General features: G+C 34.7%; 3 protein-coding genes and 1 long non-coding RNA gene across 4 annotated transcripts; 3 read left to right on the top strand and 1 right to left on the bottom strand.

The window, feature by feature from the left end:
• Positions 1-11,736: 11,736 nt before the first annotated feature.
• LOC141542768 (olfactory receptor 6C2-like) lies at positions 11,737-12,673 on the top strand. The gene is given in 2 exon segments (XM_074267352.1): positions 11,737-12,347; positions 12,349-12,673. Coding segments are annotated over 2 exon segments (936 nt in total).
• Positions 12,674-38,177: 25,504 nt separating this feature from the next.
• LOC141542767 (olfactory receptor 6C2-like) lies at positions 38,178-39,116 on the top strand. Its single transcript, XM_074267351.1, has one exon. It carries the CDS (start codon positions 38,178-38,180, stop codon positions 39,114-39,116), a length of 939 nt encoding a protein of 312 aa, XP_074123452.1.
• Positions 39,117-47,815: 8,699 nt separating this feature from the next.
• LOC141544205 (uncharacterized) lies at positions 47,816-53,970 on the bottom strand. The gene is made up of 2 exons (XR_012482555.1): positions 53,464-53,970; positions 47,816-53,193 (listed from the first exon to the last, which is right to left on the bottom strand). It is a non-coding gene; the product is annotated as an uncharacterized LOC141544205 (long non-coding RNA).
• Positions 53,971-59,520: 5,550 nt separating this feature from the next.
• On the top strand, positions 59,521-60,458 carry LOC141542766 (olfactory receptor 6C2-like). The gene is given in 2 exon segments (XM_074267350.1): positions 59,521-59,641; positions 59,644-60,458. Coding segments are annotated over 2 exon segments (936 nt in total).
• Positions 60,459-72,089: the final 11,631 nt, after the last annotated feature.

Genomic DNA, 72,089 nt, shown 5'->3' with positions numbered 1-72,089 from the left:
TATTGTTCTAACTTGAATACCCCTTCCTTTCATTTTTTCTGCATATTTAATAGGGGATTGAGTGTCAAATTCTTTCCATATAAATTCTTTCCCCACCATGATCATGCAAAACATGAAAAAAGCATCTGAATATAGATCTATAGTCAGGAGTCTAGGATTGGGGTTCCAGAGATTGCCAGCTTTGTCTCAAAAAGAAAGGCAAAGTGGGAGCGGTCCTAGTACTGTATATCTCGCTGACCACTTGGCTCTGATTACAGACATAAGAGGAAAAATCAGGGGCATGATTTATTTAAGGCAGTTTTACTTCAGGTAGCTGTCCTAATTTTTAACCATCCCACCTCCAGATGGTGGAGTTTAACGACCTATGCAAACAGTTATACCTGAATTCAAAACTCCAAGTAAATATTAGCTACAGTCCTAAAAGATTTCATCTCCTACAGCAATTATCATTAATCAAGGCTTCAGGTGAATCTAGTTCTCAAGAATCACAGTAAAGATTCATCCTAGAAAGTTCAGATTATACAGTTTATCTTTCATATCTAAGTAGATGGTCCTAGGTTTAACATTACAGATTATTTTGCCTTCAAAATACTCAATACAAAGAAAAATTCTATACTGCATGTTGTCCATCCTGTTTCCACAGAAAAGAAACTTTCAGATCTTTCAGATTTAACATTAATATTCTTCATTCTGAAAAGGATTAAAATTTTTGCAAATAACCCTATCAAATTATAAGATCAGATTAAAATAATCTTTAAACAAGGAGACTATCACGCATGTAAATAAATATTAAATAATTTGCTTTAGTCAGATTAGATCTTAGTAGAAATGAATTGCTTTCAGAAAACTTACAGTTCCAACTCCTTAGAACAGCTATAGACTTGAAAAATAAAAATAAAACATTCAGTTATTAACACCATATAAATGTAGGCTGTTCCTTTAAACAGTAGAAATAATTAATATCTAAATCAGCAAGGAAGTGCAGTTATTAAAACAAAACAAAACAAACAAACAAACAAAAAAAAAAAAAAAAACACTATACTTAGTGGGAGGGATTAAAACACCAGACCAGGCCCCTCCCCACGTGGTCACCCTTCCCCCACACCACCATGCTTCCCGACCCAATATATCATAGCTCCATTTAAACTATTAATTACTTTTGCAAATCAATCTTTCTTGTCCCGTCTTTAAGTAAATATATATGTATATATTTTTAAACTTTACACTTCAATGTTCACAAGTAAGTGACCCAAACTTCATAAAACTTAATACATGCCCAACAGAGCTGAAAATACTTAAGGCATAGCTCAGTTACAAATTACCCAATATCTCTAGCAAACATACCATCTAAGTAGGGAGATACAACCATAACCTCCCCTAAGTAAGCTACCGGCATTTTGTTTTAATAACCTATATTTTAACTTAAAATCCCAAACACAGCTTTAAATTCCCAATAATATAAAACTACTTTGCCATCATATATAAAACAATGAACTTCACTAAATAGCAGTTTCTTTCCCCTGGCCCACGTGGCCCTGCTGCAGTCAGGACACATGGGAGGAAAAGGAAGGAAGCCACCATCTTCACTCGCTCAATCCCACATACTTCCCAATGTACAGGGTTATTGATCCTAAATGGGATCTACTAAGGCATATTTCTGGTCAGCTGAGACTACCCCTGCTTCAAAATAGACATATTTCTCCTCCCCGCCTGAAGGCCCCTAAAAGGGCTAATGGAATTAAATCCTCTCAAGTCCTTCCCTTCAGGTACACCATTTAATCCTTTTGGCATACCCAGTCTGCAACAAAACAACAATACCTTATCATCTTTTTCTTGCTTTTTTTTTTCCCTCATATTTTGGCAGTTTGTTCTAATTATTTAATTTATATTCCAAGGGACTATCTACTGGTATTTTCTGATATTTTTCTCATTTCTCTCTGTGAGGGCTGGCTGGGACTAGGCCACACCCATTGAATTTGGAAGGAGTTTAATAGACTCCTAAATGCCCAAACACGCTAACTGTCACTGGTTAAGTCCAGCTATCTTCCTGTCTAGACCACCCCTCCAGAACCTATAACTAGACTCAAGGGTTCACAGGACGCTTACCTCTGGGTTGCTGCGCAGCAAATTACTTGACTGATCTGTCCTCACCAACCAGTTGGGATTTTCACTGCGGAGTTTCTCACTTTGATTTTCTCTGAGTTTCTCCACTTCGGGCCCATTTTATATTGGGAAGCAAGGAGAAGTTCCTGGACGCTGGCGGGCTGCCTAAACCAGGGCAGGGCGCCTCCCCACGAGCACCCAGGAGTTCACTTACTCACGGAGTAAAGGATCCCGGACGAGCCCCCAACTGTGTGGTATGGAAATGATGAGGGGTCACCATTTAATAAAAAAAAAAGCTGGAGAGAGCTCTAGAAAAAAATCAAAGTTTATTTTACATTCTCTGGAGAAGGGCATCCCACCCTTCAAGCAGATAATTGAAGAGAGGAAGCACCTCCTGTGGTCAGGACAGCACCTTTAATCCCTAATGCAAAACACCCCCTCCCACCACTGGGAAGGATATAGAAAAGGTGATACACAATTAAATAATATGAAAAAGAGAAGAGAGAAGAAACTGGAATGTTAGGAGGGGTTATATTGTTTGGAAGAAAGTGGAGAAATCTCATGTTTCTCTAAGATGTGAGTGATTTTCTCCCAATATCAATAAAACTTTGAGTGAGGGTGACACTTAAACAATTTAGTAGTTCTGGATGTGTTTTAAGTCTAGTTAGGAGTTTAGCACTATGATATAGAGTGCCTTCATCTAGGGTGGGGTCAGGAAACAGGGGAGCTCTCTGGCCTTTTTTCTGAGCAGTAGTTTTCCTGTTTTTGTAATTGTCCTTAAGCATCTCTTTGTAGTTCATTGACAACATGCTGCACTGCACCTTTCTTTTCGCTCCAATGAATACTTAATGTGTTCTATTGTTATGGCCTCCTTGTTCTTAGTTTTATTTCAACCCTTGATTTCAAAGACAATTGATTCTCTGACTTCCCCTTTCCTTCACAATAGCACCATTTTTCCTCCAATCAATTTGGATACAACCCAAAAAAGTTCTGCCTCTCATTGTGAACCTTGGTGAGAATATTCTGATGAAGGTGTTTGACTGGAATCCAATGTCTAGCTGTAGTAGTTGTGAGACAGTAGCTGGAATGAGTGTGCTCTGTGAAAGTTATGAGTCTAAATATTATGGAGAGTATTAGTTAGGATGAAATTATTTCTGAGTCAAGTAGAGGTGATTTCTAGTGTGCATCCCTGTTGGGTTTCATCTTCTTTGGCTGCATTTCCTTAACACAAGCATCCTTAATCTTAATTCTTTTGACAGTTTGATGAAGCCTGTTGTTCCTTTTTTAAGAATACTATGTTAAATATACAAAATAAAGCTCTGGTTTGCAATCAAAAACAATTGTACCAAAATAAAAATATAATTTCCCCCTATTCAAATATAAAAGCCTTATAAAATCTGTACCCAGAACCTTTGAACAAAGTATTCCAAGTTGAGATTGTAAAGGATTTTGGAATATAGAAAGAGTGGTAGCCAGGGCTAGTGAACATGAAATGTCAGCATTTCCTTAGCTCTGATATTTGAAAAGCTGAGTTCTATGGTCTGGCAAATCCAGAAGTGGAATGAATTTACACAGAGGGGAACTATTGATACCTATAATCATGTAAGCATCTCATCTCTATTATAGAGTCACGCTTAGTTCTCTATAAGCATGACAGTAATAAAGAAGAGATGTTTGATATGATGTGCTACTGGAAAGAAAGATTTGGACTTTGAAAGAAGGTTAAAAATTCATGAAAATTTCTCAATTATCATGCAATATAATACAAAGTGTGTGGGCTATATTAATAAATGACACTAAGAACCCATTTTTCTAAAAGAATAGTAATCAAAGTAGGTGAAAAATGTCCTCAATAAAACAACTGAAATTCATCAACAATTATTTTGGAAAAAAAATAGTACTCTCACAATTAAATAAATGTAGATTAGAAGAATGCTGAGATCTTATCTCATAATCTTTACTAATGTTTTTAAAAAAAAGACAAATTAGCCAATATAGAAAGTCTATTCAAAAACTATTGCTGAAGATGTAAAAGTCCAAATAATCTGGAAAATATTAGGATCACTATGATAAAATTAACAACAATTTGAGGCCTTTGAGTTAAAAATAACATTTCTGAGCACATATATCACAAAGAAGTCAAAGACAGGAAGACCATAGACATATCAACCAAATGGTATTTTTGGTAGCCCTAATGGTTCTAACTATATTTATTTTTTCTTTTTTAGTAGCAAAAAAACTGGACAAAAGTGAATGTTCAAATGTTGAGGAATTACCAAACAAATTGTAGCTTGGAATACTATCATACCATAAGGAATTCAGGAAAGAATGGGAAGACCTATATTAACTAAGACAGAGAGAAGTAAGTAGAGTTCATAGGACAATGGTGACAATGATATAATAAAAACAATCAAGAACAACGAAAGTCTAATGAATTATAATGGCCAATTTAGACCATGGAGAAAACATGAAACATCAACATCTCTTTTGTCAATATTGTAGTGGATAACAGCCAGTACAAAATGAAGTGTTACTTTGTTGTTGTTTTTTTGTTCATGTGTGGAATTTTTGTTTTGTTTTATGTCCTACTTTTTGTAACTTCTTTTTTTTTGACAAAGAAACCAGAATGGCTTACCATTTTTTTTATCCAGTTCATTTTGCAGATGAATTGAGGAAAACAGGGTTAAGTGACAAGTGTCTCAGGCTATATTTGAAGTCAGGAAGATGCGTCTTTCTGACTCCAGACCTTGCATTCTATCCACTGCACCACATCCCCAGCTGCCTCAAAATATCAGATATTATCACTACATTTAACTTTTTTCAACAATTTGTCTGTCTCAAAGGGATTCATTGTAAAGAAATACATATAAGAAGGACTGATAAAAAGAAGAAAAAAGCATAAATGGGATGTGGCAGAGAACTTTGAAAAACAGGAAATACATGTAGGTGATAAAAGACCTTATAAAAACTCTATAACCCAATATATATTATACAGCTCAAAGTCACCAAGAAATGTTCATTGCTGTACATCTTCTCATCCAGTGGGGGGGAAAAGATTCCAAGAATGATCATTGAGTTTTTTTTTTTTTTAATTTTTTATTTTATTTTATAATTATAACATTTTTTGACAGTACATATGCATGGGTAATTTTTTACATTATCCCTTGCACTTACTTCTATTCAGATTTTTTCCCTTCCTCCCCCAACCCCCTCCCCCAGATGGCAAGCAGTCTTATATATGTTAAATATATTACAGTATAATTTAGATACAATATATGTGTGTAGAACCGAATTTTTTGTTGCACAGGAAGAATTGGATTCAGAAGGTAAAAATAACAGTTTACATTCATTTCCCAGTGTTCCTTTTCTGGATGTAGCTGGTTCTGTCCATCATTAATCAATTGGAATTGGATTAGCTCTTCTCTATGTTGAAGAAATCCACTTCCATCAGCATACATCCTCGTACAGTATCATTGTTGAAGTGTATAATGATCTTCTGGTTCTGCTCGTTTCACTCAGCATCAGTTGATGTAAGTCTCTCCAAGCCTCTCTGTATTTCTCCTGTTGGTCATTTCTTATAGAACAATAATATTCCATAACATTCATATATCATAGTTTACCCAACCATTCTCCAATTGATGGACATCCATTCATCTTCCAGCTTCTAGCCACTATGAAAAGGGCTACCACAAACATTTTGGCACATACAGGACCCTTTCCCTTCTCTAGTAGTTCCTTGGGGTATAAGCCCAGTAGTAGTATGGCTGGGTCAAAGGGTATGCACATTTTGATAACTTTTTGGGCATAATTCCAGATTGCTCTCCAGAATGGTTGGATTCTTTCACAACTCCACCAACAATGCATCAGTGTCCCAGTTTTCCCACAGCCCCTCCAACATTCATCGTTATTTGTTCCTGTCATCTTAGCCAATCTGACAGGTGTGTAATGATACCTTAGAGTTGTCTTAATTTGCATTTCTCTGATCAATAGTGATTTGGAACACTCTTTCATATGAGTGGAAATAGTTTTAATTTCATCATCTGAAAATTGTCTGTTCATATCCTTTGACCATTTATCAATTGGAGAATGGCTTGATTTCTTATAAATTAAAGTCAATTCTCTGTATATTTTGGAGATGAAGCCTTTATCAGAACCTTTAACTGTAAAAATTTTTTCCCAATTTGTTACTTCCCTTCTAATCTTGTTTGCATTAGTTTTGTTTGTGCAGAAACTTTTTAATTTGGTGTAATCAAAATGTTCTATTTTGTGATCAATAATGGTCTCTAGTTCTCCCTTGGACACAAACTCCTTCCTCCTCCACAAGTCCGAGAGGTAAACCATCCCATGTTCCTCCAATTTATTTATGATTTCGTTCTTTATGCCTAAATCTTGGACCCATTTTGATCTAATCTTAGTATGTGGTGTTAAATGTGGGTCCATGCCTAGTTTCTGCCATATTAATTTCCAGTTTTCCCAGCAGTTTTTGTCAAATAATGAATTCTTATCCCAAAATTTGGGATCTTTGGGTTTGTCAAAGATTAGATTGCTATTTTTATTCACTATCTTGTCCTGTGAACCTAACCTATACCACTGATCAACTAGTCTATTTCTTAGCCAATACCAAATGGTTTTGGTGACTGTTGCTTTATAATATAGCTTTAAATCAGGTACACTTAGACCACCTTCCTCTGACTTTTTTTTCATTAGTTCCCTTGCAATTCTCGACCTTTTATTCTTCCATATGAATTTTGTTGTTATTTTTTCTAGGTCATTAAAATAGTTTCTTGGGAGTCTGATTGGTATAGCACTAAATAAATAGATTAGTTTGGGGAGTATTGTCATCTTTATTATATTCGCTCGGCCTATCCAAGAACATTGAATGTCTTTCCAATTATTTAAATCTGACTTTATTTTTGTGGCAAGTGTTTTGTAATTTTGCTCATATAATTCCTGACTCTCCTTTGGTAGATATATTCCCAAATATTTGATACTATCGACTGTTATTTTGAATGGAATTTCTCTTTGTATCTCTTGCTGTTGGATTGTGTTGGTAATGTATAAAAATCCTGAGGATTTATGTGGATTTATTTTGTATCCTGCGACTTTGCTAAAATTCTGAATTATTTCTAATAGCTTTTTAGCAGAGTCTTTAGGGTTCTCTAAGTATACCATCATGTCATCTGCGAAAAGTGACAATTTGATTTCTTCATTTCCTACTCTAATTCCTTGGATCTCTTTCTCGGCTCTTATTGCCAAGGCTAGAGTTTCTAGTACTATATTGAATAGTAATGGTGATAGTGGGCAACCTTGTTTCACTCCTGATCTTACAGGGAAAGGTTCTAGTTTATCACCATTACATATGATGTTTACTGAAGGTTTTAAATATATGCTCCTTATTATTTTAAGGAATAGTCCATTTATTCCTATACTCTCAAGCGTTTTTAGTAAGAATGGATGTTGGATTTTATCAAATGCCTTTTCTGCATCTATTGAGATGATCATATGGTTTTTATTAATTTGATTATTAATATGGTCAATTATACTAATAGTTTTCCTAATATTAAACCAGCCCTGCATTCCTGGTATAAATCCCACTTGGTCATAGTGTATTATCCTGGGGATGATTTTCTGAAGTCTATTTGCTAATATCTTATTTAAGATTTTAGCATCAATATTCATTAAGGAAATTGGTCTATAGTTTTCTTTCTCAGTTTTCGATCTACCTGGTTTAGGTATCAGTACCATGTCTGTGTCATAGAAGGAATTTGGTAGGACTCCTTCAATCCCTATTTTTTCAAATAGTTTACATAGCATTGGAGTTAGTTGTTCTTTAAATGTTTGGTAGAATTCACCTGTAAATCCATCTGGTCCTGGGGACTTTTTCTTAGGAAGTTGGTTAATAGCTTGGTCTATTTCTTTTTCTGAGATGGGACTATTTAGACTACTTACTTCTTCCTCTGTTAATCTGGGCAAGCTATATTTTTGAAGGTATTCTTCCATTTCATTTAAGTTATCGAATTTATCGGCATAAAGTTGAGCAAAGTAGCTCCTAACTATTGTTCTAATTTCCTCTTCATTAGTGGTGAGTTCACCCTTTTCATTTTCAAGACTATCAATTTGCTTTTTCTCTTTCCTTTTTTTAATCAGGTTTACTAAGGGTTTGTCTATTTTGTTGGTTTTTTCATAAAACCAACTCTTAGTTTTATTAATTAATTCAATAGTTTTTTTACTTTCAATTTTATTAATGTCACCTTTTATTTTTTGAATTTCAAGTTTTGTGTTTGTCTGGGGGTTTTTAATTTGTTCCTTTTCTAGCAATTTTAGTTGTAAACCCAATTCGTTGGCCCTCTCTTTCTCTATTTTATGCAAGTAGGCCTGTAGAGATATAAAACTTCCCCTAATTACTGCTTTGGCTGTATCCCACACATTTTGGTATGATGTCTCATTATTGTCATTTTCTTGGGTGAAGTTATTAATTATGTCTATGATTTGCTGTTTTACCCAATCATTCTTTAGTATAAGATTATTTAGTTTCCAATTATTTTTTGGTCTATTTTCCCCTGGCTTTTTATTAAATGTTATTTTGATTGCATTATGGTCTGAAAAGGATGCATTTACTATTTCTGCCTTACTGCATTTGATTTTGAGGTTTTTATGCCCTAGTATATGATCAATTTTTGTATAGGTTCCATGAACTGCTGAGAAGAAAGTATATTCCTTTCTGTCTCCATTTAGCTTTCGCCAAAGATCTATCATATCAAACTTTTCTAGTATTCTATTTACCTCTTTGACTTCTTTCTTATTTATTTTGTGGTTTGATTTATCTAATTCTGATAGGGCAAGGTTGAGATCTCCCGCTATTATAGTTTTGCTATCTATTTCCTCTTGCAGCTCTCTTAATTTCTCTTTTAAGAATTTAGATGCTGCACCACTTGGTGCATATATGTTTAATATTGATACTGCTTCACTATTGATGCTTCCCTTTAGCAGGATATAATGCCCTTCCTTATCTCTTTTAATTAGATCAATTTTTGTTTTTGCTTGATCTGAGATGAGGATGGCTACTCCTGCTTTTTTGGTTTTGCCTGAAGCATAATAGATTCTGCTCCACCCTTTTACTTTTAGTTTGAATGTCTCATCCTGTTTCAGGTGTGTTTCCTGTAAACAACATATAGTAGGATTCTGACTTTTAATCCAATCTGCTAACTGCTTCCTCTTTATGAGGCAGTTTGCCCCATTCACATTTATGGTTAGAAGGACTAATTCTATATTGCTTGCCATCCTATTAACCCCTGTTTATGCTTTTCCCCTTTCCTTCCCTTTTACCTTCCTATCCAGTATTAAACTGGTAAACACCACTTGCTTTTCACAGCCCTCCCCTTTTAGGATCCCTCCCCCACCTTAAAGATCCTCCCCTTATTTTATCCCTTTTCCTCCAAATTACTGTATTCCCTTCCCCTTAGCTTACTCCTTCCCTTTCACTTTTCAATGAAGTGGAAGAAGTTTCACCATAAATCGAATATGTCTATTGATACACGCTATGTTCATCTCCCTCCTTTCTTTCTCTCAGATATAATAGGTTACCTTTGCCTCTTCATGAGATGTAGTACCACCACTTTATACTTTTTTATGATATAATCTCCTTTCCACCTCTAGTTTCTAAGACAAATTGTACATATGTTCTTTACATATTTTTTTGACAGAAGTATAGTTCTCAAGATTTCTTTTTACCTTTTTTAGAAGTCTCTTGAGTTCTGTATTTGAAGATCAAACCTTTTATGTAGGTCTGGTTTTTTCATCAAAAATAGATGGAATTCATTTATTTCGTTAAATATCCATCTTCTTCCCTGGAAAATGATGCTCATTCTTGCTGGGTAAGTTATTCTTGGCTGCATACCAAGTTCCTTAGCCTTTCGGAATATCATGTTCCAGGCCCTGCGTTCTTTTAATGTGGACGCTGCTAGATCCTGTGTTATCCTTATTGTAGATCCTCCATATCTGAATTGTTTTTTTCTAGCAGCTTCCAATATCTTTTCCTTTGTCTGATGGTTCTTGAACTTGGCCACTATATTTCTTGGCGTTTTGATTTTAGGGTCCCTTTCAGTAGGTGATCGATGAATTTTCTCAATGTCTATTTTACCCTCTGTTTCCAATACGTCTGGGCAGTTCTCTTTGATAATTTCCTCGAAAATGGTGTCCAAGCTCTTTTTTTCCTCCCATTTTTCAGGGAGTCCGATTATTCTCAAATTGTCTCTCCTGGATCTGTTTTCCAGGTCTGTTGTCTTTCTGGTAAGGTACTTGACAGTCTTTTCAATTGTTTCATTTCTCTGGTTTTGCTTGACTCCCTCTTGGTTTCTCCTTGAGTCATTCATTTCTACTTGTTCCAGTCTAATTTTCAATGATGTATTTTCTTCACTCACTTTTTTAATATCTCTTTGTAATTGTCCAATTGAGTTTTTATCTTCTATGGAATTTTTTTCCATTGTATCCATTTTATTTTTTAGAGAGCTGATTTCTTTTTCCAGCTCTCTAATCCTGTTTTCCTTGGAGTTGTTTACCTTTTCCAGCTCACTAATCTTGTTTCTCAATGATTTGATTTCTTTATCCATTCTGTCTTTGAATGCATGGGATGACTTCTCCAGGCTCTCTTGCCAAGCTTCCCTTTCCTTTTCCCATTTCTCTTCCAGCTCTCTTGTGAGAGCCTTTTTGATTTCCTCTATGAGGTTCTTTGGTATTGAGGAGCGGCTTATATCCCTCCCAGGGGATACATCTGGGGACATTCTGTTCCTAGTCTCTTCAGCATTTGAAGTCTGCTCCCTCTCCACACAGAAGCTGTCAATGGTTAGAGCCCTTTTGAATTTTTTGTTCATTTTGTCAGAGTAGGAATCAAAGAAAACAAACTGACAAGAGAAACAATTGGTCTGTTTTGCGGGGGATAGGGCTGGATGGTATTAATGGGCTTCCTCTACAGACTGGGGTTAGGGCAGCAGAGAGCCACTAACAGAACAGCAATGACTGTACTGAGTCTGCTCTGAGGCTCTGAGAATGCACCGAGTCAGTCCAGGTGGGGTTGGGGGTGGCCAGGCTCTGAGAGACGCTGGCTTTCTGGGGTTTTAATCTTCACCTCCGGTGTTTACATCCTCTCCACCGCTCCTGGCTTGCTGCCAAGACGGAGCATCCACACTGGGGCAAAAGCCCTTTCACAGAAACGGCAGAGATCACACCCCTCCCCCTCCGGTCTGAGCTGTGTGAGCTGCCTGTCTTGCTCTGGCTGTCTGCCCTCAGTCTGCGCCCAGTCTGATTGACCCTCCCCCGAACAAACACAGACCTTTTCTGGCGACTTTCAAGGATGTCTTCTCTTGGTGATAATTTGTGGATTTCTTTCTGGGTCAAGCATTAAGTCAGAGGCTTGTCATGAAGTAAGTTCTGAGAGAAAACGAGGAGCTCAAGCAGCTGTCTGCCTCCACGCCGCCATCTTGGCCGGAAGTTCATTGAGTTTTTCTATTCAAATAATATTGTTAAATCATTTGTGAAGCTCCTTCTCAAAACTGTTCTCTCTCTCACTTCCTTTTTCTTTCTCTCTCTTTCTCTCTTTGTTTTGCCTACAGATTATTCAAAAATCAGAAATCAGGAATGAGGAACCATACACAAATAACATTATTCATTCTACAGGGATTGACAGATGATCCATACCTGCAGGTTCTGCTTTTTATCTTTCTATTTCTGATCTACATGCTGAGTGTAACTAGAAACTTGACCATCATCACCCTTACTTTAGTTAATCCCTACCTTAAAACCCCCATGTATTTTTTCCTTAGGAACTTTTCTTTCTTAGAACTGTCATTCACCACTGTCTGTATTCCTAGATTTCTGTATAACATGTCAACTGGAGATTATACTGTGACCTATAATGAATGTGCCACCCAATTATTTTTTGGTATCCTCCTTGGAGCTTCAGAATTTTTTCTACAGGCTACTATGTCTTATGACTGGTATGTGGCCATCTGTAAACCCCTGCACTATACAACCATCATGAACAGCCAAGTTTGTAACCAGTTCCTGGTAGGTTGTTGGTTTTCTGGATTGATAATTATCCTTCCACCACTTAGCCTGGGTCTTCAACTAGAATTCTGTGATTCCAACACCATTAACCATTTTGTCTATGATGCATCACCACTGCTGGAGATCACATGCTTTGATACAGAGTTTATAGAAAGGATGGTTTTAGCCTTTGCCGTGTTGACACATCATTACCTTAATTTTAGTAATTTTGTCCTATGTCTATATTATCGATACTATTCTGAGATTCCCCTCTGCCCAGCAAACGAAAAAAGCCTTTTCCACCTGTTCTTCCCACATGATTGTTGTCTCCATGACTTATGGCACATGCATCTTTATCTATATGAAACCTTCTGCAAAAGAAGGAGTAGCTTTGAACAAGGTGGTGTCAGTGCTTGCAACCTCTATGGCCCCTGTGATGAATCCCTTCATTTATACCCTCAGAAACAAGCAAGTAATCCAAGGTTTTAGAGATTCATTCAAAAGGTGTGGATTTATTTCAAAATTATAAGAAGCAATTACAATCTGGATGCCAAATGAATACAAACTGTCTGTCTTGATTTCCATAACACTTTCTCATATTAAAGATGTTTTATCTATAGACTAGTCATGATAATCATATTAAAGCCATCTTAAAGTTCCTTTTTCTTAGTTTATAGAAATCCCCACTTATCAAGGCTTTCACCTCCCCCATTTTGCAGATATGCTTAATTTTAACCATTTTATTCACTAATATCATCCTAAAATATGCAACAAACATTCATTAGCCATTTTGTACAAAGCCCTTGTTAAATGAAATTTCCAATCTTTTTAGAACTTATCTTCTAAGTTTTGTCACAATCCATAAAAATCCGTACAGGAGAAAAAACAACAAGAAAGAAAGAAAGAAAGAAAGAAAGAAAGAAAGAAAGAAAGAAAGAAAGAAAGAAAGAAAGAAAGAAAGAAAGAAAGAAAGAAAGAAAGAAAGAAAGAAAGAAAGAAAGAAAGAAAGAAAGAAAGAAAGAAAGAAAGAAAGAAAGAAAGAAAGAAAGAAAGAAAGAAAGAAAGAAAGAAAGAAAGAAAGAAAGAAAGAAAGAAAGAAAGAAAGAAAGAAAGAAAGAAAGAAAGAAAGAAAGAGAAGGAGAGAAGGAGGAAAGGAAGGAGAGAGGCAAGGGGGTGGGAAAAAGAAGGGGAGAAGGAAGGGAAGAAGAGATAAAGGTAGGGAGAGAGGAGGTAGGGAGGGAAGGAGAGAGGGAAGGAGAAAAGAAGGAAGGGAGAGAAATGTGACCGAGAGATGAAAAAGAGGGGGGCATGGAGGGAGGGGCAGAGAGAGGAAGGGATGAAAAATGAGAGAGGGAAGAAGGAAGAAAGAATAGAAGGGTTTGAGGAAGGGAGAGAGATAGGGAGAGAGGAAAGGAATAAATGGAGGAGGAAGGAAGGAAGAAAGAAATGAAGGAAAGAAGGAAGGAATGAAAGAAGGAAGGAAGGAGGAAGAAAAAAAGGAAGGAAGAAAGGAATAAGGAAGGGACAGAAGTAAAGAGGAAAGGAAAGAGGAAGGGAGGCAGGGAGTGAGGGAGGGAGCAAAGAAAGTAAAAGCTGTGTTGTCCAATTGAACACTACCATGTGAGATCCCAAGGGGCAGCTCTACTTACAGAAATTGTTGTTTATCCTTTTTTCTCAAAGAGGGATCATGACATCAGGGAGGTGATGCCATGACGTGCAAGTGACTTGGATATATGTGAGATGGATTGGAGAAAGTCACCAGCTTCACTTTTTCCTCCAGAACCATCTGGGTCCAGTAGTCAAATATAGATCAGGACAACTGAAGATAGCCCTGGATGCATTGGGAAACCTTGTCCTTGTTAAGGCAAATTTTTTTTCAGGTCTCAGTTTGACTGAGGCAATGTAAATTCAATGATTAAGGCTAGGTAAGAGTTGAGACAAAGAAGGGCTTTTTTTTTACTTATTCAATTATCTATATCTATCTATCTCTATATCTATCTATTTATATCTGTATCTATATCTGTAGCTGTACTTACTATGCTTATTTGTCCTTTGTTTCTGTGAGGTGTAAAACATCATCATATTTAGTTCCAAATCTTTCCATATTTTTCTAACTCCAGCAAATCATCATTTATGCTATACTCTAGCAATACTCCAACCTTATATTGTTTAATAATTTTAAATAGCTTAGAGCAATATTGATTAATATGGATGAAATATAGTTTCCCTATTTTTCTTTTTTGATTAAACCTTTTAGCTTTAAAACTTTTAGTTTAACTTTTTCTGAGATCATAATTATTACCCCTGCTTTTTTACATAATAAATTTTACTCTTAATTTTTATGTTATGTTTATATCTCTTATTTCTTATCTTTCCCAATTCCTCGGCTTTACTTCTATCCACTACATTGTCCCATTCTTTCCCCTTTCTCATTTTTCCTAAGTTTAGAAGATGTTTGTAACCTTCCAAATATTTACATATTGTTCTCATTTTATCTATCCCATTCCCATTAATCTAGGTACCTTTTTATACCCCCTCCATCCTATTCCCTCACCCTCTCATTTCAGTATAAATTTAAAGACTTATATTCCCTTCCAAATGTATATGTTATTCTCTCTTTAAGTCAAATCTTATGTGAATAGAGTTCCTGCCTAAAAATCCCTCTCTTATTTCTTATTCCCTATTCCTTACCCTCTTACTTCTTTCTGTATTTAGAAGACTTTTATAACTTTGAATACATGTAGGTATTGTTCCCTTTTTAACAGTATCAGGCCTTCTCCCCCACCTAATTTCTCTATGTCAGTTCTTCCTCTCATACATCATTTATATAAGATGATTTTTTTTAACCTTTTCCCACATGGTTTTGCTTTTTTAGAATCACACCACACTCAGTTCTACCCCAATTTTCTTCTAAACTATTCAATTACTAATGATTGTCTTAGACATATGGTTTTCATTTCCATATATAAAACATAAATAATCTGTTCTTATTGAGACCCTTATAATTAATCTTTGATGTCTATCCTATTTTTTTATTGGATGTATATGTCAAATTTTCTTTTAAGTTTTGGTTGTTTCAAAACAAAATTCTGAAAGCCTGGCAATTCATTGAATATCCTTTTTTTTCAGGATTATGATTAACTTTGCTGTGTATGATATTTTCAGCTAAAACCCTAATTCATTTGCTCTTTGATATGTAGTGTTCCAAGAACAATGGCCTTCTAATATAACCACTGATAGAACTTGTGTGATTCTAATTATGGATCTATGATATTTAATTTTTTTTCTTGTTGTTCATGATATTTTGTCCTTTTGTAATTTGGCTATGATCTTTCGCTAAGTTTTACTCATAGGATTTCTTTCAGTTGGTGATTGGTGGATTTTTTTTTATTTCTGCCTTCCCTCTTGTCCTAAAACTTCATATCTATTGTCTTCAATTTTTTCTTGCATGATTATATCAACATTTTTTTATTATAACTATAAGATCATCCATTTATTCTTGTTTTCTCTCCTTGATCAGTTTTTCAGATCAGTTGTTTTTATGAGATATTGCATATTGTCTTCTATTTTTTCATTCTTCATATTTTGATTTATTATTTCTTGAACACTTATAATTTTATGTGTTTCCCCTTGTCCAATTCTACTTTTTAAGGAGTAATTTTTTCCTGAAGATTTTGGATCTTCTTTTTTTTCCAGTTGGTTGACTTTCTTTTCATAATATTCTTGTTTTTTTCCTTTTGTTGTCACATTTATTTTTAATTTTCCCTCCATCTCTCTCATTTGATTATGTAAAATATTTTAAAACACATTGATTTATGAATCATGTTGGAGAGAAAAATCAAAACAAAATAAACAACTCATAGCATGTGTTAATTTACATACATTTTCCAACAGTTTTCTTGATGCAGATGGCATTTTCTGACCAAAGCCTATTGAAATTGCCTTGGATCACTGAACCACTGACAAGAACCAAGTCTTGCTAGATAATGTTTGCTATTGGTTTTAGATAGATACTGTTAATTATTTTAAGGAAAGCTTCTTTTTTCCATATGCTCTCTAGTGTTTTGAATAGGCATGAGTGTTGTATTTTTTCAAATGCTTTTGCTGTAATTATTGAAACAATCATATAATTTCTGCTGCCTTTGTTATTGACATGATTGAATAAGTAATATTTCTTGATATTGAACCAACCCTGCATTCCTGGTATAAATCCCACTTGGTCATAGTGTATTAATCTGCTGATAAGTTGCTGTAATTTCTTTGCTAGTATTTTATTTAAAATTTTTGCATCAATATTCATTAGGGAGATTTGTCTGTAATTTCTTTTGTTTTGACTCTTTTTGGTTTAATTATCAGTTCCATATTTGTGTTATACAAGGGATTTGACAGGACCTATTCTTTATCTATTTTTTCAAATACTTTACATAGTATTGGAATTAATTGTTCTTCAAACATTTGATAGAATTCATTTGTAAATCCATAAAGCCATGAATCATTTTTCTGAGGCTTTTCATTAAAGGCCTCTTAATTGTTTTTCCTAAAATAGGATTATTTAAGTAATTTATTTCCTCTTCTGTTAATCTGGGCAATTTATATTTTTGTAAATATTCATCTATTTTTGTTAGCTTTTCAGATTTTCTGCCTTGCAGTTGGGCAAAATAGCTCCCAATTATTGATTTAATTTCTTTTTCATTGGTGTTAAGTTCTCCCTTTTCATTTTTCATGTTGTTTTGTTTTTTTTCTTTCCATTTTCTAATCAAATTAACCAAAGGTTTATCTATTTTGTTGTTTTCTTCACAAAAACAACTCTAATTTTTATTAATTAGTTTAATAGTTTTCTTAGTTTCAATTTTGCTAATATCTCCTTGGAGTTTCAGAATTTTTAATTTGGTATTTAATTGAATGTTTTTAATTTGTTCTTTATTTAGCCTTTTTAGTTACATGCCTAGTTTATTGATCTTTTCTTTCTGTATTTTATTCATGTAGCTATTTAAAGATAAATTTTTTTCTCTAAAAACTACTTTGGTTGCATCCCATAGATTTTGGTATCTTGTCTCATTATTAGCAATCTTTTGGATGAAATTATGGATTTTTTCTATGATTTCTTATTTGACTCATTCATTCTTTGGCATTAGATTATTTAATTCCAATTGGTTTTTAGTCTAACTTTCCTTAGTCCTTTATTGAAAATAATTTTTAATGCATAAAGATCTAAAAGACATTTACAATGTTGGACTTTGTACATTTGATTGTGAGGTTTCCCTGCCACAATCTATGGTCAATTTTTGTGTACTTACCCTGTACTGCTAAGAAAAAAAAAAAAAAGGGTATATTCCTTTCTGTCCCTGTTCAATTTTCTCTATAAGTCTATCATAACTAGATTTTCTAGAATTCTATTAACCTCCCCAATTTCTTTCTTGTTTATTTTGTGGTTAAATTTGTCTGATTCTTGTAACTGGCTTAATACCTTTTCTAGAAATTTGGCTTCTCTACCAGTTAGTGCATATAGATTTAGTATTGTTACTACTTCATTGTTTACAGAACCCTTAACAAAATAGATTTTCCTTCCTAATTTCTATTAATTAGGTCTAATTTGTTTTATTTTTTCTTCATCTAACATCAGAGTTTTTACCCTGCCTTTTTACTTCAGCTGAAGTATAACAATTTGTGCTTCAGTCTTTTACCTTTACTCTCTATGTGTCTCTGTGAGAAATGTGTTTCTTGTAAAGAACAAATTGTAAGATTCTGTTTTTTACTTCACATTGCCATTGACTTCTATTTTATGGGAGAGTTCATCTCATTCACATACAGTTATGATGATCAGCTTTGTATTTCCCTCTGCCCTATTTTCTCTCCTGTGTATAATTTTGTTCTCTTAGTATCTGTATTTAGTAGTATTTTGTTTGTTTGTTTTTAACTTACTCCACCCACCACTTCTATCACCCTTCTCTTATCTTTTTTTTCTTTGTGTTTCTGTTTGTCTTCTATACAGCCCCTCCATTTTCTTTTCTCCTAGTTCTTTATAAGGTTAGATATATTTCTACACCCAACTGAATGATTAAGCAATTTTCTCTTTGAGCCAAAACTGTTGAGATCAAGTTCATTACCTCCCCAATTTCCCTCTATTTTAATAGGTCTTTTGTGCCTCTTCATGTGACCTATTTTGTCCCATTATACCTCCCCTTTATTCTTTTCCCACACCTTAATAACTTTTTCTTTCACACTTCCAATCAGAGTCCATGTATAACCACACCTCAATCCATGTAATGCCCCCTTCCATCTACTCCAATAACAGATACAGTTCTCAAGAGTTACAGATATCATTTTTCACTTAGGATGTAAGTTAATTAACCTTGAAATAATATATATTTTCCCCTGTTTACCTTTCTATCCTTGAGTCCTGTGTTTGAAGATTAAATTTTCTGTTTATTTCTGGTTTTTTTTAAAATAGATATGATTGAAGGTCCCTTCATTGAAGATCCATCACCTCCCCTGAAAGATGATGTTCATTTTCACTCCATAGTTAATTCTTAGTTGAAAGTTAATTAATAAGTTAGTTCCCAGATCCTTTGCTTTTCTGTATATGCTATTCCAGTCCTTGCTAAAAGGGTTGGCAGATCCTGGATCCTGAGTATTTATCCTTGATGTTTGAATTGCTTTTGTCTGGCAGCTTGTAGTCTTTTTTGCCTTGATATTGTCATTCTGGTATTTTGCAAAAAATGTTCTTTGGGTGTTTTCCTTGTGAGATATGTTTTGAAAGAGAATCAATGTATTCTGTCCATAATTATTTCCCTATCTCTTTCTAGAATATTGGGACAGTTTTCCGTATTGATCTCTTGAAGAATGCTATCTAGGTTCTTATTATAGTCATGGTCTTCAGGCATGCCAAAAAATTTTTTAAATTTTCTTTCATGGGTTTATTCTTCAGGTTAACTGTTCTTTCAATGAGATACTTTATATTTTCTTCCATTTTTCCGTTCTTTCTAGTTTGAGTTTGATTCATGTGGTCTCAGAATTATTAGCATCCATTTTTCCTACTTTTTTTAATTTTTAAAACTTTTTGACCCCACCCACTTCCCTAAATGGCAAGCAATTCAATATTGTCAAACATTTAAAAATACATGTTAAATCCAATACATATAAATATATTCATACAATTCTCTTACTGCACAAGAAATATCAGAACAAAAAAAGAAAGTAAGTAAGTGTGAAAACAAAATGCAAGTGAACAACAAAAAAAAGTGAGAATATTATGTTGTGATCCACACTCAAGTTCTCTCATAGTCTTCTCTCTGGGTATAAATGGCTCTCTTCATCACAAGATCATTGGAACTGGCATCAATCATCTCATTGTTGAAAAGAGTCATATTCATCAAAATTGACCATCGTATAATATTGATGTTGCTGTGTACAATGATCTGTGTACAATGGTTCTGCTCATTAAACTTGCATCAGTTCATGTAAGTCTCTCCAGGACTATTTAAAATCATCCTCCTGATCAGCTCGTAGAAAACAATAATATTCCATAACATGTATATACCATAACGTATTCAGCTATTCTCCCACTGATGGGCATCCACTCATTTTCCAGTTTCTTGCTGCTACAAAAAAGGGCTGCCACAAACATTTTTGCACATGTGGGTCGCTTTCCTTCCTTTAAGATATCTTTGGGATATAGGCCCAAAGAAACACTGCTGGATCAAAGGGTATGTACAGTTTGATTACTTTTTGAGCACAGTTCCAAATTGCTCTCCAGAATGGCTAGATCTGTTCACAGTTTCACCAACAATGCATTAGTGTCCCAGTTTTACCACATCCCCTCCAACATTTGTCATTATCTTTTTCTGTCATCTTAGCCAATCTAACGGGTGTGTAATTGTATCTGAGAGTTGTCTTAATTTGCATTTCTCTGATCACTACTGATTTAGAGCACTTTCTCATATGATTAGAAATAGTTTCAAAGTTTATATCCTTTGACCATTTTTCAATTGGAGAATGACTTGGATTTTTATAAATTTGAGTCAATTCTTTATGTATTTTAGAAATGAGGCTTTTATCAGAACTCTTGAATGTAAAAATGATTTCCCAATTTATTGCATCCCTTCTGATCTTGTCTGCATTAGTTTTGTTTGTATAAAAAACTTTTAAACTTAATATAATCAAAATTATCTATATGGTGTTCAGTTATGAATTCCAATTCTTCTTTGGACACAAGTTTCTTCCTTCTCCACAGATCTGAGAAGCAAACTATTCTATGCTCTTCTAATTTGCTTATAATATCCCTCTTTATGTCTAAATCATGAACCCATTTTTGACCTTATCTTGGAATGTGGTATTAGGTGTGGTGTAAGCTTTAATTTCTTCCATCCCAGTTCTAATTTTCCCAGCAGTTTTTGTCAGATAGTGAGTTCTTATCCCAAAAGCTGGAATCTTTGGGTTTGTCAAACACTAGATTGCTATAGTTATTGCCTGTTTTGTTTTGTGATCCTAAGCTATTCCATTGATCAACTACTCTATTTCTTAGCCAGTACCAAATGGCTTCTTTGTAACATAGTTTTAGGACTGGCACAGCTAGGCCACCTTCATTTGTAAGGGTTAAAAAGCCTCTAGAAGCAAGGAATGCAGTTCAAGGCATGTGGGAGGGCCTGAGGGATGAGAGGTTCTGAGGAGCAGGTGAATCCTACGTGGAGGTGGGGCACAGCCCCATGAGGCAGTGTCTGATTCCAGGTACCATGCCTCCCTCCTTTGTGCTCTCAAAGCCTAGCATGCCTCCCTCCTTCTTCTCGGGCCAATCCCATTATGCCAGGTTTCTAGAGAACTTCCCCCTTCCCCCATATCATCAGTGGGGTATAAATATGTGCTATCTCAGAATAAAGTTCTCTTTCACTTCACCCCTACCTCCTGGTGGTCTGTCTCTATGGGATCCGGGTTGGTGCTCGAAGACAGGTAAGTGTGGCCTAGCTGTGCCGTCGACAGACAGGCATTAAGAGTAGCTCAAAGGGGAGCTACCAGTTAGAGTAGTCCATAGGGTGTAACATTTATTAGCATTTTTTTTCATTAATCTCCTTGAAATTCTTGACCTTTTGTTCTTCCAGATGAATTTTGATATTATATTTTCTAGATCTATAAAATAATTTCTTGTGAATTTGAATGGAAAAGAGAGAAAGCTGCTTTAGTTTTTCCTGGGGCGTTCTGCTGATTGACTTCAGGTACTGGGTGATCCTGCCTAGTTCCTATGTTCTTCCAGGGCTCAGTGGTTTACAACTTGCCTTTTGTAGCAAATCTACCAAACCACTTGCTTGCAACCAGGACAGAGTAGCCTAAGAGGCTCACAGAATATTCCCAGGTGCAAGGAAGCTGCAACACTCTGTCTCCCCACCCCAGCTTCTTGTCCTGGTCTCCCTGTACAGCAGTCTGGGCTTGACTGAAACAGACTTGTTCTGAAGTTCTTCCAAGGTATCTTCTTCTGGGAATGTGTTGTACTCCAAAAATTTATGTTGTTGTTTTTTTTTTTTTTTTTTTTTTTTTTTTTTTTTTGTTGTTGTTGTTGTTGTTTGTTGTTGTTGTTGTTGTTGTTTTTAGTTCAAACCCAGTTTGGAAGCTTAATCTGTTATTGGTTTGAGAGAAGATCAGAGGAGGTCACAGAAAGTTGTTTCTGCTCACCATCATATTAGTTCTGCTCTTCCCTACTCAAATTTTTAACATGTGATTTTCTTCAGTTAGCTTTTGTGTCTCTTTTTCTATTTGATTAATTCTACTTTTGAAGGTGTTGCTTTCTTCAGTGGATTTTTTTCTTGTATTTGGTCAATTGTATTTTTTTTTTTAAGGAATTGCCTTTCCTTTCCAAGATGTTGATTCTCTTTCATACATCTCATTTCTTTTCTTATTTTTTCTTCAACTTATCTTCTTTACCTTTTAAAGTCTTTTATCAGCATTTCCATGAAGTTCCTTTGGGTTTGAGATCAATTTATATCATTTTTTGAGATTTCTTCTGTGCACATTTTGTCCTTGTCTGAATTAACATTTTAGTTTTCCCTGTCACCATAGTACTTTTTTATGGTCAAGATTCCTTTCTGTTTCTTACTCATTTTCTTTCCTTTTCTTGCATTTGTAGAGGTTAGCTTTATCTGATCTTTCCAGGAAATGGTCTGTTTCTGAGAATTTGCCTTCAGAACTGGTACTGGAGGCTGCCCCGCTGAACCAAGATCTACAGTCTCAATTGCTGATCTGCCATGATTAATACATTCTCATTGCTTTTCCCAGTCTCTGAGTTTGGATGAACACTCTTTTCACCTCAGTGATACTGACCTATCTTGAAGTCCTTCCAGTCTATCCTTCCAGTCTATCCTTCCAGTCTAGCTTGAGCTGGAGAGTGTTTTCATTACATCAGACTCTGTTCAGAGGCTTATTTTCACATGGTTTTAGAGGGAAACTGGGAGACCTTGAGCAGCTTCCTGGCTTTACTCTGCCATCTAGACCGATTTCTATAACTTTCTAGAATGTTATCATTATTAGAACAGTTAGAATACAGCTACATAGACAGAGGCCATGAATATGATGCAATAATGTTGGGATGATCTCAAAGGAAAAAAAAAGTTGACAAAGAGGGATTCCCTGCAAAGAGGGGGAAGAAATAAATGAAAGAGTAAAAATTTTGTCATTTAGAAGAAGCATTCAATGGAGATTTTTCATAATAGAATGATAAATGGAGTGATGTAGGATAATGTTTGAATATCACTCTCATTACAATTGGTAAAAAGAAGAAAGAATATTTATTCATATTCAATTGGGTACAAAACATATCTAAGAGAAATAATAGAGGAAGGAAATCAGAGAAATAAGGTAGCTAATAAAAGAGTATGGATTCAGTAAAACAGTAGTCAGATACAAAAAAGACTTTTGTGGAGAGACATGAGAAAATACAATGGAGGAAAATACACAATTAGGAATCCTAATTATGAATGAGAATGGGGTGACATCACTCATAAAATAACAGCAGCTTGAAGAATACAGAAACCAGAATCTAATAATTTGTGGTTTACAAGAGACACACTTGAAACAGAAAGACACTCACAGAGTGACAGTAAAGGGCTAGATCAGAATCCATTATATCATGGTTCATTTAGCCTAAGCAAAAAGTCATGGTCTCAATCATTACATTAGACAAAACAAAAATACATCTAACATAAAAAGATAATTCAAACAATTACATTTTACAAAAAGGTACCAGAAAGTATGAAGTAATATTTAAAATTATAGGAATTTTTTCCCATAACTATCTAAGGAAATAAGTCAAATTTATACATTTTTAAAAAGAGCTAATAGTGAAATGGTCAAAGCATAATAGCAAGCTGCTTTCAGATGAAGAAATTAAAACTATCTGTGTCATATAAAAATACTCTAAATCACTATTGATTAGAAAAATGCAAATAAAAACAATGATGAGATACCAACTTGCAACTATCAGAAATACAAATGTTAGAGGAAATGAGGGGAAATAAGCATACCAAAAAAACTGTCATTGGTTTTGTAAACTTGCCTAGTCTGGAGAATAATCTGGAGCTATTATATTCCCAAAGGGCTATAAAAGTGTGCATGCCCTTGGACACATCAATATCACTTCTAGATAAGTAGCTCTAAAACCAGAAAAAAAGGAAAAGAGACTAATAAGTACAAAAATGTTTCTAGCAGCTTTTTTGGTAGCAAAGATTGGAAACTGAGGGAATTTTAATCAATTGTATAATGGCTGAACAAATTGTAACATATGAATTGTAAATACTTCTGTATATGAGTGAGATTGTACCCTAAGGAATGATGAGGGATAGTTTCAGAAAATGTGTGATAAGACATATTTTAACTGATGCAAATAAGTGAAAAGAACCAGATCATTACACACCACAACAAAAACATTGTAATCATGATCAACTATGAATGACTTGGTTATTCTGATCAATATAATGAGTTAAACAGTTCTAAATGACGTGAGTTGGGGAAAAAAAAGTGCTATGCACCTGTTGAGATAAACTGATACCATCTGAAATTGGACATATTTTTTTCGCTTTTGGGGGGTTTATTTTGTGATATGGCTAATGTGGGAAAACATTTTTGATAACTTTATGCATTGAAAAAAAGTGCTATTCGCCTATAGAGACTGAGCTGATAAAATCTGAATTTGGAGTATAATTTTCTCAGTTTTGGGGGCTTTTTTTTGATATGGCTAATGTGGGAAAATGTTCTCCATAATTTCATATGTATATATTTTTCAGGTATACATGTATATATAATTTTACTTGCCTTCTCAGCGGTTGAAGAGAGCAGAAGAAAGAAAGATGATTTTAAACTAAAAACTTTAAAAAAGAAAACGATGTTACAAATAAATATTAAAATAAAAAAGGAATGTAGAAAAATATCATTAAAAATAAAAATTGGAAGATAAGTGAAAAAATAAAATGTTGGTAGACTTGTTTAACTAAGACTAGGAAAAAAGGGTTCAAAGAAAGGCTCAAGCCAAAAAGTAAATAAAAAATAAACATTTCAATACAAAGAATTTTGGATAGGAAAGCTAAATAGAAAGGACACAAAACTGAGAAAATACTTGTCAAATCAAGATAATCATAGTAACAACATCCTGACTTAAGAGAGTTAGAGAAACATTAGTTCAGAAGAAAAAGAGGAAATCACAAGATGACCCTAATAAATTAATGGATTAACGGATTAGACAATCTAATAAAAATAAAAATAGAGGGAAATAATGGAGAAAAAATTGAAACAATATATTTTTTAAAAAACAAGTTTTTCTTGATCTTTTCAAGATATCATTTTCTTGTATTTCTTCCTGTCCCTTTCCACATAGCAAATAGTTTATTTTGAAGACAGAAAAAGCTAAAGAGCAAAACATCAGCACAACTGATAAATACTTCTTAAATTTCTGAATAATATATATGATGTGTAATACTTTAGATATCATAAAACTTTGTTAAATCCATTGTTTGAATATTTGCCCCAATTTTCATTGATTAAATAGGATTTTCTACCAGACATTCTGCAGATTGATATACATTGTGCTTTGCTCTCATCAGACCTTATCTGGATGACTAAGTTCAGGAGGAAACTCTGTAAAAGAAAGATATTGGCAATCTGGATGGAATTGGAAATTTGGATGGAGATGGGCATGGAATCCATGTCCTAGGGGATATCGAAAGAACCAAAAAGGCTTATGCTTGTGAAGAGAATACTCAGAAGAAGAAAAAAAAAAAAAGATGAGGTATGAAATAAAATAGTACTTGAAAATCTGTTATCTTAAAGACCCCAGAAACCAAAATAATCAAAAATAAGAGGGAGTGTCAGAGACAAATGTAGGCTTGATATTAGAGGGGAGAAGAAATAACCAAATATGTCCCACAATTAGACTTGTCTCAATATAAAATTGGCTCCTTGGGAATCAATGGATTCTTTTTTAATGGAGGTCTTCAAAAGGAGGTTGAATGATTGAACATTTTTGGATATGTCACACTTGGGATTTTTTTCATCAAAATTTTAATTTTTGTTTGTTTTTGAGATCTTCAAAGATAGAGAAATTTTGAGCAAAAGGTGATGGAAGATGTGGTTTGAATATCTTTGTACATGTTCCATCATATGAGTGAAACCAGATATGGTTTTTAACTAATGTGAAGGGAAATGATAAAACATATTATAGATGAATTAAGTCATATAAATGCCCAGGGTAGAGTATGAATTTGAATCTGAAATGCATTTATATAAAAAGTAATGTGCAGGCATTTGGAAACAGAATAAATTATAGCTCAGGGTCAGCATATTTTTCAGAATGTCCACTCCCCAACCTATTATTTATCAAAGTCAGTTAAATTAACATAGGCTTACTGAGATAAAAGGAAAAAAGTACATGGGTGATTAGCTCTATTTAAACCACATTTCATACTCATTTTTCTGCATTTCATTTCAAATTCAATCTATTTCATGTGCAAGTCTGTAAAATATCAGAAACTAGGGATGCAGAACCATTCAGGGATAACATTATTCATCCTGTGGGGATTGACAGATGACTTTCAAGTTCTGTTTTTTAACTTTCTGTTTCTTATCTATATATTGAGTGTTACTGGGAATCTGACCATTCTCACCTTCATATTGATGGATCCCCACCTGAAAACCCCATGTATTTTTCCTTTGAAATTTTTCCTTTTTAGAAATTTCATTCACAAATGTTTGTATTCCCAGATATCTTTACAGCATGTTGACTGGAGATAATACAATGATCTATAATGTACATGCAGCTCAGTTATTTTTTTCACTTTCTTTGGGCCAATGAAACTTTCCCTTTTGTCTGCCATGTCATATAAGTGCTATTCCTTAAGTATAATCCATTTGTACACAACAATCATAAGCAGAAAAATCTGTTACCAGCTTCTCCTGATCTCTTGCACAGCTGCACTTATGCATATTCTTCTACCATTTAGTATCAATCTCCAGCTTGAATTTTGTAGTTTCAATGTCATTGACCATTTTGGCTGTGATTCATCACTGATTTTGAAGATCTCATGCCCTTATACATAAAAAAGATAATTGTCATCCTAGCTGTGTTATTACTCATGACCAAATCTTTTAAGGAGTATATCAAAAGGATCACATTTGTCACCAAGGGATAGTAGAATCCTGAGTTCATAATACCACAGTACAAGTAAAGATGACTGGTCCTTTTACTTTCTCTTATTCTTACTTCTCTACAGTCTGGTCAGTTTTAGTATTATCCCTTCAACTTTTCCCTGTCATCAGAAAACACTTGTGGATCCAAGTCCTCCTTTCTCCCTCCTAATTTTCTTCCCTACTATCAGATGCCATTTGATTCACTACTCTTGCCTTTGCAGTTCTTCGGCCTTAAATGTAAGATCTGGACTGCCTTGATGTTGAGCCCTCTTCTTGCCCCTAACAGAACATATTTAGGGAACAAATGCTTGAAAAAGCTCTCGTGAATTGGGAGAGTCCTTAGAGTTACTTAGTCTTATACATTTGTTGTTAAATTCCTTTATTACTGCTTATTCTTAAAACTGTTGCCAGATTCCTCTCCTAAATCTGAGCCTCTATTCTCCAGGGAGAGGTTATACTCGAGGAATAGAAAATTGGTATGTCATCAAAACACCCCCAATGCAAATAGATGCTATAATTAAGAACATATCCAATGAGTCCAGTTCACCATTATATAAATCCAGTTATTTAACTGGATAGCATCCTTTTCATTTGAATTCACTTCCTCCAAAGTAGACCTCTACCATTTTCCTGTTATTTGATTATGAGGTGCCTTTAAATTTCTTACAATTACAATTTGTTGTTTCCTACCTCACACTTTCTTCCCACCTCAAATCAAGCCCTACACTGCCAGTAGATATAGAAATAAATTGGATTTGCAGTCAGAAGATCTGAGTTCATTTCCTTATTTTGTGCTTATATGTCCTCAGATAAATCATTTAACCTTGCTCAGTGCCAGGTTTCTCTTCTCTAAAAATGAGATATCTTTCCTAAAATAAATTCATGATCCTATAATCCTTTTGGGTTTTGAGCTATTTATATACAAATTGGACTACAGATGTGAGTTTGAGTTTCCTCAGATTTGACATTTCACAATCTGATCAAGTCACAGAATGTTTACCTTGCTGGATCATCAATTTCTTGATGGAAGCACCTGACTTGAACACAGATTCAGAGTTGCTTTCTTCCTTGTTGATTAGAATAAAAAATCTGACCTCATAAATCCTTGGTGATTCTTTAATGATTGCTTTTGATGCCTGTTTTTTTTAAACTCCCTTACTCTTTGAGTTCAGAAAATGCCTTAATTTAGACTCCAAGAATCCCACCTTCAAATGTGACCGGAGCATTCTATTCCTGGAGTCAATCTGGTCTATATTGTGTCCACAGATATATTAAAGGCATCAGCTCCCAAGTATTAACCTCTCAATTTGAGCATTTGTGTCTTGGAAATCAGCAAATGCTCAAAACCCAGGTTGAGAGTCCCTAGACTTAAGAAAGTGATAGAGAAAACTGTTAATAATGGAAATTAAACAAAAAGGATGTCTTCCATACATAGATCTCTCCCACTAACTCATATGTCCTGGTTGTAACCAAAACACCATTGCCTTTTTTATTTCTTATTTATCATGATATGCTTTAGCCAGAATGTCTGAGTATCCCTATGAACCTTTCCATGTTGTTATCACCCTTAAAACTAGTACTTTCCCTTTGAGATAATCTTTAATTTGTCACATATAAATATTTATATCTATTTATCTTGTAGGTACATTGTTGTTTATATATTGTCTTCCCAATTAAATTTTGGGCCAAGTCTCCTTAATCACCAAAGATACCTTGGGTATAGATGGTATAGATGGGAATAGACATCTACATTTGTTTATTTGAATCACTTATCTTTACTGGTGTTATACCCAGAAACTCAGATTCATCTTTGTTTTTTGGACAGAGCCATGGACATCTATTCCTACTATTGTTTTATTCTAACTAAAGGGATTTAGGATATAAACAAAGCTCTACTTTAATCCATTTTACACACTCTTTTTCTCCTTAACTGAATTAACAATTCAATCTCTTTTCTTAACCCACAAATATTAAGGATTTACTGGAATCAATGGTCCAGAACTTCTCAATGAAGTTTGTCAAAGGTCTTAGTAGAATCTTGGAATCTGTCCCTAACTCCTCTGAACCTAAAAAACAGCCCTAGCAATTTTATACTGCATTGAGGATTCCTATATGCCTCTAGTGGGTGAAGATGCTCTACACCTTGACCAGAGAATATCCTTTCTATGGAATCAAATCTGACTCAATATGGCCCTTTAATAATCAGTGTCTATGGGTTCTTCACTCTTTTGCTTTATAGTTTATAAAACAAAAATCAGATTCTAAATCTATCATGAATCCCTAGGATTCCTTTCAAGGTGATACGAATGGGTAGATTACCTATAAACTTTGATGAAAGACCTGATAATTTTCTGCCAATTCTGTACTTTCCTCCATTAGAAAGAAGGCAGATATTGAGAGGAATAACATCTAATCATCAATCTGCCAAAGCGAATTAAAGTTTCCCAGGTTGAAGAAAGAAAGGGAGCTGCACTAAAATGTAGTGCCAAAATCTCCTCATATCTTCTGTACTTTTTTTCATTTTACATCATTATCAATACAACTTTTCCCTCCATGCAACTTTGATCTACTTATTAAAAACTTTATTCCTGCTTAATATTCCAATGGAGTCTTAATATTCTTTTAATTATACTGCCCCCTCAGCAGAAGGCACTATGTTTTTCCTCAGAGCTTTTTATTTATAGCACTCATATCAACTTATCACATTCTAATTTTCATTACATTAATTTTTTCACCTGCTATTTCTTCTTCAACTATGTTAAATAGCTATGTATTTTTCATCTTTATATTCCCCAAAGACAAAGGTACAGTATAAATTACAACATCATTGATGATAAAGATGGGAAAAAAGAAAAGGAATGAGAGTGACACTATATTAATTTTTTTCTGGAACAATTCTTAGAAGATATTAAAAATAATATTAAAAATCAAACCATAAAGCTCAATGTAAAATTAACATCAAACAACAGTGTGGTGCACTTAGTGGAAAACAACAAAACAACAACAACATGATGAATATCTCTCTGAGTAAAGCCAAAATTATGAGGAAGAAAATAACTGATTTGGAACTCAGAAATACATAGTGAAGAATAATTTGATATAAGAGAAATAAATTGATACATGTAATTCCTAGGAATAGTGTTATCATTAATCCAGTGTGTGTGTGTGTAGGGATGATGGTACCAGGAAGGCAGGAAGCATTAGGGAAGAATCAGTTTCCCAGGGCTGAGAATGTTACATTAACTGAAGGGATTCCCATGCTTGCCCTCTAGCCTATTTCTGTAGAACCTAGTGGTCAGGCAGTATTTGTGGGTTCTACTCTGTTCTAGGGTAATAACTTCTTTAATATGCCTCAGTTTCCTCATCTATAATAGTCACATTGGCCCTTTTAAGAGGCACTAATTGAAAAAGGAAAGAATTCATTTCAGAGGGAAGGTGTAGAACTGCTCTCAGAGGGACATATAGTCAAACCTCCCCTCCCATCCTTCTCAACTACACTGTTGGAGAAACCTGCTTTGGGAACATGTATAGAGAACTCTACCACAGGGTTGGCTACTTTGCCCTGTCAGCAAGCCAGTAGATCAGCAGAGAAGCTATAAGCACAAGGGGTAAAGACTATAACCCCCAAACACTAGAGTCTCTCAGGACCTGGCCACACCTCCCCCCAGCACCTGGAGAGACTCAGCATGATCTCAGCACACTTAATCTTAGCACAGCCATTGCTGTCCTACTGCTGCTTCACTGCTACTTCCTGTTGTCTGTAGAGACAGCCAGGAAATAAACCACTACCCCATAAGCAGATTGGAGCATTTTGTTTTGTTTTGTTGGTTAAAATGAGTAAAAAGGCAAAGTGGTCTCTAACTATAGATAGCTTCAATACTGAAAGAGAGCAGATTTCATACTCTGAGGAGTCCAAAAACAATTTGTCTCTGAATCCAAAGATGGATATGATCTGGTCCTCACTACATAAGGCTCTCATAAAAGAAATTAAAAAGACTCTTAAAAGAGAACTAGAAGAAAAATGTAGAAAGGATAGGGAAGCTTTGCAAGAGGGTCTGGATAAGGCATGTAACTCATTAAAAGATAGAGTGAGAAAACAAAACAACTACTCGAAAAACAGACTTAATGAATTGGAAAAAGAAAACAATGCCTTAAAAATAAAATTGGTGAAATGGAAAAAAAAATCCATAGAACAAAGCAACTCATTTAAAAACTCAATTGGACGATTACAAAGAGAAATTTAAAAAGTAAATGATGAAGATAATTCATTAAAAATCAGAATTGAACAAATGGAAAGGAATGACTCTAGGAGACACCAAGAATCAATCAAGCAAAACCAAAAAAAAGAAAAAAAATAGAAAAAATGTTAAATATCTACTTGGGAAAACAACAGACCTAAAAAACAGATCTAGGAAGGATAATCTAAGGATTATTGGACTCCCTGAAAATCATGATGAAAAAAAGAGCCTAGACACTATTTTTTCAGGAAATAATCAAAGAGAACTGCCCAGATATTATAGAAACAGAATGTAAAAGAGACATTGAGAGAATTCATCAATCAGTTACTGAAAGTGATCCCAAAATTAAAACTCCAAAAAATATTGTGGCTTAATTCCAGAGCTATTAGACCAATGAAAAAAATACTACAAGCAGTCAGAAAAAAACAACTCAAATATTGAGGATAAGGATTACTCAGGATCTAGCAGCATCCACATTACAGAATCGAAGGGCCTGGAATCTGATATTGTGAAAGGCAAAGGAACTTAGTATGCAGCGAAAAATAACTTACCCAGCCAAACTGAGCATTTTCTTCCAGGGAAGAAGATGGACATTCAATTAAATAAGTGAATTCCATTTATTTCGGACAAAAAAACAGAGCGAAACAAAAAGTTTGACCTCCAAATATAGGACTCAAGAGAAGCATAAAAAGGTAAAAAGAACTCTCGAGAACTGTATTTCTGTTATGAGTATACATAAAGAATACAGGTGTAATTTGGTTCTACTGCTATAATATAAAAAAAGGCTCTAGAGGTAGAAAGAAAATTATGCCAGAAAAAGGGAAAAGTGTAGGTACTACATCTCACAAAGAGACAAAGGAAACCTATTATGTCTAAGGGGAAAAAGGGAGAGGGACGAACATAGTGTGATTCTTACTTTCATCAGAATTGGCTCAAAGAGAAAATATTAGACACATTCCACTTACAGAAAAATTTCTCCCACCTCATTGAAATATGGGAAGGGAAAAGTGAAAAGGAAAATAATAGGCTAAATAGAAGGGAATACAGAAATTGTAAGGGAAAGTTTTAAGAAAAGGGGAGATACTCTAAGGGGGGGAGGGATCCTAAAAAGGGAGAGTTGCATGAGGCAAGTGGTGTTCATAAGTTTAATATTGAGGGCAGGAGTAAGGGGAAAGGAAAGAGAAAAGCATAATCTAAGGTTAACAAGATGGCAGGAAATACATAATTAGTAATTTTAACCAAAAATGTGAATGGGGTAAACTCCCCCATAAAGCAGAGGCAGCTATCAGACTGGATTAAAAGCCAGAATCCTAAAATAGGTTGTTTACAGGAAACACATTTGAAGCAGGATGATACATAGAGAGTAAAGGTAAAAGGTTGGAGCAGAATCTACAATGCTTCAGGTGAAGTCAAAAAAGCAAGGGTAGCCATCCTGATCCTTGGCTCAATCTTGGTTGATTTCCTAGAATTTTTTTTTATCATAAACAAATAGGAATAGTGTTATATCCACTTTAACTATTTTTATGACTCTAATATTTTGTTTTTTCTTGCTATTATTGGATGACCTAAGGGGAAGAGAATAGCTATGACAAAGGGAAGATAAGTAGATTTTAAAATATTTAGATGACAATTTCAAGCAAAAAATTTTTGACACTATATTTTTGTTAAGGGGAGAGGAAGTGGTAGGGAAGAGACAAAAAGACAAGATGAAAGATATATGGCAATTTACAAAAAATTTTATATAAAATGCTATCAAATAGATTATAATTTTTTTTGGGGGGGGGACTGAGGTTGTTGTCATTAAGTGACTTGTCTAGGGTCACACAACTAGGACACATTAAGTGTCTGAGACCAGATTTGAGCTCAGGTGGTCCTGACATCAGGGCTGGTGCTCTATCCACTGTGCCACCTAGTTGCCGCGATTACAATAAAATCTTTAAAATGATTATTCATTATGGCCAGGATGGATAAATTCCAAGAATACAGAATTGGTTTGGATTAAATTATGTTAATAGCTATGTGTATATGTATGCATGTATGTCTATATGTGTGTACATGTGTATGTATGCTTATGTGTATTTATGTTTCACAAAACTGGAATACATATTGAAGATGTTTGATAAAATCTAGCACCTGTTACTGTTAAGTACTTTAGAAATCATAGAAATAAATGGTCCTTTTCTTAAGTTACCAAATAGTATCTATTTAAAACAAAAATCAAATATTCAATGATATGGAGAAATGTTAGAGGACTATTCAATATGATCAGTGATAAAATAAGGATGTCTACAAATTTTTATAAATTGGTTTATAGTATTGATGTTTTTGTATCATTAGTATGATGAGCACTGGGCAACAAAATAAATATTTCTTCAATTATTCTAATTATTAAAAACCTTCCTTAAGGAATATTTTGTAATTATATTTTGATGTCTTGAGTGATATAATAACTAGGTTGAAGTTAGTGATGAAGAAGGTGCTATATATTTTGCTAGCATTGTTGAATGTCTAAGAGACTCTACAGAATGATGTTTTTACATATGAGGGACATGGGGTAAGACTGAAAGTTAATTATCTTATCTAATCAATTTGTAAATTTAGGAATTTGGTGAAAATCAAAGCAAAGCAAAAGAACATAATATAAAAAGCCCAAACCCTTTACTGAAATGGGATCATAACAGGACATAAAAAATCATGAGCGAAATAACTGCATATAAAGAGAAGGAAACTTCAGCATCTCAAAGAAAGTAGGATAATTGTATTATTATTTTCTCTGCTCTCAATCAGACATGTCCTAAGGAAAGCTCATGAGCTCCTCCTGGACATTCCGATACATTCTCCCTTAGATAATGTAGAAACTGAATGTAAGATGCCAATGTTTTATTGCAGCATTGAATTCTGACTTCTGTATACTTATTCTGTGTCTAATGCTATTGTTTCTCCAACTCTCTATGGACACTGAATTCACAATTGCCTGGTGAAAATCATTTACCAAAGGTAATCACATGGAAGATTCATTAGTAATTGTTGCATTTGTGCCTCCAAGGACTTTTTGTTTGGGCCCTGAGTTGATCCCCATGGCCACACAGCAAATTCAACAGATTAGAGACATATCCCTTGTTAGCTACAGTTGAGAGAGAATCTTGCCTTCTTATTTAGGCATGTGAAGACAGGACCTCACAGATTGTTCTTTTCATAATGGTTCTGTCTTATTTTCAGTTACATCAAATGCATGTAAATATTTTCTATCCTGAGAAAGTTCTTTTATACATTGAAAGTTGAAAGATAGTAAAGGAAGAAAGGGCTAGGACAGGAATCTAGATTATTTTAGAAAGTATAAATAAAGAATTATCCATTCCCAGTCCTGCCTGCCTGAGAGTAAAAACTTGTCTGGAAACCCACATATGCTTCTCCATTAATATTTTCCTACTTAGCATTGTCACACTTAGTCAAAAATAAGCATTATTTAAGTGCTGACTATATGCCAGGAAGAATATTAAGCACTGAATATTTGAAAAGAAGTAAAAACATAGCTCCTGTCAATCAAGGATATTTAGGGTCAAAGTTCCCAGCAAGAAATGAAGCATTTCCAAAACTGTGAGTATTAAAAGAGTTCTTTTCCTCTCATGTAGATGTAGGAATGGAATGTATATGGTTTTTTCCATAATGAAGAACCAAAGAATGTAGAATGATCTCTTTCAAAAAGTTTAATCATTATTGTGGATCATTCTGAGTGGAAATCCAATCAGTATTGAGATTTTTTTCTTTCTTCTGAATTACATGCCATTTTGAATTTTATCCTTCGATGAGAGTGGGACTATGAGACCATCTCTAAGGATTGTGAATTAATTGTGTGGTTGGAGGTATACCTGCTGAAAAAGATACCACTCACATGTTTACTCATATGTGAATTCACAAGTGTATCCAACGTAAAGTAATTTTGGAAATATCTCCTTTCAGTGTATAAGAGTCTTATTCGAATATGTGAACATTCTGTAGGAAATTCACATTCTGTTTTAATGATCAACTTGTAAAAGGGTTAGTTAGTTGAGGGGTTTCTTTTTTAAGGGACTCTGAAAGAGTAGGCAAGTAAATATAGCACTAAAGGAAGAATGTAAGGGTAAATAAAATTGACCTTTAATGTTCAGCAAAGGGAGAGCAGAATAAGAAAATTGATTTGCTGGGAAAGGGCTTTAAGTAGATAGAGCTTTTTGGAAAGAGCAGAGGATGGCTCAAGGAATTCAAATGGTCCTTCCTTGTGTCTTCTTTACTAGAATATAGAAGCAAATATCACTTCTTCTCTGATCAGTCTAGCCAATTCAATCAATATTCCTTGCTGTGGTCCAGGACATCTAGTGATGTTTTGTTTCCCAACATGAATAATAGGAAATTACATAAATCATGTTAGCTGTAAGACAGGAATCTCCATTCTCCAAACTCAGGAAATGTCATTTAGGTATTGTTGTGGGAAATATTGTTGAACAACCAAGTAAAATTCATAGCTAACTGGGGTCTTCTTAGAAATCTTTTTCCTACATATATTGAGTGATATGACATATGGCGACTTAGAAGAGAAAGACTGTAAGGAGGAAGATGCACCAAAGAAGAGTTCTATATAGTAGTCAGCAAAGTTGAATGAGAATTGAGAGAGGATCCAGCAAAATCTTGTTTCTATTTTCCAAGAAAGAGTAAGTGTGAGAGAGGGATATAGAGTGAGAGAATGAGAAAGAATGTGTGTGAATGAGAAAGGGAGAGAAAGAGAGACAGACAGACAGACAGACAGAGTGAGAGCAAGTTAGAGTCCCATAGTCAGAGACAGAGAGATACAGAAAGAGAAGAGAGAGAGAGATAGAAACAGGAGAAAGAGGAGGGAAAGAGGAGAGAGAGGAGAGAGAGAGAGAAAGGGAGAACATTTTAGAAGGTGGAATTTTTAAGAAAATAGTTAAAGTAATTTTTAATAATCAAAGAAGTTATTTTAACTTTCATTTAGATATTGCTCTAAGATATGCAGTTTTGTCCTATAGTGCCATTTTGTCCTATAATGATATCAAGATGCTATTATTTTATCCATTTAACTTAGGAGGGAACTGGGTCTTACAAAGATAAAATGATTTACTGATGCTTCTACAACAATCTGTTGTCTGAGGCAGAATTTGAACACACTTTATCCTCACACCAAGTCTAGAGCTCTATCCTTTGCTACTAAGATATAGCTTATGAACAATATGCTATTGTAACTTTTCAGGCATGGAGTTGTCAATCTTTTTCATCCAGGAATTGATGAAGAGAAAGATTACCTAGAATTTAGCAAAACATTTGATAAAATAGCATACCATTATTGTAAATAGAAGAACTATATAGACTGCATGATAATAAAATTAGAAGTATCTAGAGCTTGTGGAATGAACAAAATCAAAAAGCAGTCAATACTAATTGAATTTCCTTTTCAGAAAGTACCTCTTCTGAGGCCACAGGTACACCCTATATAGTGAGTTACAGGAATGAATGAATGAAGCTGGCATGCTTATCCAATTTTTTGATTAGAACAAGTTGTGGAGAAACTTAGTACTCTGTCCTCTTTGAAAGGACAGAGTGAGAATCTTAAGAGAAACATTCTAGAGCACTGTATTAAAATTCAATACAAGTAAATTATTTCATTCCTTTGTTACAAAATAAGCTACAGCAGAATGACATGGTGGGAGTTAGACAGCAGATTGTAGGGAAAAAAAAGATATATTGAAGAGATTTAATGGGACATTGCATGGTCAATATCAATTACAAGATGATGTGGAAGCCAAAAGAGGGTTACTTATACACTTTGTAGGAATAGTGAGGTGAGAGTTGCATTGTTATGCTGCCTCACCAGATTTCATCTGAAGTACTAAGTTCAGTCCTATGTGACACCACTAAAGAAAGACATTGGTAATATGAATAGAGTTGACAGCCAGGATAGGGATGAGGCTGAGTCCATGTCCTACCAAATATTAAAGGAACTGAGAAGGTGAAAGGAAAGACTAAGGGAAAGAGATGTTGCATGGAGGAGAACAGAATAATTATCTTCAAGTATTTGAAAACTTATCATGTTAAAGACCTCTATTTAACCAAAGAAGAAAAAACAGTGGAAAGATCTTGGAGTTTCAAAGAGACAAATTCAGCTTTGATATCAGAAAGGAAAAGAAGCAAGTAAAAACTTCTCAACATTTAGCACTTTCCCAAAATAAAATAATCTGCCTTGAGAGTCAGTGGATTCTCTTTCATTGGAGGTTTTCAAAGAGTGGCAGAATGATTGAGGCTTTGCTAGATATGTTATGCTTGGGATTTTTTAATGTAAAAATTATTTGTTTTCTGTTCGTTTTTGAATACACCAAGAGTAGGTACTGTATTTTGTCTTTCTATGTATAGCAAGATCTTAGTGTGATGCCTGGTTCATGGTAGGCACTAAAAAACTTACTGATTGACTGAATTAGATGACATATCAACTGAAGTCTCTTTCAATATGGATATTCTATGATTCTTTCAGAAGAAATGGAAGGACAAACCTGTTAGGAATGCCTCTATGGGAAGAACTGAGAATCATAGAATTTTTTAATCTGCTGCTTTTGAAGCTCCTTCTAGAAGCTTCTTATGACTCAGAAAGTTCCCTGAATGATAAGCCCTAAAAAGACTTTATCTCAGGCCTTCTATGCTCTGGGTCTTACAATCTTCTTAAAGAAAAGGGATGATCACAGAGAACTTTGAGGAAATAGTGATGGAAAATTTAGTTTTGATATCCCTACACATGTTCCATCATAAGGATGAGACTACATATATAAAAATATATACATGAATGAACTCACATAAATGTCCAGATTAGAGCATAGATTATGAATCTGAAATGTATTTACATAAAAATAGGGTGCAGATATTTGTGAATACAATAAATTATAACTCAGTGACAAAGATGTTTTTGAAAAATACTTAATCTCTTACCTATTATTTAGCAAAATTAATGAAATTTACAAATGACTATTGGGTTAAAGAAAAAAAAAAAACTTCCTCAATCTACATTGAATTTTTAATTAGTTTTGCTATGTTCAGTTTCAAATCCAAACTTTCTTTTTTATATACAGATCTATCAAATATCAGAAACCAGAGATGCAGAACCATTCAGGGATTACATTATTCATCCTGCAGGGACTGACAGATGACCCTCGATTCCAAGTTTTACTTTTTATTTTTCTTTTTCTTACCTATATATTGAGTATTACTGGGAATCTGACCATTATCACCCTCACCTTGGTTGATGCCCACCTGAAAACTCCCATGTATTTTTTCCTTCGAAATTTTTCCTTTTTAGAAGTTTCATTCACAAGTGCCTGTATTCCCAGATATCTATACAGCTTGTTGACTGGTGACAATATTGTGACCTATAATGAATGTATTGCTCAAGTGTTTTTTATCACTTTCTTTGGTTCAACAGAATTTTTCCTTTTGTCAACCATGTCTTATGACCGCTATGTAGCCATCTGCAAACCCTTGCATTATACAACCATCATGAGCAGTAAAGTCTGTTATCAGCTCATGCTGAGTTCTTTGCTGGCTGCATTGATACTCATCCTCCCACCACTGAGCCTGGGCCTCCAGCTTGAATTTTCTCCTTCCAATGTCATTGATCACTTTCTCTGTGATTCATATCCAGTTCTCAAGAATTCATGTTCTGATACAACATTTTTAAGAAAAATAATTGTAATCTTTGCTGTGTTATTACTCATGACCACGTTAGTCTTGGTAATTCTATCTTATGCTTATATTGTCAAGACTATTTTAAAATTCCCTTCTGCCCAGCAAAGGAAAAAAGCTTTCTCCACTTGTTCTTCTCACATGATTGTAGTCTCTATGACTTATGGCACCTGTATCTTTGTCTACATAAAACCACCTGGGAATGAAGAGCTAGCTTTGGACAAGGTGGTATCAGTGCTTATGACCTCAATTGCTCCTGTGATGAACCCGTTTATTTACACTCTGAGGAACAAACAAGTCATACAAGCCTTTAAAGACTTTATCAAAAGGATCACATTTGTTACCAAGGTATAGAGGAATCTTGAGTTCATGATAACAGACAATACAACCAAACATGATTTATCCTTAAATCCCCATCCAGGATTCCATCCTGGTTTACTTTTTCTTATTAATTATCCACTTCTCTATAGTCTGATAAGTTTTATAATTATATACTCAACTTTTTGATTTCATGGAAATACTCATGGATCCAGGCTCTCTTTTCTCCCACATTAGTTTTCTAAAGCTCTTCCCTACTTCCTGCCACTTGATTTACTATTCTATCCCATGCAAGTCCTTGTCTTTAAAAGTAAGTTCTGGATCACTGACATGCTGAGCCCATTTTTTATCTATAAGAAAACATATATAGAGAACAAATGGTTGAAAAAACTTTTTGAATTGGGAGAATCCTTAGAGTTACTTAATCTTACATATTTGTTTTTAAATTCTTTTATTTTTGATGATTTCTAAAGCTATAACCCATATTGCTGGCATTTATCTGAACTTTTATTCTCCAGGGAGAGCTTATTCTTCAGGGATAGGGAATTGGTATGTCATCAAAATATCCCTTATACAAATAGATATTGTAATTAAGAATGTGTCAAAAGAGCCCAGTCTGTCAGCAACTATGACATTTCCTTTTCAACTGGATATCGTTCTGATCATTTGAATTAATTTCCCCCAAATTAGATTTCTACCTTTTCCCTATGGTCTTTGCTTATGAATTATCAACTATTATTATTTGTTGTTGTTTACCTAAAACTCTCTACGCACCTCACCCCCAGCTCTGCACTGCTTATGGAGTATTGTGATAGAAATAAATTGGATTCACAGTCAAAGGATTTGAGTTCAAAATGCTATTTTGTGCCTGTGGGTCATTATACCTTGCTCAGTATCAGTTTTTCCTTCTATAAAAAATAGATATCTTTCCTGTGTAATTGTAACTCACAATAATGTAATCCTGCTGGGATTTCTGCTGTTTATCTCCAAATTGGCCTACAAATGTGAGCCTGGGTTTCCTCAGATTGGACATTTCACATTTTGATCAGGTAATATGAGGTTTACCTTTCTGGGTCTCACTTGTCTCTTCATGGAAGCATGTACCCAAGCATAAACCTAAGGTTTACACATGCTTCATTCTTGTTGGACAGAATAACAAAGTTCTGAGCTTTAAGAACTGGATGATTCTACAATACTTTTGACTTCTGCTATATAGATTGATGACTCTTTGAGACTAGAAAATGGCTTAATTTTGATTCCAAGAATTCCACATTCACTGTGACCATAGCATTCTATGCCTGGGTTCAATTTGATCTAATACTATGTCCTGAGGCAGATTGGGAAAGCAGCCCAATTAGATCAAGTATGCATTGAAGAGATCCTTGCTACTGTTACCAACACAATTGTGAAAGAATTGAGAGACAATTTTGTAATCCTTTTTCTTTTGTATTTCATGTACCACTTTAGGATCTATGTTTGGCTTCTTGAAAATCTTGGCATACTAGAGCATCATACTGTTTCAACCAGAATTTTTATGAAACAACTCATAGCTCAATTGGTAGCTGAGAGATACTTGTTAAGATTACTTATACTTTCTCCATCACCACAAGAAATCAAATTCAATATCAATTGTAGAGTAGCAGCAGTATGTGATTGAAATATTTAATATTTGAGTTTCTTGGCAATTATATTTCTAGACTTATTGAACCCTATCAGAAGAAACACATCCTTAAATCATTTGCTCTGAATGATTTCTATAAATCCTGGCAAAAGAAGTCAGGCTAAAATACTTCTTTCCTAATATCACAGGATCCAAAGTAGCTGTTGAATCCCTTACTGCATATATTTTTGAATGCAGGAGGAAATGGCCTATTGATATTAGTATATTACTTATGTTTTTCCTAACTCTTTTCAGGAATAAAAAGTTCATATTAACTAAAGTTTCAAAGGCCTATTGATACTGATGATCTTTATCCATATAGAATTAGTTGATAACATTTTTATTTTAACATACAGAGTAAAGGTTCCATATTTCTTACAGACGTGATCTACCATTAGTGATTTTGGGGATCTATATTTTCATTACATTATTAACAAGATAGTAAAGTAACTGAATTCCACAAAATTTTCTAATTCAAAAATTTCATTAAAAAGGAATTATATAGCAAATATAAAGTAGCTAAATGCTGGATCCATTAGATTAAAAAATAAACAGAAAGGAAATCTACTTGTGTTAAAACCATCATGAAATAATATAAGTTAACTAATACTCAGCTCCTATTCAATGTTTTACAGGCTACTTGTTAGGTACAGTGAATACAAACAATTTTGAAAGCTGGTGGTTCAAGGCATGTCTGTAGAGGATCTTGCCTCTTTTCTGAATGTCAGTGATTTAGTTTGAACCTATCTTACCCCTACCAAAAGCAGGAGACAATGATTTTTCCTAACCATAAGAAATAAAAGAAGAGTAGTTGGAAGGAAGACAGCAGCATAACAAAAGAGGCAAAAGAAATAAGATTTTCCACACCTTAGGAATAAGTTGCAAGACTAATGCTGGATAGTATTAGTTCCCATTCCTTCCTGAATTTATGGTTTCCATCCTGTTCCTCCACAATCCCCATCACACTAAGTTGCTGAGAAAAATAATGGCTTATCCTTGGCTTTCTGTATAGCATTGTAAGAAAGTAAAACAAAGTTTGACCAAGAACAGGAAGATAAAAATTAAAATGAGAGAAAGCCTGCATATTTATCTAGTTAGCAATCATATAAATTAAAAGAGAAGCTGCAAAATGCAATTAAAATTATTAAAAAATAAAAAGAAGCAATAGCATGGCTATGCTAAATTAAATTATTTATTAAGCTTTATTATAATAAATGTATAATAAATATTATTGTAATATTTATTAAATATTAAATATTAGGCTATGAAGGAAGTGAACCAAAAACACATGATGAAAAAGAAAATTCTTCCAACTCCTCATGGAAAGAAAGTACTGGATGATTCAAAAAAGATACAAAGTAAAAAAATGTAATATTAAAAATCAAATCATATTTCTCAATGCAAAATTAACACCAACCATCTATTTAGCATAAAAACATGAAAATCTTTCCTAATAAAGGCAATGTTACAATAAAGAAAATATCTGATTTGAAACTCAAAAATACCGAGTGGAAAAATGATTTGATATAAAAGAAACACATTATAATTTTAAATGAACACAAAAATAGTATGCAAGATAAATCAAATGAACTTTTAGATGGAGTATGAAAAGATCACTTATAGAAGTTCATCAAAGAACAGAAGACTTTAAAAAGCAGAATTACCCACGGAGAAAATAAGGATTTCATAGGACATTAAGAAACAATAACATATATATATATAAAAGAATGAAAAAAGGGGAGAAAATGTGAAATTTATCATTGGGGGAAAAAAAACTGGCCCAGGAGAGATAGTTTAAGAATTATTGGACTGCTAGACCATGATCACAAATACATCTTTGGCATCACATTTTAAGAAATTATCAAGGAAAAATGTAATACCTTAGATGCAAAGGATAAAATAGATGTTAGCAAGACCATTGCTAATATACCAAAAAGAGATCAAAGAAAAGGGGGGAAAAAAGACCTATATGCATGAAACTATTTATAGTAACTCTTTTTGTGATGACAAAGATTAGAAATTGAGGAAATGCCCATCAATTAGATAATGGTTAAACAAGTGGCACATGATTGAATGTACTATATATGCATACTATTGTGATGTAGGAAATAATAACGGGGATAGCTTCATAAAATGCATGAGAAGACATATTTAAACTGATCCAAAGTGAAATGAGAAGAGACATAATTTTTCTAAGTACTGACAATTTTGTAATAATGATCAACTGTGAATGACTTGGTTATTCTGATCAATTGAATCATCTAAATTATTCCAAATGAACTGATATGAAAAAAAAAGTGGTTTAAAAAAGTGGTAAATAGGAGGAAATTAGGTAGGTTAATTGCCTGGAAGAGAGGGTTTGCTTGTATTTTAACAGAGAGAAGGAAACAGATGGAGAAGGAAACAGATGGGTAGCAACAAGCACCTGGAGAGAGACAGAAAAAAAAAAAACACCTCAAAACAAAGGAGAAGATCTAAAAAACATCTGACACTGAAAGAACATGGCTGATAAGAAGACTGTTAAAGGACTTGAAAACCAGCAGAGATCATTGGATTCCTTGATATGAAAAATTGTTGATGAAGACTATTGTAGGACTTTAAAAACTTGCAGGAATCATTGAATTCATGGAACATGAATTAATGGATAATGGACTTATGGACATGTATAAATTCTCAATTTATGATTATTTGATCATGTTATTTGTTGCATCACTTCTAGCATGTGTTATGTTACTATGTATTTATGTAATTTATGTAATTATGTGTAGTATCTCCCATATTGATGGATTTATATATACCTATTTCAAGGTCATGACCACCCTACGTTTTAAATCAAAAGAAAGGGGGAGATGTTAGGTTCTTACTAGGTGGTAAGTTGGTACTTGGCAATTCTCTAGCTCAGAATTCACACCTTTAGTTCACATTTTTTTTGAGGCTGGGGTTAAGTGACTTGCCCAGGATCACACAGCTAGGAAGTGTTAAGTATCTGAGACCAGATTTGAACTCGGGTGTTCCTGAATTCAAGGCTGGTGCTCTATCCACTGTGCCACTTAGCTGCCCCAGTTCACATCTTTAAAAGGAGTTTATACCTTTAGTCTTCTGAAGGGAGTTTACACCTTTAAAGGAGTTTACACCTTTGGAATACCCATAAGCCCATTCTTTGGGAGGATAAAAAAGGAGGGCAGTCAGGAAGGAGTCAGTTCTGAATTGGGTGAAGAAGAAGATGTCCCATAGATTTGCTTATCCTGACTAGGACTGATTCTGAGCCTTTCAGAGGAGATAGTCTGGACCTTGACAGAGAATGGAGAAAAAAGTTATGATATATGGATGTTAGGGGATATTATTGTTCTATAAGAAACAAGGAGGCTGATTTTAGAAAGGCCTGGAAAGACTTACATTAACTGATGCTAAGTTAAATGTGCAGAAGTAGGCAACATCATTATTATACAGCAATCAATTCTGATGAATTTGCCCTTTCCAAAAATGAGATGATTGATGTTGCTTCCAATGATTTTATGATGAAGAGAGCCATCTACACCCAGAGAGAGGATTGTGGAAACTGAATGTGGATCACAGCATAACATTTTCACACTTTTTGTTGTTGTTTGCTTGCATATTGTTTTCTTATTCATTTTCTTTACTTTTTGGTCTGATTTTTTTTGTTCAGCAATATATTATATAAATGTGTTTACATATATTGGATTTAATATATATTTTAACATGTATAACATATACTGGTTTGCTTAATATCTATGAGAGGGGATGGTGGGAAGAATGGGAAAATCTGAAACACAAGACTATGCAAGGATCAATATAGAAAAAATTATTCATGCATATATTTTGAAAGAGTTTTTGAACCAGAAGCTTTAGGCTTTGGATTTATAATATACTACATTACTAAATTCTTTTATGCTTTTCCACTGATCAACAACTCTATTTCTTAGCCACTAGCAAAATTATGTTTTTCTAAATACAGTTCTAGATCTGGTGTGGCTGAGCTATCTTCCTTGTATTTTTTTCCATTAATTTCCTTGATATACTTGACCTTTTCTCCTTCCATATTTTGTTATTATATTTCCTAGCTCTTTATATTAATTTCTTGGTAGTTTGATTGGTTTACCAGTGAAAAAAAGAACACTAATTTAAATAAAATTGTCATTTTTATTACATTAGTTCAGCCTACCGATGAGCAATTACTATTTTCCCAATTCCTTAGACCTTTCCTTATTTGTGTGAAAAGATTTTGTTATTGTGGTCATATATTTCCTGGTAGAATCCCAAATAATTTATGGGAATTAAATTTCTCTTTTTTTGTTATAGCTTTTTATTCTTTATCTTTTTTATTATAGCTTTTTATTTACAAGATATATGCATGGATAATTTTTCAGCATTGACAATTGCAAAATCTTTTGTTCCAACTTTTTCTCTCCTTTCCCCCACACCCTCCCCCAGATGGCAGGTTGACCATGACCAATACATGTAAAATATGTTAAAGTAGAAGTTAAATACAATATATGTATACATGTCCATAGTTATTTTGTTTGACAAAAAGAATAGGACTTTGAAATAGTGTACAATTAGCCTGTGAAGGAAATAAAAAATGCAGGTGGATAAAAATAGAGATTGGGAATTCTATGTAATGGTCATAGGCATCTCCCAGAGTTCTTTTGCTGGGTGTAGCTGGTTCAATTCATTACTGCTTTATTGGAACTGATTTGGTTTATTTCATTGTTGAAGATGGCCACATCCATCAGAATTGATCATCATATAGTATTGTTGTTGAACTATATAATGATCTCCTAGTCATGCTCATTTCACTCAGCATCACTTCATGTAAGTTGCTCCAGGCCTTTCTGAAATCATCCTGCTGGTCATTTCTTACAGAACAATAACATTCCATAATATTCTATACCACAATTTATTCTCCACTCTGTTTCCAATTTTTGGTCATTACAAAGAGAGCTACCACATTCTTGCACATACAGGTCCCTTTCCCTTCTTTAAAATCTCTTTAGGATATAAGCCCAGTAGTAACACTGCTGGATCAAAGGGTATGCACAGACTGATAACTTTTTGAGCATAGTTTCAAATTGCTCTCCACAATGCCTGGATGTATTCACAATTCCACCAACAATGCATCAGTGTTCCAGTTTTCCAACATTCCACATTTTCTTTCCCTGTCATTCTAACCAATCTGACAGGTGTGTAGTTGTATCTCAGAGTTTGTCTTAATCTGCATGCAATTTCTCTTTTTAATCTCTTGGCACTGGATTTTGTTAGTATTATATAGAAATGTCTATGATTTGTGGTATATTTTATGTTCTGAAACTTTACTAATGTTAACTATTTCAAGTCGTTTACTAGTTCATTCTCTAGGATTCTCTAAGGATACCATTATAGTGATAGTTTATTTTCTTTACTTTTTTTGGTTTCACCAAGAGATTTTTTCACATTATAGAAAAGTGGGAGGGGAAAGGGGAAAAAGGAAAGAGTAGACTAAATAAAAGGGAAAACAGAAATAGTAGGGAAAAGGTATAAGACAGGGTAGGGTCTCTAAAGGGGGAGGACTGCTTCAGGCAAGTATTGCTCATAAATAAAATACTGAGAAGGAGGGAAAGGGGAAAAGAAAGAGAAAAGTATAATTTGGAGTTAATAAGATAGCAGGAAATATAGAATTAGTAGTTTTAACCATAAATGTGAATGAGGTGAACTCTCCCATAACGTGTAAGTGGATAGCAGACTGCCTTTTTTAAGCCAGAATCCTACAATATGTTGTTTACAAGAAATACATTTAAAACAGAGCAATACATATAGAATAAAAGGAAAATGCTGGAGCATAATCAATTGTGCTTCAGGAAAAGTTAAAAAAAAAAAATCTCAGATCAAGTAAAAGCAAAAATTGATCTAATTAGAAGAGATAAGTAAGGAAAACATATTTTGCCATACCATAGATACCATACCATACCATACCATAGATAATGAAGCAATATCAATATTAAATATACATATATGTGATGTAGCATCTAAATTCCTAAAGGAGAAATTAAGAGAGTGAAAGAAGAAATAGACTGCAAAACGATAATAGTGGGAGATCTCAATCTTGCTCTCTCACAACTAGATAAATCAAACCATAAAATAAATAAGAAAGAATTCAAAGAGGTAAGTGCAATACTAGAAAAGTTGATAGATCTTTGGAGAAAATCAAATGGAGACAGAAAGATGAACACTTTCTTCTCTGCTGTTCATGGAACCTATAAAAAAATTGACCATTTATTAGGACATAAAGGCCTCAAAATCAAATGCAGAAAGACAGAAATAATAAATACATTTTTTCACATCACAATGCCATAAAAACTACATTCAATAAAAGGCCAGGGGAGAATAGACCCAAAAGTAATTGGAAACTAAATAATCTCATTCTAAAGAATGAATGGGTAAAACATCGAATCATAGTCACAATCAATAACTTCACCCAAGAGAATAACAAAAAAAAAAAAAAAAAAAAGACAAGATACTAAACTTCATGGGATGCAGGCAAATCAGTAATAAGGGGAAATTTTATATCTCTAGATGCTTACTTGACTAAAATAGAGAAATAGAAGATCAATGAAACTAGTTTTGAAACTAAAAAAGCTAGAAAAAGAACAAACCCAAAACCCCCAATCAAATGCCAAACTTGAAATTCTAAAAATAAAAGGAGAGAGTAATAAAATTGAAACTAAAAAACTATTGAATCAATAAATAAAACTGATAAATTTTTAGTTAATTTGATTAGAAAAAGGAAAGAGGAAAATCAAATTGCTAATCTCAAAAATGAAAATGGAGAACTTTCCACCAAGGAAGAGGAAATTAGAGTAATAATTAGGAGTTGTTTTGCCCAACTTTATGCCAATAAATTTGACAACCAAAGTGAAATGGAGGAAAATCTACAAAAATATAAATTGACCAGATTAACAGAAGAGGAAATAAATTATAATTTTCTGTCCCGGCCCGCGGGACTCAGTTATTTGTGGGGTACCCAGGAGAACCCAGCCTGAAAGAGAACAGGTGAGAAAGAAGAGTGAGACTAAGCAGATCCTTGTCAAGGTCTCAGTTTATTGCTCTAGGGGTACAGTCTATATAGCAAAAAGCATGAGAAAGAGAAGTAGGGTTGGGTCTGGGAAAGGAACATGGGAATGGCTGGTTCAATGAACAGGAACTTTTTGCAGTTAGGATACACAATGTTGGAACATACACAATGTTGGAACATTCTATGGTCGGCTGATTCTTGGAAGGATCATGTCCACCTGTGGTCGGCCTGATTCTCGGAACAATTTGTCTAAGGGTAAGGCCCACTTAAGGGGGAGAGACACCTGGGCTGAAGCCCTTGGCTCCCGACATCTCCCCCTTTCCTCTTTAGAAGCAAAAGATTGTATAACACAAGGGCTGGTGAAAGGCCTGTCTTAGGCTATGTGATTTGCATTATTCAAATCTATGCAGTTTCCATATATATGAGGTAAAGCAAAGTAATTAGGTAAGACAAAAGGTAACACATGAAACTGACACATAACAGCCCATAACTTAACTTGACAATACACAATAGTTCCAGTACACCAAAAAGAAGTATACATAGCATTCATTTTCAGGTCATTCTTTTTTCCATGCTTCTGTTACATTAAACATATAATCCCACATTGCAACAATCTCTGAGCATTTTCTTTTTGTATCAAGGTATACATATTTTGTAAAGAGCATTTGGTCCAATTAAATAATTTACTAATATTTCCAGTAAAACCCAAACTAGTAATAATACTATCATTAAAAAACTTGTAAGAATTGCCCTTGACATTTTAATGTATTTTGGTGAGGTAGGATCATCGTGGGCAACTATTGAGCATTTACAGTCAAAGCTTGAGAAACATCTTGTCCAGCACTGCGCAGTCTGCTGGCCAAGGTCTCAAGGTCTATTGAATTAACTATACCCAAACCAGTTCCAGCACCACCAAGTAGGGTATCATACCAGGTTCTTTTCTTTCTAACACAATTCATCCGAGGAAGAAAAGTTATATTATTGGTACAAGTTTTAGGAACTCTTATGATTGATGGAGGATGTTTTGTAGGAGGGAGAGGTGTCAGTAATAGACATTTTATCTAATAATGAGGCTTCAATACCGCTATCAAGATTTTACATGCACAATTCATCAGTTGCTTTTCAATGTTTGTCTCAGCTTGTTCTCTGCATTCAGTTGGGAAGTCCACACCCTCGGAGTCCACCAGTCCTTTAATTCTGGTATGCTGAGTCCAGTCTCTTTCCTGTGTAGCACTGCTGTATCTGATGTCAAGAGGATCTGGAACAGTCCTTTCCAGCTCGGGGTCAGTTTGTCCCCCTTCCATGTCCGAACCAGGACCCCATCTCCAAGCTAGAACTCATGCACTGTTGAAATCCTAAGGGAGGAGTCTGAGCAATAAGCCTGTTTAGTTATAAAGTTTTCAGATGTTACAGTAAAGACATAATATATTTCTTTAAAAACAAATCCTTGGTTTCAAGTATTGGATACAAGGAAGAATTTTGAATCCCTTTTGGATAAGGGTGACCATACAATAATTCATAAAGTGACAATTCCACATCTCTTCAGGGGTTTTGTTTTAATTCTTAATAAGGCAAGGGGAAGGCACTTGGTCCAGGGCAATTGTGTCTCTAATGCCAATTCAGTCAGTTGCTGTTTAATTTCCTTATCCATCCTTTCCACTTTACATGATGAGGGAGTATGCTATAGCTTGGGCCACAGATTGGAGGACCTTGGCTGTGAAACAGGTGCCTTGGCCTAAATCTGCCTGCTCCACCATCCCATACCCTGAAATGATATGCTCAAGAAGTACTTTTACAATTACTGAGGCTGTTGCCTAGGCAAGGGGAATGGCCTTCACCCAAAAGGTCAGATGGTCCACTACGACCAACAAGTATTTGAGACGCCCCACTGACAGCAGCTCGGTAAGGTCCACCTGTATGCTTTGGAAAGGCCTAATACCAGGAGGCTTTCTTCCTTTTAGACTTGTCATTGGGCTGCCTTATTCATCCTCTGACAAACAGGACACCCACTGACCAGTTGCCTTCTATTGTGTATAAGCCAGTGCCACAGACCTAGTCAGCACCACATCACACAGGTCTCGGACATTCCAATGACTGCCCTGATGTAAATGTTGGGGTACATGTCTCATACCTGCTGTGGTCAGTACCTCTCTGCCATTAGGGAGGAGCCAGTGCCCCTCTTTATTCTCCTGAGCGCCAAGGCTTTAGATTTCCTGCTTCTCTTCTGAGGTAAGGGAAAGTGGAGACATTAGAGGCATAAATGCCAGAATTAGCACCATTATCTCCTCAGTACTTATAGATTCCTCTTCTCCAGGCCACATTGCCTCCTCATCTGCAAAGCAGTTTCTCCTTATCTCAAATGAATCTCTTCTTTGGTGCCCCTGCACATGAATCACTGCAGCATTCTTAGGTAACATAAGATTAGTCAAAATTTCAGTGACCAATGTCCTGTGTGCCAATCCCTTCCCTTTACTGTTTACCATTCTCCTTTCTTCCCATATTTCTCAAATATTTGAACAATTCCCCAAGCATATTTTGAATCAGTCCTTCAAGCAATTTTAGGGCTTGATTTACTGCATATAATTCACAAATTTTGAGCTGACCACTCTTTTGGCAAGAATCCAGCTTGAACCAGAGTCAAATCTTCCCTATTAACAATAGCATAACCATTTTTTCCTTTTCCCATTAACTATTTGTGAAGAACCATCTATGAACTATTCAGTGCCTTTTAACAAAGGAACTTCCTACAAATCTTCCCTAATCTTAGTTTGGTAATCAATCACATTTGGACAATCATGTTCAAGGGACACATGTTCCCCAGGGGAAGCAGATAAGAACATGGCTGGATTAAAGTTATGGTCTTGTGAGAGTACCAAATCATCTCTTTCTAATAATGTTGCTTCATATTTTAAAATCCTTGAATCAGTTAGCCACCTCCTGGCCCCTTTGATTCAGAATTGATTGAACTTGGTGCAGGACACACTATTAAACTACCCCAAAGGTTAATTTCTCACTTTTCTTCTACCAAAAGTGCTGTGGCTGCCCTCGCCTTAATTGTGCTAATACTCCTAAAGCCACATTGTTTATTGTATTTACATATAAATGAAAAGCCTTTTCCAATGATGGCAAAAGTAAAACAGGGGCTGACGTTTAAAAACTTTGTTCCCCTTTTGAATCCTATTGAACTATATCAGGCTTCTCTTCCAACAAGTGAGTTAAAAAAGGCTTAGTTAATAATGCATATTCATCAATCCAGGTTCTACAATACTCCACCCATCCTAGAGATCCCTGCAAACTCTTTTTTGTTCTAGGCTTAGTAATCTGAAGAATCCCCTCCACCTATACAGGATCTAGTTTCTTTTTTCCCTAGGCTTATAAAATGGCCTAAATATTTTACCTCATGTTTCATAAATTGCAATTTGTCTTAAGAAATTCTCTGTCCCTGTGCTCCTAAATAATTTAACAAACTTATAGTGACTTGGACAAGGTCACTTTTTTTTTTCCGCCCTGCCACAAGAAGATCATTTACATATTGTAAGACTTTTAACAATAAGAAAATTATCCCAGAATGTTCACACAATTCTTATGTACCCATGTAGATGTTCCATAAATTGAATATTATACCAATCATTTTGCTTTTTTTTTTTAATACCCAATACACAGAAAAATCCCAAACTACATATTGTCCATAACAAAAACATTTTCAAAAGGACAAAGGCAAAAACTATTATACTTGGAGTCCCTTTAAATAGATGGCATCAATACAATTAATTAAAACTTCTATTTTCACATAAAAGAATCTGAAAAGTTCTTAAAAACATCAATTAAACATTTTTTTTTAATAAATAGCCCCATTCAGACTATATATCACACTTCTGATCATATTCTTTAAACAAAAAAACCATTATGTTTCAAAGAAACAAATATTCAGTCAATTAACATCTTGTGAGAGTAGCCTGTACCCCCCCACACACTCAACTTTACCAATTTGGTGGAAACCAGAAACAAAGGCAACTTTCCACTGCTGCCCTTCCCCCCACTCAATTTCCTACAAAGAAATTCTTCTCAAGATTTAGGCAATCATTTAATTTCCTTTCTTTTTTTTTTTTCCAACTGATTCCTTCTTGATATCATTCAAGTTTCCAATTTACTCCTATAAATCAATCCTTCATAAATCTGCATTCTCCTCTCCAGCTCCCTTCAGAACTTTTAATATTTACAATACTTAGATAACTCCATAAAACATAACAATGTTAACAAATTACCCCACATGTTTCAGAAGGTAACATACTGAATCAAACTAATACAGCTGCTTTAAAAAGTTTTCTTTCTTTTTCTTTTGTCTGAGTGCTTCAAGGCCACTAGTAGAAAGAAGCTTCCCAGGTGGCATTAAGCAGATAAGATTGTATTGTTGTTGCTCCTCTTTAGCAGACTTTGAAAATCTGTTTTTCAGAGAAAACTTCCCCACTAGTTTAAAATAGTCAAGTTTTTTCTTTTACTTACAAATTGGCACAACAGGTTAAAAAGTTTAAAATCACAAACAATTTTTATATTAAGTAACATTAAAATAATCAATTCCCAAATTTCTTAATCATTGTTTTTAAAATTTAACAAAGCTCTTAAATCACCAAAGCAAACTAGAGGCTTTTCCTAGGACCCCTGCCGCAAGAGAGAAGTTTGTTTCACCTTGAACATTCTTCCCTCCCAGAATCCAAATAGAGCTTCCCTAAACTTCAAAGCCCATTTTAATGCATTTCTCAGCCTTCACAGGGAATGCCTAGATATTCCATGATTTAAGACCACTCTGAAAGAATTACTATTCTGAATGAATTCCAATTTCCCCAATTCAGCCTGATATTTTTCTAAGCCTGCAACACAGAGGCTGAATTCTTATCTCTTACTAGCTTGTTAACTTTTAACACAGAACAGAAGCAATCCAAAGCAGACATACACACATAGACAAACACAAAACTCTATTTTCACCTTTTACATACAGATTTAAATCTGATGTACCCAAATAGTCCTGGGATAAACATGGGAGGTGGTGGATGTGGAGCTCTTTTTGGGGGATCCGGCATTTTAATTATAATAGACGGAGGTTTGGAAGGATTTTTATCAGCTGAAGGAATAGAGGTTAAAGAGCCTGCTCCGGATAAGGGGCGGAGGCAAAACTCCACAACTGGTAAGAGCTGCAGTTTATCTGACTCTCTGGGGGCCTCTTCTAGGATTTCATGAATCAAGCCCCAGTGAGAAAAAACTGTCCTGGGAATTGCCTCAGGGCCCTCCTTGTAAGGCAGTGAAGGGGGAGCAGCCACTGGGCTTGAAGCCGGGAGGACGATGGTCTTTGTAAGCACAGTTTGCAGGGAAGAAAGTGCAGTGGAAAGCTATAAAAAAAAAAAAAAAAAAAAAAAAAAAAAAAAAAAAAAAAAAAAAAAAAAAAAGAACCTAAATCTTTTTTCTTTACTCTAACCTCTCTTTCTCTGAGGGATGCTTTAAGGTCTTTTGTAAAAACCTGCTCTTTAGATAACTTATACCAAATCTTTTTTCTTTACTCTAACTCCTCTTTCTCTGAGGGATGCTGTAAGGTCTTTTATAAAAACCTGCTCTTTAAATAACTTATGGCCCATTCTTATGAGACGGACGAAACTACTCACCAAGGACGGAAGACTTTCATGAGCGGTGAAAGCGGTCCTTGCAACTTCTCAGGGGTCGCGACAACTTCTTCGGGTGGGGGTCCGTCTGGCAAGGGTCCATACCTCGAAATCCACATTGGGCGCCATTTGTCCCGGCCCGCAGGACTCAGTTATTCGTGGGGTACCCAGGAGAACCCAGCCTGAAAGAGAACGGGCGAGAAAGAAGAGTGAGACCAAGCAGATCCTTGTCAAGGTCTCAGTTTATTGCTCTAGGGGTACAGTCTATATAGCAAAAAGCATGAGAAAGAGAAGTAGGGTTGGGTCTGGGAAAGGAACATGGGAATGGCTGGTTCAATGAACAGGAACATTTTGCAGTTAGGATACACAATGTTGGAACATACACAATGTTGGAACATTCTATGGTCGGCTGATTCTTGGAAGGATCATGCCCACCTGTGGTCGGCCTGATTCTCGGAACAATTTGTCTAAGGGTAAGGCCCACTTAGGGGGGGAGAGACACCTGGGCTGAAGCCCTTGGCTCCCGACAATTTTCTTTCTCTGTGTTTCTGTCTTTTGGCTTGACAATCAGCACCATATTTGTGTCATAAAAGGAATTTAGCAGGGCTCATTGTTCACCTATATTTTCACATTTTTCACATCATTGGAATTCAGGGTTCTTTAAAGGTTTTGTTGAATTAATTTGTAAATTTTTCTGGCCCTCGAGATTTTTTCAAAAGAAGTCCATTGATAATTTGTTCAAAAGTTATTAAACTATTTTATTTTCCCTTCTGTTAATCTGAGCAATTTATATTTTTGTAAATATTCATCTATTTTGATTAGATTGTAGATTGATTGGCATAAAGTTGGGTAAAGTAACTCCTAATTACTGCTCTAATTTCCTCTTCATTGGTAATTATGGAGATCACTGTCTGAGACAATGTGCCAACAGCAATGGGATGTCACTCTTCCTCCATTACCTATCTCACTTCTATAAAGCAAACTTATGTCTGTATGATGCTATTTCTCCTGCTTCCATTCTCTATGGCTACTGGCCCCAGAGCTGCCTGTTTTAAGCCTTTTGTTCAAGTTGATTACAATAGAGATTCATTAGTGAGTTTTAAACTTGGGTTTCCCAAGGGATTTTTTTTGTTTGTGAATTCAGTTGGTCTCCAAGCACCTAAAGCACATTAGATAGAGAAAACAAATATGCTCTGCAGTTGTTGTACAGTTTGGAGGGAATCCTGTCTCCTTATGCAGACAGGTCTGATCAAATCAAAAGAAAAGCAGGACATGAGAGGTCATTCTCTCTCTAATGTGTTCTGTTTTTTCAGCAACATATAGCATATCGATGTACTTCCTGCCTTTAAAACAGGACAAAATCTCTGATATTGCTTGATTTTACACTTGCTAGAGAGAAAATATTCTATTCTAGAATTATATTCTAGAATATGAGAACCTAGGTGATCTCCAATCTTCCTGTTAGGGTGATATCATGGAATTGTAAGATTATGTGGCCAAAGGTAAGTATATAATTTTCCACTAATTCCTATCAGCATAGCTTTTAGTCTTTCCAGGGACTTTTAGACTAACATTGTTCACAGAGAGCAGTAGTATGGGCAGGAAAGTAAGTTAGATAATGGCTTTCTATATCACTACCTTCCCTTTTTTTAGGGATACAACAGTTCCAGAAATTAGACCTTTGATGGAAAGCAAGAAAAAAAGAGAATAAGGGGAAATTTATCAAATATATGTTTAAGACAGAAAATAAACATTTCTGAAAAGCTATTCTTATTTTGTATATGACCCTTGACATGTACTCTTGGGGAGAGTAATTTCCCAAGGCCAGCATAATACCAATATATATTACATAGTGCTTTTTGAAATTTGATGGGTCTATGGTAGGATCCCACCAAAAGCTATCTCCCCACTGTCATGATGAACATTTACTAAAATTTCACAATGTCATGTAAATGAGCAATCTAAGTCACTAAATACATAAGCATTCCTGAAACAATTAATACACAAAGTAATTTCTTAACTGTACAAAAGTATAAATTAGTTAAAATACCCTTTCTAGCTAATACCTAGCTTATAAAATGACTCAGATAAGAAAAAGTGTAGGAAGGTTGGAAAAGTAACTTTGAAGGTGTGGCATTCACTAGTCGGGGAAAGGAGAAATACAATAGGGTCCACAGAGTACAATATAAAATTACTAGCATCTTGGAAATGGGGATTACAAAAGAATGGGTAGGCAGATCAAAAAATAATACTCTTTGAGGCTATAGTTTGGGCAGAGATGCTCTCTAATGGTATTTTGAAGCTCTGGTGATGCGGGTAAATATTTTATTTTTCATATAGTCATGGTTCCAGTCAACCTGGATAAGAAACCTTTCTTGTGAAGGGGCCTTTAACATTGTATCCTGCAGTATACAACATGGTTAGTTAGCCCAAAATGACCCAAACCACTTTATAGCTGTAATAATGAATCTCCATTTCTCCAGGCTCAGGGGGAAGACTCCTCAGGATTCTTGATGGATAATATATTACAAAAGTCAAATAAAGGGTATCTATATAACTTATTGGGATTGCTTGAGGAAACCTATTTTAATGCAGAATGAATTTTTTTTTAAAAAATACAGAAGGTAAATCCTTGTTCAGCTATTGAATATCATGACTTAAATTGGAAAAATATTATGGGAGTGGGTAGATGGCACAGTGAATAGAGCCCAAGTGGCCCTGGAGTCATGAGGAACTGAATTCAAAGCCAACCTCAGACCTTTACTGGCTGAATGAGGATAGGCAAATCACTTTACCATGGTTGCTTCCAAAAAATAGAAAGAAAAAGAATTGTGATCAAGTCCTTCTCCAACCTGAGGAAAGTTTTCTGTAGTCTGGTCTTAGAATCTCATGTAGAGAGATATTGAATGGCGGCAATATCAAAAAATAGACAAAATGCTCGTAAAGGATATACTTATGTAAAGGATGATACTTATTACTATAGGCAAAAGAAATGTCCACAAAAATGAAACAGAAGAGCCCATGCTTCCTGAAAACAGGGTATGTAATAAAATAATCAGGTAGAATGACCAAATCTCAGGAGTCAGAGTACTATTCCCAAATCCCTTTTGTTGTATCATCACACAGATCATCAACCAATTCCAAGAAGGAAAAAAAAGAATTGTGGGCTTAACACTAAAAAAAAAAGTATATTTTTTAAATCCAGCAAGTTCCATGGATTGTCCAGAATGGAATCTAGTATCTCTTGCTCTGATGACCTAATTTTCATGAATGTTGACTCTCATCCATACATAGGTGAATTACCTGAGTGAACTTTCTTTTTTAACATGTGCTGCATAATATTTCTGCCTCCTTTTGAGGATTATTTTCCTTTGGATGAGTTTCCTTACCGAAAAATGAAAGCAACCCTAAGAAAATTGAAACATGAATTTTTCAACCTTGGCAGTGTTAGTTAATGAAAGGAAGGGCATGAAAGAAGGAGGAAGGGTAAATATTTCAGAGGGAAGAAAGAATAGTTTAAGGTGGCACAGTGGGCCCTAGGTGTCAGTAGTGGGAATTTCTCTGAAAGATAAGTTCCTACAAAGTAACAATTCTGGATCAAGATCACTCTCTATAGAATCTTTTCTATAAAATCTAAACAAAGGAGGATTCACATATACAGGCAACCAAGACTTTTCTTTAATGCCTCTAATGATGTTTGCAACACTGAATTCTGCACTGTGTGAACTGGTCATTCTGAGATGAAGCATCTTTACTTCCCAATATACAGGCAGAATTTACCTTAGGGATCTTTTTGGGAAATATTTTGCAGCAATCAAGGAAAATCCATTCTTATAACTGAGTTTTTCCAAGAAGCCTAAGCCAAGACATCATGCATGAAAACTGAATGCAGATGAGAAACATATTTTTGGCTATGAAATAGGATAAAGTTATAAGTGGGAAAAAATATGTTCAGATTCTGCTCAAAGAAAGTTAGATTGCTTGTCCTTTGACCTTACTATCACAGGAATGAAGTGAATAGAGGAGATGACATTTACAAAGATGCAAATTATCACTGGGAATAGTTGATGGTGGACTATGGTGACTTCTCACTGGAGTGCACCACTGGGATGGAGCACACAATCTATTCCTTTCTGAAATCAACCTAGGATGTATAGTGATCACAACAAGGATCCTGAAATATAGGGGGAATACCATCAGGATCTTGTTGTTACGAGCAAGCATCCAGCTCTTAAGTAGGGAAAGAGAAATGTTTAAGTTACATTCTCCAATGTCCAGAGCCTTTACAGAAATAATCCTATCTTTTGAGAAACAATTACATAGAAAGGATGTAGATGGAAAGATGCTATTTCCCTTTTTTTTTTTTTCTTTCTCATGGATCTTCCCTTTTGATCATATTTTTATTTCACAAAATGACTAATATGGAAATGTCTTTAAAATGATTGTGCATGTATAAACTACACAATAAGGGCAGGAGAAACTTGGAACTCAAAATCTTTCAAAAATTGAATGTGGAAAACATAACTGGGAGAGATTATTAAATTGGTAGTAATGAAGAAACTATAATAAAAAGCACCCTAGATAATAAACAAATTATATGTTTTTACAAAGAATGAAAGAGAAAAAAGAAAGAAATCCACCTCAACTTCCCTGCCTCCCTGAATTAATGGACCAAATCTTACATTTCCTATGAGGCCATTCCTGCCAATGAATGTTGCCTCCCTCACTCTACACTGAAAATGTTAAACATACTGTTACCTTAAAAAATATGGGATAAATAAATATAACCAATCTTCAGGTCAATCTTGAGAAGCAAAATAGATGGTAGTATCCATATTGTAGTTATACATGCCCCACTTCCACTTTCAAAAATTCCTCTGCAACTACTGGATAATAGTAATAGTAATATATCCCTTTGTAAAATTTAAACATTTCACACACGACAGAAATTGGAAGAAATTTTGCAAACAAACCATCTGAGTGCTTATGCATGCCTTGTGAATACAATTGGGAGTGAAGAAATGCCTCCTATAAGTGGTTTATTTATAAACAAATGGGCTGAAGGCAAATAAACCCGTGCACTTTCAAGTTTTCAACTGGGAGGGATGTGGAAGGTGTGCTCCTTCCCTGGCTGTGGCTATCTCCTCTCTAGGAAATTATGCTTCTTCCCTGCACAACTGCTGTCCCCAAACATCACTTGGTGCTCCTCCAGCAACATAATGTTCATCTGTTCCCCTCCTTCCTCAGTCCTATTAATACTGTCCACCTCTGGTAAATGTTCTCTTAAACAATCTGCAAAGTCCAAAATTTGTTGGAGATCTAACCTTCTATAGGGAAGTTACTCCCTTCACATTAATACCTATGGTTACACTGTCACCTGCTCCATCAACATCTTTTTCCATAAAAAATTTGTACCCAATTCTTTTATAGTTATGCTTCCCATTACGGACCCATAAGACTGATTTCCTCTGATTATTAATCTGTTACTATAAAGCAGGGGCATGGTGAACAATTTTTATTTAAGAAAACATGTAATCAGAAAGAGTAGAATGGAACTAAGAGATCATGGCTTTTAGGTATTAAATACACATAAATAATCATAGATGGAGGAAAATGCATGATAGACTGAGTCATATGTGGATGGGTTCAGGTAGAGATTCCGAAAGGCCTTCCGCTTTCTTTGTTACTTTGCTAAAAATTATGGGCACTGATGTTTTCCCATTAATTATTCAATCTCTCTCTCTCCCCCTCTCTCTCTTTCTCTCTCTCCCTCTTTTTCTTCTCTCTCTCTCTCTCTCTCTCTCTCTCTCTCTCTCTCTCTCTCTCTCTCTCTCTCTCTCTCTCTCTCTTCTCTCTCTCTCTCTCTCTCTCTCTCTCTCTCTCTCTCTCTCTCTCTCTCTGTCTGTCTTGTTCTCTGTCTGTCTGTCTTTGTCTCTATCTCATAGTCTCCCTATTTCTCTCTGTGTGTGTCTCTGTTTCTCTCTGTGTATCTCTCTCTATGTGTCTCTATTTCTCTCTTTCTGTTTCTCTCTCAGGTCTATTGAAAGATAGAATTCAAAAATGAAAAATCACACAGGCATAACTTTATTCATTCTTCGGGGAGTAACAGATGATCCACAGATGCAGATTCTGCTTTTTGTATTTATGTTTCTGACCTACATGCTGGCTGTAACTGGGAATTTATAATCATCATCCTCACTCTGGTGAATCCCCTCCTTAAAACCCCCATGTACTTTTTCCTCAGGAATCTTTCCTTCTTAGAATTGCTATTGACAACTGTCTGTGTTCCCAGATTCCTGTATACCGTGATAACTGGGGATGATACTGTGAGCTATAATGCATGTTTTACTCAGATATTTTTTGTAATCCTTCCTGCTGCTTCAGAGTTTTTTCTCTTGGCTGCCATGTCTTATGACCGCTATGTGGCTATCTGCAAACCTTTGCATTATGCAGCTATCATAAACAACAGAGTCTGTAACCAGCTACTCTTGGGTTCTTGGGTGTCTGGGTTGATCATCCTGCTTCCACCATTTGGCTTAGCTCTTCAACTAGATTTTTGTGACTCCAATATCATTGACCATTTTCACTGTGAAGTAACTCCATTAATGGAGATAGCATGCTCTGATACACAGCTCCTAGAAAGGATGATTTTAGTCTCTGCTGTATTGACACTCATCAGCACCTTAGTGTTAGTGGTACTATCTTATGCCTATATTGGCAGGACTATTCTGAGTTTCCCCTCAGCTGAGCAAAGGAAAAAAGCCTTTTCAACTTGTTCCTCTCATATGATTGTTGTCTCATTGGCTTATGGATGCTGCATCTTCATCTATATCAAATCTTCTGCAAAAGAAGGGGTGGCTTTGAATAAGGTAGTGGCAGTATTTGGACTCTCATTGGCACCAATAATGAATCCATGTATTTATACCCTGAGGAATAAACAAGTGATAAAAGCTTTTAAAGATACATTGAAAAAGATTGCTTTGATTTCAAAGCTATAAGGCAATTGATATTCAGGAGCAATATTAATAAAGTAAAACCCAAAGAGGACATGAGAAAATAATGATGAATGTTGGAAGGGATGTGGGAAAACTGGGACACTGATGCATTGTTGGTGGAGTTGTGAAATAATCCAACCATTCTGGAGAGCAATCTGGAAATATACCCAAAATGTTATCAAACTTTTCATACCCTTTGATCCAGCAGTCCTATTACTGGGCTTATATACCAAAGAAATACTAAAGAAGGGAAAGGGACCTATATGTGCCAAAATGTTTGTGGCAGCTCTTTTTGTAGTGCCTAGAAACTGGAAAATGAATGGATGCTCATCAATTGGAGAATGTTTGGGTAAATTATGGTATATGAATGATATGGAATATTATTGCTCTGTAAGAAATGACCAGCAGGATGAATACAGAGAGATTTGGCGAGACTTGCATGAACTGATGCTGAGTGAAATGAGCAGAACCAGGAGATCACTATACACTTCAACAACAATACTATATGAAGATATATTCTGATTGAAGTGGATATCTTCAACATAAAGAAGATCTAATTCACTTCCAGTTGATCAAAGATGGACAGAAACAGCTACACCCAGAGAAGGAACACTGGAAATTAAGTGTAAAGTGTTTGCACTATTGTCTTTCTACACAGGTTACTTATATCTTTGGGATCCAATTCTTACTGTGCAACAAGAAATTTGGTTTTACACACATATATTGTACCTAGGTTATACTGTAACACATTAACTATGTATGGGATTGCCTGTCATCTAGGGGAGGGAATAGAGGGAGGGAGGGGAAAATTTGGAAAAATGAATATAAGGGATAATGTTGTTAAAAAAATACCCATGCATATGTACTGTCAAAAAAATTATACTTATAAAATTAATTTTAAATTTTTTTAAAAAGTAAAACCCAAATTCTTTGAGTTCTTTGTTCTAGTTTCTGTGATCCAATTCATTCTCTTAATAATATCCCCTTAGAACTAATGAAAAAAAAGTCAGATGAAGGTGGTCTAAGTGTACCTGATCTAAAGCTATATTATATAGCAGCTGTCACCAAAACCATTTGGTATTGGCTAAGAAATAGACCGGTCGATCAGTGGAACAGATTAGATACAAAGGACAAAAAAGGGTACATCTATAGCAATCTAGTCTTTGACAAACCCAAAGATACCAGCATTAGGGATAAAAAGTCATTATTTGGAAAAAACTGTTGGGAAAACTGGAAATTAGTAGGGCAGAAATTAGATATGGATCCACACTTAACACCATATACCAAGATAAGATCAAAATGGGTCCATGACTTAGGCATAAAGAATGAGATAATAAATAGATTAGAGGAACAGAGAATAGTCTACCTCTCAGACCTGTGGAGGAGGAAGGAATTTATGACCAGAGGAGAACTAGAGATCATTATTGATCACAAAATAGAAGATTTTGATTACATCAAACTAAAAAGTTTCTGTACAAACAATACTAATGCAAACAAGATTAGAAGGGAAGTAACAAATTGGGAAAATATTTTTTAAAGTTAAAGGTTCTGATAAAGGTCTCATTTCCAAAATATATAGAGAATTGATCCTAATTTATAAGAAATCAAACCATTCTCCAATTGATAAATGGTCAAAGAACATGAACAGACAATTCTCAGATGATGAAATTGAAACTATATCCACTCATATGAAAAAGTGTTCCAAATCACTACTGATCAGAGAAATGCAAATTAAGACAACTCTGAGATACCACTACACACCTGTCAGATTGGCTAAGATGACAGGAACAAATAATGATGAATGTTGGAGGGGATGTGAGAAAACTGGGACACTAATACATTGTTGGTGGAGTTGTGAAAGAATCCAGCCATTCTGGAGAGCAATTTGGAACTATGCCCAAAAAGTTATCAAACTGTGCATACCCTTTGATCCAGCATTGCTGCTATTGGGCTTATATCCCAAAGAAATACTGAGGAGGGGAAAGGGATCTGTATGTTCCAAAATGTTTGTGGCAGCTCTTTTCGTAGTGGCTAGAAACTGGAAGATGAATGGATGTCCATCAATTGGAGAATGGTTGGGTAAATTATGGTATATGAAGGTTATGGAATATTATTGCTCTGTAAGAAATGACCAGCAGGATGAATACAGAGAGGCTTGGAGAGACTTGCATGAACTGATGCTGAGTGAAATGAATAGAACCAGAAGATCACTGTACACTTCAATGTTGTATGAAGATGTATTCTGATGGAAGTGGGATAATATTATAAAAAAAATTACTCGTGCATATATACTGTGAAAAAAAATATAAATAAAAAAATAATATCCCCTTAATCACAGAACCAAAATTTACAGTTCTTTTTTTGTCTTATCTAAAACTTCTTGATGATTGAAACTTCCTCCTCCAGGCTCTATCAGTTTTTTCCAAGGATTTCACTTGCTTTCAACCTTCTCACTCACATACTTCATTTCTAAAAAGTCAATTGAACATTTCAAATCAACTACAAATAAAGCATCTATTCTCAAAAGTACTTAGTAGGAAATATGCATTTATTAAATGCCTGTTGTGTATCAGGCACTGTACTGAGTACCAAGATCCAGATATAAAAATGAAAGCCAAATTTTGCCCCACAGGAAGTTAAAATCAAATGGGAAAAAGATCTAGTATTCTGCATGTGAGTATTATGGAGAAGTAAGTCAGAAAAGTCCCAAAGTAGTACAGTCTACTGAGAAATAAAGGAATGTATGAACTCAACTCTCTCCTTAATTGGACATTTGGAATTCATGGCTTCACCATCCAGTCAAAGGCAGAGGGTAGTGATAGATTACTAAGGTAGATGAGATTATATATGGTGATTAAATCTTCCCAATAATAAGCTTTCTGGGGCCTATTATGAATTTCAGACAGAGAATATACAAAATAGCAGAGTACCTACAGATCTATGTTATAATACATGGAAGTTCAAATGCTAGGACCTTTGGTGTGAATTGTTATGTTGGAATTTAGGCTTAAAATCTTGGAAGGTAAAACCCAAAGTCTCAAAATAAAATATATCTTTAAGACTCAGAATCCTGGACTTCTGGCCAAGATGGCAGAAAGGAGGCACACAGCTGCTTGAGCTCCTTGTTTTCTCTCAGAATTTGTTTCATGATAAGCCTTGGGAATTAATGTTTGACTGGAAAAAAAAAAAAAACCACAAATAACTACCAACAGAAGAAATCCTTGAAATTCACCAGAAAAGATTTGTTTTTGCTTAGGGGAGGAACAGATCAGAAGCAGGCTGAGGTCAAGTAGTGGGAACAAGGCAGATCACACTGCTCAGACCAGAGCGGGGAGGGATGCGATAGCTGCCGTTTCTGCAGAACAAACTTTACCCCAGTGTGGATATTCTGTCTTGGGAGCAAGCCAGGATCAGCAGAGAAGCTGTAAACACAGGAGGTAATGAAAAAAACCTGAAAAACTAGCATTTCTCAGGCACTGGCCACCCCCAACACCCCCATCCCCACCCCCACCAGGAGTAACTCAGCACGTTCTTAGAGCCTCAGAGTCTCAGAGCACAGGCGCAGCAAAGCCATTGCTGTCCTGTTAGTGCCTCCCTGCTATCTCATGCAGTCTGTAGAGGAAGCCCAGTAGGACCATCCAGCCCCATCCCCCCCCAAGCAGACCAATTGTTTTCCTTATTAATTTGTTCTCTTTGATTCTGCTCTGACAAAATTAACAAAAATTTTAAAAGGGCTCTAACCATTGATAGCTTCTGTATGGATAGAGAGCAGACTTCAAACCCTAAGGAGACTAAAAGCAGACTGTCTCCAGAGGAATCCCCAAAGGGGGGATATGATCTGCTCCTCAATACACAAAACTGTCATAGAAGAAATCAAAAAGGCTGTCACAAGAGAGCTGGAAGAGAAATTGGAAAAGGAAAGGGAAGCGTGGCAAGAGAGTCTGGAGAAGTCATCCCACACATTTAAAGACAGAGTGGATAAAGAAATCAAATCATTGAAAAACAAAATTAGTGAATTCAAAAAGATAAACAATTCTAAGGAAAACAGGATTAGTGAGTTAGAAAAAGAAAACAGCTCTCTAAAAAATAAAATTGGCAAAATGGAAAAAAATTCACTTAAAAACTTACTTGGACAATTACAAAAAGATATAAAAAAGGTGAGTGAAGAAAATACATCATTGAAAATCAGAATCAAACAAATAGAAGTGAATTACTGGAGCAGACACCAAGAATCAGTCAAGCAAAAACAGAAAAATGAAACAATTGAAAAGAATGTCAAGTACCTTATTAGAAAGACAACAGACCTGGAAAATAGATCCAGGAGAGACAATTTGAAAATAATTGGACTCCCTGAAAAATATGAGAAAAAAAAGAACCTGGACACTATTTTCCAGGAGATTATCAAAGAGAACTGCCCAGATGTTTTAGAAACAGAAGGTAAAATAGACATTGAAAAAATTCATCAATCAGTTACTGAAAGGGACCCTAAAATCAAAACACCAAGAAATATAGTGACCAAGTTCAAGAACCATCAGACAAAGGAAAAAAATATTGCAAGCTGCTAGAAAAAAATCAGTTCAGATATGGAGGAGCCACAATAAGGATTACCCAGGATCTAGCAGCATCCACATTAAAGCAACGAAGGGACTGGAATATGATATTCCAAAAGGCTGAGGAACTTGGTATGCAGCCAAGAATAACTTACCCAGCAAAAATGAGCATCTTTATTTAACAAAATAAATGAATTCCATCTATTCTTGATGAAAAAAAGGAATCTAAACAAAAAGTTTGATCTTCAAATACAGAACTCAAGAGATTTCTAAAAAGGTAAAAAGAAATCTTGAGAACTATATTTCTGCCATAAAGATATATAAAGAACACATGTATAATTTGTTCTAGAAACTAGAGGTGGAAAGGAAATTATATCATAAAAAAGGGTAAAGTGGTGGTACTACATCTCACAAAAAGGCAAAGATAACGTAATTATATCTTAGAGAAAGAATGGAGGGGGATGAACATAGTGTGTATCATATTCTCATTAGAATTGGCTTAAAGTGAAAAATATAGACATATTTGATTTTTGGTGAAACTCCATCCACTTCACTGAAAAGTGGGAGGGGAAAAGTGAAAAGGGAAGGAATAAGCTAAGGGGAAGGGAATACAGAAATTGTGAGGAAAAGGGTAAAAATAGGAGGAGGAATTCGAAGATGGAGGAGGGATACTAAAAAGTGAGGGCTGTGAAAAGCAAGTGATGCTCACAAGTTTAATACTGGGGAGGGGGGGAAGGGAGAAGGAAAGGAGAAAAGCATAAGCAGGGGTTAACGTGATGGCAAGCATTATAGAATTAGTCATTTTAATGAAAAATGTGAATGGGATAAACTCCCCCATAAAGAAGAAGCAGTTAGCAGACTAGATTAAAAGTCAGAATCCTACAATATGTTGTTTCCTTATTAAATTATTAAAAATGCTAAATAAAAAAGGAACAAATTAAAAACCCCCAAACACGAAACTTGAAATTCTAAAAATAAAAGGAGAGATTAATAAAATTGAAAGTAACAAAACTATTCAATTAATTAATAAAACTAAGAGTTGGTTCTATGAAAAAACAAACAAAATAGATAAACCCTTAGTAAATCTGATTTTAAAAAGGAAAGAGGAAAAGCAAATTGTTAGTTTTAAAAATGAAAAAGGAGAACTTGCCACTAATGAAGAGGAAATTAGAACAATAGTAAGAAGCTACTTTGCCCAACTTTATGCCAATAAATTTGATAACTTAAATGAAATGTAAGAATACCTTCAAAAATATACCTTCCCCACATTAACAGAGGAAAAAGTAAATAGTCTCAATAGTCCCATTTCAAAAAAAGAAATAGAACAAGCTATTAACCAACTCCCTAAGAAAAAATCCCCAGGACCAGATGGATTTACATGTGAATTCTACCAAACATTTAAAGAACAATTAGCCCCAATGTTATATAAACTATTTGAAAAATAGAGGATGAAGGAGTCCTACCAAACTCCTTTTATGACACAGACATGGTACTGATACCTAAACCAGGTAGGTTGAAAACAGAGAAAGAAAACTATAGATCAATCTCCTTAATGAATATTGATGCTAAAATCTTAAATGAGATATTAGCAAAAAGACTTTAAAAAATCATCCCCAGGATAATACACTATGATCAAGTAGGATTTATACCAGGAATGCAGGGATGGTTTAATATTAGGAAAACTAATAATATAATTGACCATATTAATAATCAAATTAATAAAAACCATATGATCATCTCAATAGATGCAGAAAAAGCATTTGATAAAATCCAACATCCATTCCTACTAAAAACATTTGAGACTATAGGAATAAATGGACTATTCCTTAGAATAATCAGGAGCATATATTTAAGACCGTCAGTAAGCATAATATGTAATGGGGATAAACTGGAACCTTTCCCAGTAAGATCAGGAGTGAAACAAGGTTGCCCACTATCACCATTACTATTCAATATTCTATTAGAAACTCTAGCCTCAGCAATAAGAGTCAAGAAAGAGATTAAAGGAATTAGAGTAGGTAATTAGGAAACCAAACTCTTTGCAATTGATATGATGGTATACTTAGAGAACCTCAAAGATTCTGCTAAAAAGCTATTAGAAATAATTCATAACTTTAGCAAAGTTACAGGATACAAAATAAATCCACATAAATCCTCAGTATTTTTATACATTACCAACAAAATCCAACAGCAAGAGATACAAAGAAAAATTCCATTCAAAATAACTGTCAATAGTATAAAATATTTGGGAATCTATCTACCAAAGGAAAGTCAGTAATTATATGAGCAAAATTACAAAACATTTGCCACAAAAATAAAGTCAGATTTAAATAATTGGAAAAATATTAAGTGCTCTTGGATAATCCAAGCGAATATAATAAAGATGAAAGTACTCCCTAAAATAATCTATTTATTTAGTGCTATACCAATCAGACTTCCAAGAAACTATTTTAATGACCTAGAAAAATAACAACAAAATTCATATGGAAGAACAAAAGGTTGAGAATTTCAAGGGAATTAATGAAAAAAAAATCAAATGAAGGTGGTCTAGCTGTACTTGATCTAGAACTATATATTATAAAACAGCAGTCACCAAAACCATTTGGTATTGGCTAAAAAATAGAATAGTTGATCAATGGAATAGGTTAGGTTCACAGGGCAAGATAGTGAATAAAAATAGCAATCTAATCTTTGACAAACTCAAAGATCCCAACTTTTGGGATAAGAATTCATTATTTGACAAAAACTGCTGGAAAAATTGGAAATTAGTATGGCAGAAATTAGGCATGGACCCACACTTAACACCACATACTAAGATAACATCAAAATGGGTCCATGACTTTGGCATAAAGAACGAGATCATAATTTAGAGGAACATAGGATAGTTCCCTCTCAGACTTGTGGAGGAGGAAGGAATTTGTGACCAAAGGAGAACTAGAGATTATTATCGATCACAGAACAGAAAATTTTTGATTACATCAAATTAAAAGGCTTTTGTACAAACAAAACTAATGCAAACAAGATTAGAAGGGAAGTAACAAATTGTGAAAACATTCTTACAGTTAAAGGTTCTGATGAAGGCCTCATCTCCAAAATATACCAAGCATTGATGTGAATTTATAAGAAATCAAGCCATTCTCCAATTCATAAATAGTCAAACAATATGAACAGACAATTTTCAGATGATGAAATTGAAACTATTTCCACTCATATGAAAAAGTGTTCCAAATCACTATTGATCAGAGAAATGCAAATTAAGGCAACTCTGAGATACCACTACATACCTGTCAGATTGGCTAAGATGACAGGAAAAACTAAAGATGAATGTTGGAGGGGCTGTGAGAAAACTGGGACACTGATGCGTTGTTGGTGAAGTTGTGAAAGAATCCAACCATTCTGGAGAGCAATCTGGAATTATGCCCAAAAAGTCATCAAACTGTGCATACCCTTTGATCCAGCAGTGCTACTACTGGGCTTATATCCTAAAGAAATACTAAAGAAGGGAAAGGGATCTATACGTGCCAAATGTTTGTGGCAGCATCTGTGTATCTGAGATAGTCTTTGGAATTATATGGACATTGACTTCTGTCCTTTGATGAAAATAGAGTCAGGCTTAGAGCTTCATAAATATATGAGTTACGTATGTGATCTCAGGGGTACAAGGAGCTTTCTCATTTATCATTTGCTGCATATTTCTTTAAAGTTTTGAAATGTCTTATCGAAAATGAAAGCAATACTAAGAGAGTTGACATGTGAAGGAACAAAGTTTTTCTTCTTTTTTTATGAGAATAATAGCTTTTCTTTATTTTCCCAAATATATACCAAGATAAGTTTTCAATACTAATCTCTGCAAAAGCTTATGTTCCAATTTTTTTCTCGCTATTCTTCTCCATTAGAGAGCAAGCAATCCACTATAATTAAGACATTTGCAAGTTCTTATAAACATATTTTCATATTTATCATGTCACACAGGGAAAAAAATCAGATCAAAATTTGAAGGGAAAAAACACGAGAAAGAAAAAACAAGTAAACAAACAATAATAATAACAAATATGAAAATGCTATGCTTTGATACACATTCAGTGTTGTAGTTCTGTCTATTGGAATTGCCTTGACTCACCTCATTCTTGAAAGAGACAAGACCATCACCTTGATTATCACTTGATCTGGTTGTTGTTGCATGCAGTGTTCTTTTGCTTCTACTTACTTCTCATAGCATCAGTTCATGTAAGTCTTTCCAAGTTTTCTGAAATGAGCTTCCTCATCATTTACAACATATAATAATAAAACATAATAACACACTATATAGATGGATAATATTCCATTACACTCATATGCAATAACTTATTCAGCCATACCACCAAGTGATGGGTATCCACTCAATTTCCAGGTGAAAGGACAATTTTTCAAGCAGGAGAGTTTAACTTATTAAGAAGAACAAACTTCTTGACAAAGGAGGGAAAAAACAATTCTTTAAAATGGCATAATGAGCCCTAATTGCCAAGAGTGACCATTCATCAAGAAGATAAACTCAGAGACAAGTCTCTAGTACATCACAAGTCTATCTCAAGAAGTCATTCTTTGGACATTCTTGGAATTTTAGAAAGCCTTAGCAAAATAGTAATGGCTTTTCCAAAGCTCATGTATACAAAAATCCAAAATCACTGTTCCATACCTGTGATGATGTCTGCAACACTATATTTTTCAGTGTGTGAATTGTTCATTCTGGTGTACAGTATCTTTACCTCTCAAGACACAGGCAGAATTATCCTTGTGAGTCTTTCTGAGGAATATTTTATAGAAACCAATTAAACTCCATCCCTACAAATACTTGGTTTCTCCTAATGAAGCTTAATCCAAGGGATTTTGGATAGAAATTGAATACAGATGGTAAATACTGTATAGAATAGAATTACCTAGTGGTTAGTGAAAAGCAATTTTGACCAGGTCCTACTCAAACAAATTAGATTACCTGGTCATTTAACCTTAGAATATTGTTATTATTTTTTCTATTTCTTTAAATTAATTACTTGATAGTTTGAGTGATATACCACTGGAAAAGTACATTAATTTAAGGGGAATTATCATTTTTATTTTATCACCTCAGCCTACACATGAGCATTTAATACTTTCCCAATTATTTAACTCTCCCCTTATTTATTTATTTTGGTTATTGTGTTCAAATATTTCCTCTTAGAGTCCCAAATAATTTGTATTATCTGCAGGGGTTTAAAATGCAATTTCATTTTAATCTCTTGGGGACTTTGTTAATAATATATAGAAATGTCAATGATTATAGTTTATTTTATATTCTAAGAGTTTGCTAAAGTTGTTAATAATTTCAAGTAATTTTCTAGGTCATTTTCTAGGATTTCCTAAGGATACCATCATAGTGAAAATTTACTTTCCCCATTATCTGTTCTAATATAAGAAAGAAACTAGAGATGGAAAGGAGATTATAACAGGAAGAAAAAAGAGGGAAAGTAGAGGGAAAATGAGGGAAATTACATCTCAGGAAGAAGCAAAGAAAACATTACAATATAGGGAAAGAAGTGAGGGTGACAAATATTGTATGAATCTTACTCTTATCAGATTTGCTCCAAAGAAAGAATAAACACATCTCTCATCTTATGAAAAGTGGGAGGGGAAAGAGGAAAATGGAAGGGGCAGGCTAAATAGAAGGGAAAAGAGAAATAATAGGGGAAAGATATAAGAAAGGGAGAGGGTCTCTAAAGGGGGAGGACTGCTTGAGGTAAGTAGTGCTTATAAATAAAATACAAGGCAGGAAGGAAAGGGGAAAAGGAAAGAGAAAATATAATTTGGGGTTAATAAGATGGCAGAAAATACAGAATCAGTAATTTTAATTGCAAATGTGAATGAGGTGAATTTTCCCATAAAATATAAGCAGATAGCAGACTGGATTAAAAGTCAAAATCTTGCAATATATTGTTTACAAGAAACACATTTAAAGCAGAGTGATACTTAAAGATTAAAGGTTAAATATAGATTAAAGCTGGAGCAGAATCTATTATGCTTCAGGTGAAGTAAAAAAAAAAAAAAAAAAAAAGCAGGGGTAGCATCCTGATCTCAGATCAAGTAAAAGCAAAAATTGACCTAATTAAAAGAGATAAGGAAAGAAACTATATCTTGGTAAGGGGTACCATAAATAATTAAGCAATATCAATATTAAATATATATGCACCAAGTGGTGTGGCATCTAAATTCTTTAAAGGAGAAGTTAAGAAAGTTGAAAGAAGAAATAGCAAAACTATAATACTGGCAGATTTCAACCTTGCTCTCTCAGAACTAGATAAATCAAACCACAAAATAAATAAGAAAGAAGTTAAAAAGGTAAATAGAATACTAGAAAAACTAGATATGATAGATCTTTGGAGAAAATTGAATGGAGACAGAAAGGAGTACACTTTCTTCTCAGCAGTTCATGGAACCAATACGTAAATTGTCCATATGTTAAGACACAAAATGAAATGCAGAAAGGCAGAAATAATAAAAGCATTTTTTTTCAAACAACCAAAAAAGATTGTGACCGTAGTAATTTACTGTGGTGACAAGGAAGATGAAAACACACACTCAGAAAATAATAAAAAGGGAGCCACTACATGCAAATTCTCTAAGAAAACAATGAACTGGACTCAGACCATGAAAGAGTTTAAAAAAACAAGTTTTGTAAATCAAGTAAGAGAAGCAGAAGAAGAATAAAGAGAAATGAGAGTGATGCAAGAAAATCATGAAAAGGAAGTCAAAGGCTTGGTAAGGTACAGATGATCACGTGAGCACATACACGCAGAAACACATACAAACCTGAAGAAAATAACATCTTAAAAAACAGACTAGGCCAAATGGTAAAATAAGCACAAAAAACAAATAAGAAGGAAGATGTTTTAAAGGAGAACTATCCAAATGGAAAGAGAGGCAAAAAAAAAAAAATTCACTGAAGATCAAAACTCCTTAAACAGTAAACCAAATTAGAGGGAGGGATCCATTGAAAAAAATTCTTCAAAGTATAATTGGACAAATAGAAAAAGAGAGGCAAAAGTTCATAGAAGAAAAGGATGTCAAAATT

This window comes from Sminthopsis crassicaudata, chromosome 5, assembly GCF_048593235.1.
Source record: "Sminthopsis crassicaudata isolate SCR6 chromosome 5, ASM4859323v1, whole genome shotgun sequence".
Lineage (NCBI taxonomy): Eukaryota > Metazoa > Chordata > Mammalia > Dasyuromorphia > Dasyuridae > Sminthopsis > Sminthopsis crassicaudata.
Note: the sequence above shows the minus strand (reverse complement) of the source record. Positions and strands in the feature narration are given on the sequence as shown.

What these genes read in the sequence shown, in the direction of transcription:
- LOC141542767 (XM_074267351.1), top strand. Translation starts at nt 38,178, where the DNA reads ATGCAGAACCATTCAGGGATTACATTATTCATCCTGCAGGGACTGACA.